Source organism: Heterocephalus glaber, unplaced genomic scaffold, assembly GCF_053883595.1.
Source record: "Heterocephalus glaber isolate CG9 unplaced genomic scaffold, H.glaber_assembly_v1.0 deba00000594, whole genome shotgun sequence".
NCBI classification, from domain to species: domain Eukaryota; kingdom Metazoa; phylum Chordata; class Mammalia; order Rodentia; family Bathyergidae; genus Heterocephalus; species Heterocephalus glaber.
This window is the reverse complement of record NW_028258151.1, coordinates 8,038,770-8,110,858: the sequence shown is the minus strand read 5'-3', so window position 1 is coordinate 8,110,858 and position 72,089 is coordinate 8,038,770. Positions and strand designations below refer to the sequence as shown.

At 36.8% G+C, this 72,089-nt stretch overlaps 1 non-coding gene and 1 pseudogene across 1 annotated transcript; one reads left to right on the top strand and one right to left on the bottom strand.

Annotated features, from left to right (window-relative positions):
- Positions 1 to 25,598: 25,598 nt before the first annotated feature.
- On the top strand, positions 25,599 to 26,511 carry LOC101723445 (DCN1-like protein 1 pseudogene; annotated as a pseudogene).
- A 13,945-nt stretch (positions 26,512 to 40,456) lies between these two features.
- On the bottom strand, positions 40,457 to 41,127 carry Porimin (porimin). Its single transcript, XR_015448879.1, has one exon. It is a non-coding gene; the product is annotated as a porimin (transcript).
- Between the last annotated feature and the right edge of the window lie 30,962 nt (positions 41,128 to 72,089).

The window sequence follows — 72,089 nt, the reverse complement described above, 5'->3', positions numbered from 1 at the left end:
GCCACTGGGCCCTTGCTGTCTTAGGAGTTTCTATGAGGTGCCAAGAGTCATGGTTCCACCAGTTCTACCTCCGCGTTCACATACCCATGGCAGAACCACACTGGCCCCTTGGGCAGAACTGGGCCTCTAACGTACAGGCAAAGGCCCAGACTCCCTCCCTCATCCCCACTTTCCCCAGTGGGCCTTGCTCGGGTCTCTGGACTCCACTCTGCAAAGGGGGAAGTGAATCTGTGAAAGCAACGACCTGAATAGATGTGAGTGTTATAGATGTGAGTGTTGTAGAAGAGCAAAACCAGTTCCAGTAGATAATTTAACTCTGAAGGACTGAACATTTGAATAGGAGGAGACATTGCGTAAACTAGCACATATGAAAGATAACATCACTTATGAAGTACATGCCACATGTTTTAGATGCCCAGAGCACAGAGTCTCAATTTTTCACCAGTTTATGACCAATTTGTGACATCAAAGAATCAATTGTCGGTTCTCTTTCACTTACTTTTTTCACTGGTGCCTGTCTGCAGAACATAGTGATTATATTCATTTAAGGAGTTGGTGAATGAACACAACACATCTTATTTGTTTCCTCCCTTCCCTTCCCTTTCCTCTTAACATCCTCTATCTCTTGGTCCTCTTCCCTTTTCCAAAGTAGCTATCTCTCTATTTCCTACTATTTATCATTTATTTTGCAATTTATTTATATTTTAGTTTTCTCACTTAAGAGAAACCATGCAGTATTTAAGCTTGTGTGTCTGGTTTAATTCCTTTAACATTATGGTCTCAAGGTGCACCCACTTTCCAGCAGAGGACAGAAAGGACGTTCTTTATGGCAGAGTAGTTCTCCATTGTGTACAACTGCCAACTTTTCATGGTTCATTTATCCTACAGACTGCTTCCAAGATTTGGTTATTATGAATTGTGCTGCTATAAATATGGTCATGCCTATATCACTGTAATATGATGTCTTTACTTCTTTGTGGAAGATACCTAGAAGACAAATAACTACATCAAATGGAATTTCCAGTTTTCGTTTTTTTGAGGAATCTCCATAGTGATTTCCGTAGTGGTTGTACTACATTACATTTTCACCAACAACATAGAAAGGTTCCTTTTCTCCTGCAGCCTCACCCAAATTTGTTATTATTTGATTTCTTGATGATAACCATTTTTCCTGAAGTAAAGTGGAATCTCAGCATTGTTTTAATTTGCTGTTTGCTAATGGCCAGTGATGTCGAACATTTTTTCATATATTTATTAGCCATTTGTACTTTTCTGAGAAGTGTCTATTCATTTCAATTGCCCGTTCTTTGATTGGGTCTTTTATTTTTGGGAGGACTATTTTTTGAGTTCTTTATATTTTTTAGATATTAGTCTTCAAGCAATAGCTGGAAAACTTTTTTTGTCAATCTGTAGTTTTTCTCTTCACTCTCTTGTTTGTTTCCTTTATTGTTACTTTGACATGATCCCATTGGTTCTTGGTACTATTTCTTTTGCAGTTGGTATTCTGTTCAGAAAGTCCTTGCCTACACCTATGTCTTCAAGAGTTTTACCTATTTTTCCTTCCAGTAGATTAAGTGTTTCTGTCTTAATATTTAGATCTCTGATCTGTTTTTAGTTTACTACCTGGTGGTATACATGGGTGAAATTAAAGCTACATGTGGACAGCCGCTTTCCAGCACGACTTATTAAAGAGGTTGTCTTTGCTCCAGTGCATGAGTTTGGCCCTTTGTCAAAGGTCACATAGCATAGCTGAAAGTGCCTGCAGTTATTTCTGCATCCTCTCTTCTGTTCTACTCATTCATCACTGTGGCTTTATAGTACAATTTGAAGCCCAGGATTGTGATTTCTCTTACTTTGCTCTTTTTGCTTATGATTGTTTTTGCTATTCTGTTTTCTGATTGTATATAAATTTTAGAATTTTTTTTCTAGTTCTGTGAAGAATGATTGGGATTGCACTCACTCTGTGTATCAGTTTTGGAAGTGCTGCCATCTTGACCATATTTGCTCTGCCTCTCCAAGAGCAGACATCTTCTGCAATCTCCTTTTTCAGAGCACTCTACTGTAGTTATTTTGTAAAGGTCTTTCACTTCTTTGGTTAGGTTAATTCCTAAGTCTTTCATTTTTCTTGACATCAAATTAACCAGTGAAATATTATGTCCTTTCTCATCTTTTAAATCAATAAAAATCTACAGTTGAGACAATGTCAACTGCTTACAAGGTGATGGAAACTTTGCACTTAAAAATGATGACAGGCTGGATTAGAATGTAATTTGGCTTTAAAAAGTCAGGAAATATAAATAGATTCATGAATTTTAAGTAGATGCAGAATAATACATCTTAAGAAAATATTTCATGGGCTGGGGATTTAGCTCAGTGGTTCCGCTGCCTGCCTCACAAGTGGAAGGACCTGAGTTCAATCCCCGGTACCGAAAAAGAAAATATTTCATGAAAATGCACTGTAGTGGTATTTATAAAATGCAATAATTAGGAGCAATTTACATGGCCAGTAGTAGGAAATATTTAAATGAATCATGGTAAAAGAACTCTGTGAAATATTAGACATCCAAGAAATGTAGAGTTATTAGAAACTCTATTGGTATGTGGAAATTATTTAGTGGTAAAAAGAGAACAAACAATATAAAATCATATATTGCATAAAGCTTGAAGCTATATTAAAGTTCCATATACATTTTAATAAAATCTAGAATAATAATGGAAAAATAAAAATGACTTAACCATGGAAGATGAGAAAATAATTTCTGTTCATTTAAAAAAGTATTTTTTAGGCTGTCATATCGTTTTTCAGCAAAATAAAAGCCAATCATCTTTACTAGGAATGAAACTCCACCTTCATGTCTGCGTTCCTCTAACCGGCTGGTATCCCCAAGAACAGCAGCACTGAAGAGTTATGCTCCATGGGGCCCCATTACCTGGGCTTGATTTTTGGCTTCTCTGTCATGAGCCAGGGGTTATCAGTTATCTAACCTCACTTTGTCCCGGTTTCTTCACCTATAAAGTAGTATTATGATAGCATCTACTTAGTAGTGTGGTATAGGAGGTTGGGTAACTTTGTATATGAAAGGATTTAGAACAAGTCTCAGGAATCAGTAAGCATTCTGAGAGCTAACTGATGTCACTATGTTTGTGTACTGGAAGTCGTGAATATTATACCATGGCTCCTGAACAAAGCATGTGGCAAGCACTGAATCATTCTTGAATTGAATTGCCTTTACAATCTAATGAAAGAAAGAGTTCATCTGTCTTTTTGCTTTGATTCTTTTTGTTTGTTTGCAGCCTAGTTAATGCATATAATCTTTTCTGTTTGTATTGAATGAGTAATTTTAGTAACAGACAAATTGAGTTATTTAGAATTAGAATGTTCTTTCTTCTTAGCGATGTCTCAGAGGCAAAATAAATACTGAGTCCGTAAAGCTAACTGATATTGGCCCAGAGAAATGTTTAAGTGTCTGAATTTCTCACTTTTTAACATGTGGTGTGGTGGTTGCCATCACACAAAGAGATTGGTATGTTTCACCACAATTTGCATTAGCTGGTTCTGCCAAACTGTTCTGGTCAATGGTCTATGCATTGCTCATGGGAGCAATTAAGATCAGAGTCATTTCATAGTAGAATGTGACATTTTAAAGCCATGGCCATTTATTTAAATTTTTGTGCTTTCTTTTCCAATTTCTTTTTTAAATGATACTTTTTATGAGAGGAAATGAATATACTGGAGAACAACTATTTGAATTTCAAATAATAAAAATATATACTCATTTTTCATAGTTTATATTTTTCATTTCCTCCCTTGAACATTTCTTTATCCCTCTCCTCACGTATCCATGACTCTCTGCCACCTTCCCCTAGTTGTCTTGACTTTCTTTCCTGTATATTCCTCTTTTGGATTCTGAGCATGTAATTCTTGTCTGCACCAATTCTCACCATAGTAGTCAAAATGGAGCTCCATTCAAGAAGAAAGGCTCAGAAACACACACACCCCAAGTGCCATGGCTTTAACAGCAAGATGTGTTCACCTGGCTCCTCCTTGTGTGGCCCAGGGGTTGTGGCTCTGCTCTGTCCCCATGTCCTGGGAACCAGGCCAGTCCAGCAGCCAATGTGACCCTGGGAAGAAAGATGGGAAGCAGGTACATGCGCTCATGAAACTTTGTTCCCACACTTACTCATATCACATCTTGTATTTTACTGGCCATATCAAGTGACATGAGGACAACCAACCTCAAATGGCTACAGGGTTCCACCCCACAGACCTGAGAAAGAAGAATTGCAAGTTATGTGTAACCTAGTGCTAATGACTGACACAAACATTATCCAAAGTCTTAGAGAAAAAGTGATTTGTTCCTGCTGCTAGACCAATATTTTAAAAGTATCCTTTCCATATTTACCAAAAATTTTAACCTAGTGTCCATCCCCTCATTTTCTGTTAGTTTTTACTGTGACTTTTTCTATTACATTTTTGCTTATTCAAATAATATAGTTTTATGAGATGAGAAATCTATAGCTCCTTCAGACATCTAAAGAACATGGATGCTATTCTTCATGGAGAGCACTGAGTATCACATTATGTTTGTGTATTGACCAGTTCGTATGGTGGATTGCTTGGTAAGTTGATTATGTGTACAGTAATTCCCATATTTCTCAACTCTAGAAAACTGTAACAGTTTTCTGTGAAACTTGTGATAAGAGACCTTTCGAAGAAGCCATGTGTCTACATAAAAACAGAGCTAAGGGGCCAAGGATTTAGCTCAGTGGTTTCGCCCCCTGGTGCACAAGCGCAAGGACCTGAGTTCGATCCCTGGTACCAAAAAAAAAAAAAAACAGAGCTAAGTCAAGTCTAAAGGAGAATCTAGAATTGTTATATTATTACATGGCCTTTTGGGATCAAAGTAATAAAAAGGACCCAACCTGTTTGTTATGATATATACTATATAACAATTTTCCAGTAAGTGATGAAATTGTTGTGATCAGAGTTGCAGTCAGTAAAATATATTTTACATTCAAGTAGTCTCCTCCAAAGTCTGAATCTGAACATGCTCATGTTTGTTTTCCTTCTGAGATGAAAAAAGAATTTGACTCCAGCCATAAATAAAGGAAATAGCTATTTTCTAAGTGACAAATTATTAATTATTGGCTTATATTGCCTCTACTGGAGACTTCAAAAGTGGAAAAATACTACTTAAGCACTACCACTTATTTATTTCTACTTTCACCTCACTTTTACAACTTTCTCTGTGCCTATAAGAACACTCTTCCCCAAAGATCTCAAAATAAGTACTTGAATAAAACTACAATATAAGCATAGCTATAAAGAATGCATTTAATTTCAAGTGCCTCTATAAAGAATTTTACAAATGGCTTGACAGTGTCCTTTTATTGTCCCCAATTTCATTACACAGCCTTCCTAACAGCTCTCTGGAGAGCAAAGCTGGTCTAGTGTCAATCCTTATTATCAATTCACTTGGTTACAAAAGAAGAGCATTATCGTGACATTATGGGTATTGTTCTAGTTATTTGCAATGTCCCCGTTGTAACTTTCCCTGAAATATAGTGCTGAACACAGAGGCAGTTTCCAAAGAACTTGCAAGTATTGTCACCATTAATGGGATAAACTCAAGTTTTGCCCAAGCAAGCTGAAAAGAAAACAACCTATTAGCTAAAAACAAATGTCTTCCAAAGCATCACTAGTCCTCAGAGAAACTGTGAAGTAGTAGAAGAGATGCTCTGCTTTTCCTCTTCTGAAAAGACTCCCTATGAAAGGCCTTTAAGACATGTTTTTACTCAGATATCTGTTAAGTATGACAAAATATTTCCTTCTAAATTGGTGTGTTCCAAATTGGAGTCCACAGATTTTAGAGTACCACAAATGATGTTAAATTTTTTAGTTTTATACTCTTATCGTAACTATAATTTGAAAATAAACACTGAATGATAAAATGGTGAAAGACTTATACAACCACAATGTATTTGGTAATCAAAGCATGCTAAGTGCAGCAATCACTGGACTTGGTCATCAGTCTTGTGCTCACCTTTCCAGTAGAAAATGTATCTCAACAAAGATGATTTTTGTTATGTTATGATAGTACAATTTTAAAAATCTCAGAAACACAAGGGAAAGAAGAGTGAAATAAAATGGTGCATTCTATGTGCCCATTATATATTAATTTCAGAAAAAATCAAATTAACCCAAACTAATGCTTCCGTCTCTGGTCAGAGGGTGGACAGTGAGCATCACGGAATGAGAAAAGCTGTGAGGTGATGATCTGAAGAGTGATAAACATTTTACATCTCAAGTGAGGAGGTTATTATTCAGAGGAACATAACAAAAACAATGTGTCATAAGCTTCAATATCACATAGTTTCTCTTACAGAGAAACCCCAAATATAAATAAAGAAGAAAATAAAAGATAGATGATAGGAAGTAGAGGGCTAAATCTTTTGCAAATGGGAAGGGAACCGAGAGATAGAGGTGGAGGTGGGAAGGGAAAAAGAAGGGGATGAAGAAAGAACTAAGGTGTGTTATGTACCCATACCTACTCCTCACCAGGAAGGCGACCATTGTGTGCTACAAATGTGAAGTAATAAAATTAAAAAAGAACATATCTTTAAAATGTAACTTTTTACATAATCCATGTATACTTGCTGAACTTCAATAAAACATTCTAAATATAAATATTAGCTTGAAATGCTTTTCTTCTTTGATACTTTCTATTTTTGTAAATAATTTCATAGCTCAGAAAGAACCATAAACATATAATGTATACTTACTGTTAAGTTTGCTTGCATTTAAGGTGTGTTGTAATTAAAAGAACTTTTTTCATCATTAGGGATACATAACAAAGTTGCACCTATTAAGAACATTTTTCATATGTATAATATACCTCATATGTATAACACTGCCTCCTATGAAAAAGGCCTGTGATACATGTATATATTTGAGACACATATATGTGTGTTTGATGTATATGCATACATATTGGAGACATAAGTTGGGGATACCAGCCTGCTGTCTCTGAGAGGCACTGTCCTCTAGTTCATTTGGGACAAAGGAGAGATTTAAATAGCTGCTGCCACCCACCTGGGGACCCCAGTAGAGACAAAGATAAGGCAGAGACACGGCCATATGCACTTCTATCTCTGCTTTTGTGCTCACACTAGAGAACCTCCCAGCTCTCATCTAACTCTCTGTTCCTGTTCTACTGAGAACAGGTGTTGGGAAAACAGAGGAGCAAGGACCTTTGCCTGAGACCCATTGCCAGTTTGCAAACAAATGGTCCAGTGTTGATCAAGGTATTTAATCTCTCTGGGCCTGGGTTTTCTCAGATTCTAATAAGAAATTTACAGGAATTTCTGGAGCTTTTCTGTAAAAACTCCATATGGTATCCAGCATGATGAGTACAGTAAGCAAAACTTGTTGTGTAATAATTAAATTACAAACACTAAAACCAACTGAAGGCCTAACACATAAAGTGCATTACTTTACCATGGAAGTTTAGGACAGCTTTTTAAGTGTTCAGGTGATCAGTGTCCCTAGAACGTAAACTCTAGACTGTGTTTTGAAGGACTGAGAGCCAGAAGGCTTTAATGTGCCTGGAATTTCCTGCAGTACACTGCTTGTGGGGCAAATACTCTGAACAAAAACATCACTGCTTGGTGCCCCCAGCCCAGCGAGTGTGATTTCCAGCTATTTAGATGAGTCAAATGTAAAAACATATGTGGATTTTTTTGTTTAAAAATGGGAGTTCTCTAAGTTCATATAATTTAAGTCAAAAATTCCTGTCCTTGAGTATACTAGTGAATTCCAAATCAATAAACCGTTCATTTCCTTTTTCTCTACTATGCATAGAAACTGGGCCAATCCTGGTAATATTAAATGACCAGTCCCTAGTCCTTAGGGAGTCCTTTAGGAAGGCAATTACCATCGGTAAGCAAAAAGTTAAGTTCATCTTGAAAACTTGCACCTATAGTACATTTTCTACAGTTATTGAAAAACAAGGAAATTGTGGCTGCAGAACATCAAACATCTATTCAAGTTTTTTTATTTGCTTTCCTTTAACTTTTTCAAATGTAGACCCATAAAGGAAACTTCTAGTATGATGCATTTTGAATCTTTATCTTTTCAATATTTAAATCTCTTCCACTGGCTTAAAACAATTCTTACAAGTACAGAGGGGTTTCTAATGAATAAAATTAATTTGTAAAGATCCTGCATGTTCCCTTCACAGGTCAACACCAAAACCCATCTCACCAAAACTTTAACCCCACTAGACACTGGAATCTTGGCAGTGAATAGTATGGACTTTGCAGGTTTTGTAAACTATTTTGACACAATAAATACCGAGAAGTGAATAAATGAATAGATGTAAGGGGAAAAAGGAAGAGCAACTAAAATTTTATATAAGAAGACAAAAGCATGCTAATACAACCTAAGTTAAAAGTATGGAATTCCAAGATTAAACACTCTGTTATTAAAAACTATGTTGAAATTTAAAAAGAAAAAACTACTCTTGCCAAGAAAATAAAGGCATTTCTTAATTTGTGAGGGAAAGTTGAACAGAATGCAGATGCTCCATTCTATTACCGGAGGCCTTGGGTGAGGGATCCCCATTAAGTGTTTTCTAGGATGGATAGGAAACGTTTCTTTAAAAATCTCCTCAGTGTTTGTACTTTTATTTTTCCTTATATTTACTGGAACAGCTTTATGATAGAAAAATATGCTAAAATTCTTATAACACATGTTTTTCTTATAAAATGTTTTCAGAATGAAATAGTCATATATACAAAGTCTGCCCAAAAATGTATGCACTTCAGGAAAAATAAAACTTGTATAAATTTTTAATACTAATTTTATTGAGGCATCATGAGATTAATCCAAGTTACTTTTGGCATCTACAATGACAAGAGGTGCTCAAAGTGGTGGCCATGAGCTTCCAGAATTTATTAGTACTTCAAACTGCTGCTTGGGTGACCTTGGTCACTGAGATTGCTACACATGCATTTTCAATTTCTCCTCTAAGGGCCGGCAGTGTAGAGGGATTTCTGTGATATACAACATCCTCTAGGGTCCTCCATTGAAGGGTAACACCATCTGCTGAAAAAACATCATACTATTTTTCTTTTCCTGCAATGTGTATACATTTTTGGCAGACTCTGTTCTTGGCAAATACTAATGTTTTGTTTTTGCTTTGAAAACTGCAACATTATACAGAATTCCAGCAGTCAAATACTCAGATGATAATACTCAGTTCCATACTTCCAACACAATCAATAGATTGCTGAAAATCTTGTTCAGATACTCTGCACCAATGAGACTGAAAAAGTAATGTCAAATATCAATCTCATCTTTTTTTTCTTCTCTAGAAATCTGAAACTACTTCATAGGTAGCACTCTACTATGTCCAAACTAATGTTTTCTGGTCTTTTTCCCACTTCTAGTAGTTTTCAACTGAGATTGTGGTCAGAAATCAGGATTCGAAATTTTACAGCCAAATAGATTATAATATTAAACACAAATCTATAAATTTAAGTATGAATTTTCTGATTGTTATTTCCCTCACTAGTGAAAGTAGTAAGTCCAAAATCTCTGGTAAAAATATCATGATCACAGATTGTCAAGTATGATCTGCAGAATTCCTATATGATGTATATTGAGGCATTTACTAAACACAGTTTCTTAGCTCCATTCCAGATGTACTGGATTAGAATGTTGGAAACACAATGGGGAATTCCCATTTTTAATTACCTCCCCAGTGTAATTTATGTTTATTGACGTTTAAAATGTACTATTGATCCTGGTGTGTGAAAGGAGATAGCTTAACTACACAAAATTTTTTAACATTTAGTGAAAAAAGTACAGGATATTAAATTGTATGTTTACTACATGAATGTCTTATAAGCTGATATGCTATACAACATAATAGAGATTTATATAAAATCCTAAATTAAATGCATCATACCACACCAGTGTATGCACACCCTGTTTATAGCAGAATTTTAGTAGCTAAATCTTGGAAATGGCTCAAATGCCCATCAATAGACAAACTGATAAAGAAGAATTGATTAAAAAAATATATACAATGGAGTACTACTCTGCCATAGAAAAGGAAGAGCTTGAGACATTTATGGCTAAATGGATGGACCTTGAGACTGTACTCTTAAGTGAAATAAATCAAACACACGTATGTAAAGACTACATTGTTTCTCTGATGTGAGAAACCAAAAGTGGAAATCAGTACTAAAGTGTACAGTCAACATTGGGAAATTGGAAGAAAATGTTCAAATGAAAAGGGGAAAGCGGGAATGGACAAGAAAAAAGGAGAGAAAATCAAAGGAAAAATGGAAACAAAGCTTTTGTACATAAGGGAGGATGAAGAAAACAGAAGCAGCAAGCTATATCATGTACTAGTACAAATTCCTTATGGTGAATGTTATCTTTATGTATATCTAAAATGTACCAATAAATGTTTTACTAAAAATCAGAGAATGAGGAGTTGAATCTAAGCATGTTTATGATAAGGTAAAAGAGCTGTAAAGGATAAAAGGAAGCATGTTAACACACGTAAAGAATAGTCTTTAGTCTCAGTCCATCCATAGATCAGGCCTTTAAATCTCACTGCTGAAAGCTGCTCCTGAATGACATATATCTATGGCTGTTCAGATTTGTATCAGGGGATTCACTCTCCCCTGTGAACCACACAGACTGCTCACACTCTGCTGATTGTCTGCTGCACTTTGTGCACACATACTTCCCCACCACTTGCCTCTCCTCCAAGAACACCATCAATGTTTCTGAGATTGAATACCATGTTAGTAGTGTCAGTGAGGGAGAGAGGGTCTGCCAGAGACTGTTTCTTCATGTTATCAAGCCTCTGGATTATTGAAAATTAATCCTTTGATTTTGCCTGTTGTTTTTCATAATCAATAGCTTAAAGGAATGTTCACATTTTCAAATGTGAATCTGAAATATATATGCATATGTATGTGTGTCAATTCTTTAAATGAAGACAATTATGTATTATAAACATATACCAACAAAATTTTTAAAAGCAAAAAGAAAATCCTCCTCATTTATGCTGAATGTGTCATACATATCAACAAAGACTACAGCTATGTACTTTGTACTGACTCACCAGACTATGAAGATCTAAATACATTCACTCATGGTAAATTTTGTGGGAATAGAATCCTTCTCTTTTGAAAACTTCATCAATTCTTTATTGATTTGTACATTTCTCATTAGGTTTCCAAACATACACTTTTCTGATGGCCAACATAAACAGTATTGCACTACTTCATTAGTGGTCCATTTAATTTCTTTTAAAAACTAATACTCTAATAGACAAATTGATAGTTGTATACTTACAGAACATAAGTACAAGTGTCTTATTCATTGGAAGCCAACAGTTTGCGACTGTGACTACTAATGGTTTCAGTTGAAAAATGGTAATAAACACCACATTCTTGCCTCATTAGGTAAGTGAGAAGCAGTTTAGTGAAGGTCACTTCCCATATTTCACCACTCAGTATTGAACTAAGCAAATAAAAGTTAAAGATTTGAGCTGGGTTCTTTTGTATGAATCAGAATCATCTAGGTAGTTAACTCCCCCCCACACTATCTCCATTCATGATTCCTTCAGTTTTATTCCCTCCCCAAACTCTCCTGATTTGTATTTATTCCCTCAACAAAACAGGTACAGCATTTTATCAGAAAAACCAATGGAGAATATTATAATATTAGCAACAATTATTTCTCTACTCATACATTGTGTTAAGTGCATAATAGAATTGGACACAGCAACATTTTATCAAAATATTTTTTCAATATGGTTTGTTTGAATTTACAGAGAATACAAATCACTCATTAGACTCAACAGAAACAGCCAAGTCATTAAAACAATGTAAATAATAACACAAACTCTTCTCTGCAACTCCATGCCATGCTATACTATAGAGTTTTTTTAAAAGAAAAAGCTTAAAATTTCTAAAACTATAAACTTGCCACTCAGAGTGCCTACAGTTGAACACATTATTTGTAGGTTATACAGCCACCCAGAAACTACATGAGGCACTGGTCTGAAAACCCAGAGCTTCTATGTGTGTTAACTTGCCAGACATGATAGCTAAAAACACTTTCCACTGCATTGTATCCTGCTCCTAAAAAAACATGATTTCTTTCTGTAGGAAAGGGGGCATCCATACACAATGTGCTTTTCAGTTGGGAGAGAGGGGAGAAGTCAGTGACCCACCATGTTTTAGCCTCCACACAAGGACCATGTACTGGAGCTGCCAGCACATGCATACAGGAAATAATGCATACATTTCCATTTTCAACTCTTGGAATAGAGGCATAAATTCATGTACTTTTAAAAGTAAAGGAAATGTTATGGAGATTTTATAAATCCAGTCACTAAATAGTAGAAGGCCTGATCCTTTTACAATACAATGTCTATGAGCGCTTTTCAAATACTCGGCTATTTTGCAAACTGATGAACTACAGGGAGATTAAACTCAGCAAGAGTGAACTTTGATACATGTAAAAATTAAAAATAAAAATACAAAATAATTCCATTCACTGCTATTTGTGATAAATAGTATCTGAAATTTACATGTCTTTATGTCAGGACCCCTCCAAATTAGGTTAAATGGTTTCATTTGCCCTGATTACATCTATAAAAGTTTCTTGATTAAAGTTAAAATTTGCTCTTGACTTCTAAAGACCTTTAGATTGGTTAATTAGCTTTTATCTGGAGTATATGTAAATGTAGTATATTCTGTTGTACTGTCTATGGTGACTTGGACAATCCAAAGGACCTCAAGATTTTGAAAACCCTAGAATATATCCACTGGTGTCATGTGTTATTAAATGTTTACCAACTTTATCTCCAGTGGAGAGGGGAGGAAGGCAGAGGAGGGGATGATTTATACTATTTGTCTGTTTCTGTGGTGTAAATTCTTCCATCATGGACAATTTCAACCTACCAACAATGTGTCGCTGAATGCAGAGTTGAGAAGAGAATGCTGGGGGCCTCACATGACAGAGTGAGCTGGCTTCCTCACGCCACCGACTTCCTATTCTGGGACTTCAGTGGTTAATTAAGGGTGTTCCATTGTACTCTGGGCGGCGGGGGGGCTGCTGAGAGATCTCATAGACTCTAATAGAAATACTATAAAGTAGCTAGAATGTTTCACTCCCCAAGGCAGAGAGCAAGAAATAGAAGAAATCTTACAGAACCCTTCATGTATCTCCTTCCTTGGTGGCAGGCAGAGTCACCCCTCGAGGACACTATGAGAAGCTCGTGGTCCCCAGACTAAGGTTGTGATGTGACAGGTGGTGAGGAACCCCCTCCCCCAGCAGCAGCGTGTAGCACTGGATTTTCCATGGTTCCTCACACAGGGGTTACTCATGGCTCCATGCTGGCCAAGAATACAAAGTATTAGTGAAAGTAAGTAATTCAGCCAAACTTTACATCCAGATCTGCCTGAGTGAAAGTCTGGAAGTTTTGATCCTTATGTGTTTGAGAAGGAGTCTATACTGACATCATTAGGGCCTGGAATTTAATTTAACTTTCTTGGCTTAAAATTGATTCCAAAAATGTGAATAAAGAACAAAATAAAAGCTAGATAATAGGGAGCAAGGAGATCTTTTTCAAGTGGGAAGGGGATCAAGAGATGGAGGGAGGGAGGAGAAAAGGGGATGGAAATAATTGAGATCTATTATATGCATGATCCAGCTGAAGGAACTGGACTACGCCATCCTAGGCTGACGAGACACCACCCTAACCTTTCACCCCACCTGCTACACTTTGCACCTCTCAGGACGGATAAGGGTGGGTTAATAAGGCCCACTGAACAAGGCTGTACCCTGTAACTCCCATCATTATTCAGCCCTGCTGCTGATAGCAGCCACTACTCCCTGTGCTTTCCCAGGCCTTGTCCTTCAAGTCCATGCAGAATTCAGGAGTTGTAGGGTCAGGAAGGCTTCCACCCAGATTCTGAAGAACCCTGGGAGGCCAGGTAGTGTGCCTTGAAAGGGCAGTGTGTGAGGCTGTGAGTGTGAAGCCAAATGTGCAGTGGAGACCCTAGAAGGTTTGACAAGCCAGGAACATAGATCATCTGAAGACAGTTGCAAGGAGTGAACAAGAGAGAAGCTATGGGAGCTAAGACCACTGGCAGTGCCACAGGGCCAGAGGCACCCAAGCCCTTTGGAGTTCACATCTTGTCACAGATTGCTGGATGTGGAACTATGTGATATGTTTGCCCTACTAGATTATGAACTTGCTTGGGTTCCATTCCTTTCTGTCCCCCTATTTGTACCTTTTGGAATGGGAATGTTTATTTTGTACCATTGTATTTTGGAAATATTTAACTTTCTTTTCATTTGTAGAGGGGCTCACAGCTAAGAGTTTGCCTAAAATCTCAGAGGAAGTTTTGGATATGGACCTTTCATCAATAGACTTTGGCAGCTCTTAGAGATGGACTAAATATCTTTTGCTGGGGCCAGGGTGTTAAGTGCTATGGCTTATATCTAAATGACCCCCCAAAGACTCAGGCACTCACAAGTGGGACTTTTTGGAGGTAGCTGGATCTAGGGTATGTGAATGTGGATTAAGGCTGTGAAAATATGGTTTAAATGTGTGATAACTAATTAGTCCACTGATTGGTTTATTATACTTCTGCGTGTGTGTAATGGGAAGGCCTACCCTGGGTGTGGATGGCACCACCCAAAGAACTTGTAGCCTGGGTAAGATAAAAGGGAAAGGGAGGCTCCTAGCTGCTGCTTCACTGCCACTGCTTCACTGCCCATTGCTGCTTCTTGCCTACTCTTCCATAGACTGTTTCTCCTCATCCATGTTTCTCTGCCATGCTACTCCATGTTGGAACTAGCCAACTATGAACTAAAACCTCTACTGACTGGGAGCCAAACAAACCTTTCCTCTTTTAACTTCGGGTGTCAGGTATTTGGTCTCAGCAATGAGAAAAGTAACTAAAACACTGGTTTATTTTTCCTAAATCCTTAAAGTCCAAAGAAATAAAAGACCAATAAAAGACAATAAAAAGTAATTTTTTAATTTCCTAAGAAAATATATGAGATTGAATTTATTTTAGAGCAAAGGAGAAAATATGAAAAGATCTTAAGGAAAAGAAGAAAATATGCAAATCACATATAAAACATTGATAAATGTTAATATTAAAGTTTTAAACTTTGATACAAACATGTATAAAATTAGAAGACAAGTCACAATCCAGGCAAAAACATTTGTAGTATACATTATTGATAAAATACTTAAAATATATGAAAAACTCCTCCAATAAAATATAATGTGATAAAATAAGATAACATTCACATTAATAATGTCACAGATGTTTGAGGATTAATGTAACAACAAGAAACAAAAGAAATATTTTATTTTATCACAGTAGTTAAAAGTAGACTATGGATCTAAAAGGTTCAGGTTTTATTCTCAACCATAGCAATTATTAGCTGACCAAATTTGTCAAATTACTTAATTTTTATACACATTCATTTATTTTTCTGTATAATGAGATAATAAAAGCATTTCCCTGACAAATTTTCTGTGTTAGTTAAATGAGTTAACTGACATAAACATGCTTTGAGGAGTCTCTGGGTCCTGGCAGAGCAACATGTATCCTAGCTTTCAGAGCTTTACATCACTACTATAAATGGATGTTCTTCAGAGGAATTTAAAGTTATTATAAAACTTACATGAAACACTAAAATTCCACAGATTCTTAAGCTAAATTTTGAAGGAAAAAAATAAATGAGAAGAATTGGCCTCCCAAGTGCTAAAATACATTGCAAAGCTCCCAGTGCAGAGAAAGCTTCCAGGTCAACATGCTGCAGCTCCCAGTGCAGAGTAGAAGGCTTGGGGGCCAACCTACCCCAGCTTCTAGCACAGAGGAGGCTTCATGGTCAACGTCGTACAGATCCCAGTACAGAGAAGGCTTTCAGGTCAATGTGCCACAGCTCCCAGTACAGAATAGGAGGTTTGCAAGCCAACCTACCCCCTCTCCCAGCACAGAGGAGGTGAGCTGTGCAGGCACCAGCAGCACACAACCCCCACATCAAAATGAGAAGACACATAAACAAGTCACAAAACCAGACTTCCAGATCACCTAAAGCAACCTCAAAGGGAAATGAGAGGGAATACTCTGATACTCAAGCACCTGGACTTCCTGAACTAGCAACAAAAGAGGATCTGGAAGAAATGAAAACAGAAATAATTTCTCAGATAACAACAGAGATTGTGCCCATAGTGCAAGACATAATTAATAAATCTAGAGAGGATACAGATAAAAAAAAATAGAGGAGCTGAGGAATATGATGGAGTCCCAATGTAGGAAACAAATGGAATCCATAAAACAGTTGCAAACAGATTTCCAAGAGATTAAAAACTCCATTGAAAGCTTACACAGCAGAATGAACCAATGAGAGGACAGAATTTCAGATATAGAAGATAAGATTGCAATTAGTGACCAGGAAAAGAAAAATTGATTTAAAATTGTAAAGGACCATGAGAAATCAATCCAGCAGCTGCTAGACGATGCAAAGAAGAATAACATAAGACTGATCAGTGTCAATAAAGAAACAGGAGAGAATGCAGAAGACATAAAAAAAACTTCTCACAGAAGTGATGGCAGAAAACTTCCCAAGTAGGGGAAAAGAACTTGAAATACAGATAAGTGAGGCATATAGGACTCCAACTAGCCTTGATCAAAACAAATCTATACATAGGCATATAATTGTTAAGATTCCAGAAATCCAACAGAAAAACAAAATTCTACAAGCAGTGAGAGAAAAGAAACAAATCACATACGAAGGAAAGCCCATCAGAATCACAGCAGACTTCTCAATGCAAACCCTCAAGGCAAGAAGAGCTTGGAGCGATATATTTCAAGCCCTAAAGGAAAACAGCCTCCAACCCAGATTGATGTACAATGCAAAACTATCTTTCAAAACTGATGGAGAAATAAGATACTTTCATGACAAAGAGCACCTCAGGAACTTCATGAGTACCAAACCAGCACTCCAAAAAATTTTAGCCAATACCCTAGGAAAAGACAATGAGGATCACAATCCCAGAAAGCCCAGCAGAATGAATCCACTGGGCGCAACAGGAAATTGAACGCAAAGGGGGAGAATCCAACAAAAAGAAAGTCATGATGAAAAAAAGCAGGAGTAGCTATCCTCTTTGCAGATCAAGTGGATTTCAAACCAAAATCTGAAACACTTTTGGTCCCAAGAATTTCAGATGAGGGAGAGTCAACTTGGATGTACAATGCTATTGTGAACATGTGTTTTCATTCCTCTTAAGTAAAAACTGAAGAACAGAACTTTTGGTTCTTAACAGTAATACAAGTAATTTCTATATTGTTTTCCAAAATGGTTTTATCATTTTACATTCACATTAGCAGTATTAGAAAGTTCTAAATGGTTCATACCTAAGCTGACATCTGTTCTTTTAAAACTTTTAATTTCATCTCCCTAATGAGTGTATAATATGATCTTGGTATTGTACTGATTAGTATTTTTCTGATTCTAGTATTGCACACCTTTTCTTGTGCTGTACTGGCTATTTATCACCTTCTTGTGTCTACTTCTTAATTGAGTTGTCTATTAATGAGCTGTAAGAGTTCTTTACATATTCTGGCCATAGGTTATATGTATTATAAATATGTTCTTGTTAAGGACTACTTTTCATTTTCTTAATGATGTCATTTAAAGTTCTAAATCCTGATGGAATCTCATTTATCAATTCTGTCTTTTATACATCACCTTTTTTTGTATCCTACGAAATTCTTGCCTACCCTAAATTCATGAACATTTTTGCTTATAATTTCTTCTTAAAGTTTTATACTTTTAGTCTTTCATATTTAGGTTCATAGATCCTTTCAAGTTATTTATATGTCTGGAAATAAAGGGTTGAGGTTAATTTTTTACATATGGATAATAGATGTTCTAGTATCATTTGCTGAAAACACTATTTTTTCCTCTGCTCTTGAGTTGAGTTTATGTTCTATAAAATGTTAATTTTAAATAATATTTCAAAATTCAGTGGACCATATATGTATGGTTCTATTTCTAGATTCTCTGTTTTAGTCCATTGATCTGTATGTCTTTCCTTACACCAACACTGCCTTGATTTCTGTAGCTTTACAGGAAGTCTTAAAATTGGGTAATAAATGTCTTCCAACAATGTTTTTTTTTCTTTTTACTTTTCTAGGTCCTTTGTACTCCTACATAAATTTCAAATTTCAATATCCAATTTTCCATTTATAGCAAGTATACATAGACCTGAATTTTTATATATACCTTGTGTTTTCTAATCCTGCTAAATTCAGATACAAGTTCTAGGGGTTCCTAGAGATTTATTAGTATTTTTTCTGTAGATGATCATTTCATCTACATATAAATATTTTGCTTCTACCTGGCCAATCCTATGCTAATTGTTTCTTTTTATTACCAGACTATTTTGGTTTGGGCCTATGTTTCAAAGTTTAATGGACAGATGAAGAGTAGGCATATCTGCCCTTGTTCCCTACCTTAGGGAGAAAGCATTGTATCTTTTCCATTCATATAAGGTGTTTTTGCTGGAAGTATAGAGTACATGTCTTATCTGTTGAGAAAGTTCTGTTCTATCTCTAGCCTCCTGATAGTTTTTACCATGAACAGCTGCAGAATGCAGTCCAATACTTTTTATGTGACTACTGACAGGATCATATGGCTTTTTCCTTTCCTTTGTTAAAATGATGGGGGGTGGATCTTCCAATGCTGAACCAACACTGCCATCCTTATAATAAAGCCACTTTCTACATACTACCAGGTCTGACTTCCAATAGTTTGTTTTGTCAAACAAATTTTTACCTATGTTCATACTTTTTTCTTCTATTATCTTTATCCAGTTTTAGGATTAGCACAATGTTGATTTCCTAAAATGAAGGGAGAAGTGTTCCTTCTTTTTTCTACTTTAAAAATTTGATATAATTCATCAGTTAAAATGTATATGAGTCTGTTGTTGTTGTCATATAGGTAGGTTTTCAAGCTAAGAATATACTTTATTTCATAGGTGCTATTCAAATTTTATATTTCTTCCAGAGTCAGTTTCATTAATTTGTCTTCCAAGGTACTTCTTAGAAGTTGTCAAATTTATTTCAAAAAAAATTTTTGTAATATGCTTTCTATATCCTTTTAAATTCTGTAAAATCTGTGGTAATGTCTGCTAAATTTTGATATTGTAATTAAAACAATGTATAATTGATATTGTGTAATAGGAAGAAAAGGTTTAAAGGAGTAGGGGAAGTGGGAGAGGTAAGGGAAAGGAAAGAAGGGAAAATAAAAAATAAAAGAAAAGGGAAAAAATGGAAACAAAGTCTTTGCAAATAGGGAAGGGTTGGGGGGTGAAGGGAGGGCAGGGGAAAGGGAAAAAATAAGAACCAAGCTACATCATGTAAAGGTACAAGATCCCAATGATGAATGTAACTGTATTTCATACCTAAAATATACCAATAAACTCAATGAAAAAAATAGAAAAAAAGAAAAAGAAAAAAGTAAAATATACTGCAAAGCAATCATAATCAAAATATTACTATGGCTTAAAAAGTATATAAATGAGCCGCAGAAGAACTTGGTCTCTTTTTTTATCAGAGATACAGGGAAATGAGCGGCTTAGGAACACAAGGAACCATATGGGTGTCACAGGACCAGTCTGTACAACAAGTTACCTCACACTTTCCATCAGCGGGTTCCTGTGTGCAAGGCCAGAGCACCACCGTAATCCCTGTCTGTGGAGATCTAGGCACTCTTGACTTGAACTCCACAGTCAAGAGATGAGACTGCAGCCACATTCTTAAGCTTCAGCCTAAAACACACCATCCTAGAGAAAGAGGATGGAATTTATTTTTTTCATATATCAGGGCAATCATTTACCTTCCTTTTATACCAGTATTTGCAAACTGAAATCTTCCTATGCTTCTCTTCCAAAAACAAGGGTTTGGCTGATCAAAACAAAAGGAATGTTCTGTAACCAAGTGAAAATCTGTGGAAAGCTCACTGTTAGGTTGCCCCACCAGTGGTAAAGCTTCAGTGGCAGCTATGCCTAAACATTCCTTCTCTATTACACAAAGCAAAGGGAAAATTCTCCCATATGAAGCCCACAGGTTTCCCAGCTATACTTAAAGGGAAAGTGGTTTGTCAAAATTTGTTGCGTTCTCTGACATTATTCTGTAGACACAGCAATCCAAAGGAGTCTGCTGCTAAATTTACTTTATATGTGTTCCAAGCTATAACTCACAGTGACATCTGATGGGCCCAGGGCAGTTTCTCACTGTTCACAAGGGAGGGACTCACACTCATGGTGGTCATGGGAAGCTCCTCAGGGGAGGTAGACAGTGATCCTGCCCACATAGTGTGGAGGGGAGCTCGCACACAGGAGATGATGGTGACACCATTCCAGTGAGTCTCTTTCCAACTGGCAAAAAGAAAACAAGATAGTCATAAAAGCTGGTTTACATAGAGAATTTCCTAAAGCTTCTCTGCCAGCTACACAATTTTGCCTCACCTTTATAGGGAAAAATAATGAGTAATAAACCAAATAAGGTTCTCCAGATACAGGAAACATCCTCTTCCTGAACATTGAGAGGACAGGTCCATATTTATCATGCAGTCCTGGAGGTTAAGACCACTTGTGGAGGAACTGCTGCTTTATTTAGGACAAGCTCTGATTAAAAGGGTGATCTTGAGGATTGAGTCTAAATTAAGTCAAGATTTTGCTGGCCCTACTAACCAAAACAAATCCCTACTCAATATCAAGCACCACAGCATGGTGTATTACTCATAGATTAGAGCGTTAAAGGATATAAAGAGAAAAAGACACAGCACTGTCCACTGTAACAAGTCAGTGTCCATGCTGACCTTGTACTACGGAGCCTCTCACCCCGTCAGGCAGGTCATAGTCACAGGCCTGTCCCTGGCTTACCAAAGTAAACGCAATGGCTTGTGCCACTTTGGGACCATGGCAGTCAGGAGCCAACGAGCTTCCTCCTTCTCTCTCTTCTTTTGTTGCAGTGACTTGAAAACTCTATGTTCTAAATGGCATGGTTACAAGATTTAGAATTGCCTGCCCTATTTTAGACCTTGTATAGAAAAAAATACAAACTACTATCATGTTATGTTAATTTGCTAAGATGCTGAAGCCAATTTGTTACTGCAACATGATATACTCTATTCTGACTTGTTTTATAATTTGGCCAAGGGAAAAGAGTTTGTAACTATGAACCTAAAGGCAGAAGTTACATGAAGAGGGAGATTTAGCTACCCAAAATCAGTTGTTATAAATGTCCATGGAACTAAAAACAAAATTAAAACTGAAAACACTGGGGAAAACCTAGCCTCAGTATACATTTTAAAAACTTACTATCTTTCACATATGAAGAATTCTCAAGGGCTAATGAAAGTTACAAATAGGAAAATGGGCAATGAAAATTAAAAGATGTAACAATTAGAAATTGCATCTCATTGCTAATAACAAAGCCCAAAACTAAGCAAATCACAAGTTTATACTTGAAGTAACACAAATCTAAAGATGAGAGATTTAGAACTCATAAGGCTGTCTACGAGTATTATAATTCTGGAGCCAGGCTGTCTTTCTGTTTTTCAGAGTATATGATTTTTCATTTACTACTTGATCCAGTTCGGCTACTACAGCCCAGACCCTCTGGTCTACTTTCCAAGTAATTTCGGTGAGGATTTTTTTGAAGGCATAATCATTTGGCCTCCACTCACTGGCCACTAGTATCCTCAGGGAACTGAAAATTTTTCAGCGTTATATTGATGACTGTGGGAGAATCTAACTGTTTATAGTTTCCCCCTTTATCCAGCCAAGCATCCATCACCACCCTCCCCTAAAAGTGTCACACATTTTTTTCCTTCCCTGAAAAAGCAACCCTGACATCATATCCAGTTACAGCATCTACTCCAAAGTTCAGGACATCAGGTCCACATGAAATCCCATTCATGGAGTCCTAGGAAGTATTTTACAATCTGGTGGCCCATAGACTAAATGACACATTATCTACACACAGGACTCATATACAATGGTCACAAAGACAGAAGACACTCTGAAAGGAGCAAACAGAAAAGATCAAGGTGGGAAAACACACACTCCCTGGTTCTTCTGGGCTGGAGTGGGGAAGGTCAGAGTCCCAGCCTGCCAGTTCTGGACTCCTGTCTCCTCCTCCCAGAGGCTGCCCCTGCTCCAGCTCTCTGGAACAGGAGTGGGGAGCAGTTCACTCCTGAAAGCAACACGATTTCTGGCACGTATTGTTTCTCACTCCAAACCACAGATCATTTTAGGAAGTAAGAAAATGACAATTGCAGGCCAGATTTGTGTTTTTTTCTGGCAAGATAGTTACCTCAACAATGTACTAAGCTTTTTAGCACTGCCTTTCTAGTTGATTCTATGTATATTCCATATACACAGCAGCCTCTGGTCATAGTTTCTATATCTGAGAATTCTATCTTTTTCTTTCCACCTCTGTGCTGTGCTTCTGTGGGAAAACATCATTAGTACTTAATTTTAGAGCAGGACTGTGGCAGGTGATTTGTGATAATGTGGATACCAAGAGTGGAGGAGAAAACCTATGGAAAGTTTGGCAAAATGACTTGCGGAATATGAAATTAATACTCTACCAAATCCCATGATAGACAGCGCCATTTGTCTTAAAGTTTCTTTTGTTTTGTAAATAAATCTTTTTGTTCCCCAATGAACATTAAAATTATATTACTATTTCCTATAAAATTATGCAATAGGAAAAAATTATTTTAATTTTGCAATAATGTTTATCTTATATAAGTTCAAAGATATATTTCTAAAATTAGTAGCCATTACCAAAAAACAAAAATCAACCCAATCATGTAAGCTTTAACATTTTTCACAACTATGAAAGCTGGTAAGAGAGAAGAACAGTGGAAACACTTGCTTAGGAGGCCAAATTTTCTTAAGATACTTCTATTATTACATTCAGAAAATTAAACTATCAGTTCTTATTATGTACATTTTTCTTTTTCCAATGAAATTTTAAAATAACCACTGCAAATTAGCTGTATCTAAGCAACCATCTCTTCCCTATTCTCATAACTATGGCCTTTACCAAATACAACTGCATTTTTAATTAACAGTGATATTGAAATATGATATTAATAGTATGATTAGAGCAGCCATGATTGCTTCAAATTTTCATATCCATTTATGCATTCCCAGTTTTTGCACCTTTCACAATACATATGCATTTCTATTAAAGAATATTACTTCCATTCAACATGTAAGTCCTCAAAAAATAAATGAAAGTATAGAAAATATCTGCAAAGCAGTTTGTTTTTAAAAGCTCAACTTTTATTTTATGTTCTAATTCAGTAAAACTCTAAATTCATCACATTGACTCATACTTTTCGGCAACTAGCCAATTTGACCTGCTGTTATTAGCACTTGCTGGAATGATTTATGCACACTGAAGTTTGAGAAGCCTTGCATTAAAATTTTAAATTGAAAGAATAATAACAAAAAGTAATAAACTAAATAAGCATGGCTTGTATAAAATATAGGGGTACAGAAGAAGCACACGACATGCACGCGCCCTCTCCCTCAGCCACCACTGCCACCTCTTTCTGCCGCTCCTGGAGCTGCTTGTGTGCTCATTGGGTGAGGACCTGGTACCTCTTTTGGTACCAGGTCAGATGAGAAGACTCGGGCACTCACAAGGGTGGACAAAAAGCCCAAGGAAGGAGTTAAGACTGAGAACAATGATCATATTAATTTGAAGGTGATGGGGCAGGATGGTTCTGTGGTGCAGTTTAAGATTAAGAGGCATACATCACTTAGTAAACTAATGAAAGCCTATTGTGAACTACAGGGTTTGTCAATGAGGCAGATCAGATTCCGATTTGATGGACAGCCAATCAATGAAACAGACACACCTGCACAGTTGGAAATGGAGGACGAAGATACAATTGATATGTCCCAGCAGCAGACAGGAGATGTCTACTAAAAAGGGAACCTGCAACAACTCTACTCCAGAACTCTGTTCTTACAGACCAAGAACACATTCTCAATTAAAAAACTGCAATTTGGTTCCACCACATCCTGACTACTACAGTATAGTTTTCTCTATTCTTTCATTTACCCCTTCCCCATTCCTGTATTGTACATAAAGTATCTGGTGTATGTGCTCAAGCATATTGCTTTTTTTTTTTTTACTAAATGGCCAACAATATGTTTTGATTGACCCCAGATGGAGACAAGAAGGGGAGATACTGGTTCTGTGAAAATAATTCCCTCTCTCCATTAGTGGCATGCTCATCAGCTCTTATCTTTATATTCCAGTAAGTTATTTTGCTTTCACTGTTTTAACAGAAAAGACAACAACATAAAAATCCTTGCATACATTGTTTGATTGGAGAATTTTAATGTTTTTCATTTATCATTATAAAACCAAGGACAATTTTGTAACTTTTTTGTACATAGCTGTTACATGTAGGGCAATCTGTCTTTATGTAGGAGTAAATTACTCTCTAAAAGAAAAAGAATCCTAGATAGTTTCCCCTTTAAGTCAAGTGTCTTGTTGTTTAAATAAACTTCTTGTTTAAAATGAAAAAAAATATATAGAGTGCATGCTGTAGATTCCAGTGGGTGGTTTTAACAAGGGAGCCCAGAGCCTGGAACCCACACATCCGAGATCACAGTGTCAGCAGCCCAGCTCCTCCATGTGCTCAAGGGCAGTCTGTCCTACCCCTCACTCGGCTCCTGGTGGCTTTCTGGCAAATTGTGGTGTTCCTTAGCCTGTGGATACACCACTCTGATCTCTGCCATCATTTTCACATGGTGAACTCCCCGCTTTAATGTTTACAGCCACGTCTCTAAGTGTTCCCCTTTTACAAGGAACAAGTCACATTGCATTAAGACCCAGCCTTATGACCCTCATTTACCTTTGAGAAGATCCTACTCCCAAATTCTCATTCTCAGATACTGGGATTAGGGCTCAAATAAACTCCTTTTAAGGGGACACAATTCAACTGATAACATTTGAATATTTATAAAAGATACTTAAAATACTCACACTATGCATATAAAATGAACCCTTATAGAATGTGATTTCCTAAAAAAAAAAATCTTCTGAGTTCCTTAGTCTGCTTTAAAAGAAGTAAGACACATATCACAGTGACACATGCTTACCCACATTTATAGGAGCACAACTCATAATAGCTAAATCTTGAAAGAGGCCTATATGCTCATCAACAAATGATTGATTTAAAAAAAATGTAACATTTGTACACAATAGAGTACTACTCTGCCATAAAGAAGGAAAAATTTGGGTCATCTGTAGAAAAATAGATACACCTTAAGACGATAATCTTAAGTGAAATAAGTCAGATATATGATTTCAAATATCACATGGTTTCTCTTATATGAGAAACTCAAAACATAAATAATTTAAACAGAAAAAGAAAGGATGGAGGCCGTCCATTCACTGCGGAGCTGGAGGAGAAGGGGAGAGACCTGGAGGACACCAACATGAACAAGTTTAAATCATTGCAGAAGGATAAAGTTCAACAGTTTATGATCTTCACACAATCTAGAGAAAAAACTGCAGTAAGCTGTCTTTCTCAAAATGACTGGAAGATAGATATTGCAACAGATAATTTTTTTCAAAATCCTGAACTGTATATATGAGAGAGTGTAAAAGGATCATTGGACAGGAAGAAGTTAGAACAACTATACAATAGATACAAAGATCCTCAAGATGAAAATAAAATTGGAATAGATGGTATACAGCAATTCTCTGATGACCTGGCACTTGATCCAGCCAGCATTAGTGTTTTGATCATTGCATGGAAGTTCAGAGCAGCAATATAGTGTGAGTTCTCCAAGCAGGAGTTCATGCACGGCATGACAGAATTAGGATGTGACAGCATAGAAAAGCTAAAGGCTCAAATACCCAAGATGGAGCAAGAATTAAAAGAACCAGGATGATTTACGGATTTTTACCAGTTTACTTTTAATTTTGCAAAGAATCCAGGACAAAAAAGATTAGATCTAGAAATGGCCATTGCCTACTGGAACTTAGTGCTTAATAGAAGATTTAAATTCTTAGACTTATGGAATAAATTTTTGTTGGAACATCATAAATGATCAATACCAAGAGATACTTGGAATCTTCTTTTAGACTTCAGTGCAATGATTGCAGATGGCATGTCTAATTATGATGAAGAAGGAGCATGGCCTGTTCTCATTGATGACTTTGTGGAATTTGCGTGCCCTCAAATTGCTGGGACAAAAAGTACAACAGTGTAGCACTAAAAGAACCTTCTAGAATGTACATAGTCTGTACAAAAATACAGCGGAAAATTGCACAGTCAAAAAAAAAAAAGAAAGAAAGAAAGGATGGATAATAGGAATCATGGTAATAGATCTTTTGCAAAAAGGGAAAGGGATCTAGACATGGAAGGAGGGTAAGCAGGAGTAAAAAGAATTAAGATGTGTTATATACATATACCACCAGCCGTGATGAATGTACTGCAAACATATACAAATAAAAAATGAAATAAAAGCACTAGAGAAGAAAGAACATTCACTGAGGAATCTCCACCCACACTATGTGATTATGAGAAAATCATAAGCTTCCTGAACCTGTTTTCTTGCCTTTCAAAAAAGGGATTCACAAGGATGATTTGTAAGGTTGCGAGTATCCATATGCATATGAAAATACGGGGTTTTTTCTAACTTAGAAATTAATATAGGGATGGAGTTACAAATAATAAACATTATGAAAAGATTTCCTCCCACCCATACTCTCAGCCCCCACAGACAATCACCACAAACAAATCTATGGTCATTTCAAAACCATTCTCTACATACATATATGAATATAAGAACACTTCCTCTTTCCACCAATGATGGTACAGTAGCCATATATTCTAGAAGTTACTTTTCTGTCTTTGAATTTTTCCAACAGTAGCAGCAATTATCCATTGTATTTAAGTATATTTAGATAAAACATCCTCATAAAATTTTGGAATAGATGTGTAAAAGGAAGACAAGCATCTAAGGTTCTTTAATATCCTAAAAATCATAGTTTCTTTGAATCATTGTTATTATTAATGAGAAATTACCTAGAATATAATTTTGTTCCAAATGTCATAACAGTTGTGTGATAATTAGCTTTAAGTTTCAAGCAAAGGATATAAAAATTATGATATTATTTGAGAAAGAATCCCTCAGTGGCAGGACCTGCACCAAAATTAATTATTCTGTCATCTGAAATGCAAAGGTGTCTAAATCCACAGACACTGAAGCAAGAGACAGAAGCAAGAACCAAGTTGAGTGGAAAGTGGCTGAAGGGACTGCAGAATGATTTGGTCTCCTGAGCTAATAACATCAGCTTGGAGAAGACTAAGTTGAGGCCAGATCAGTAGATGACACAAGCAGGGGTTTAGGTCTAAGGATAGTTGTCGGTGCTCAAAGTCCTCCACAGCAGTCTTCTGCCTCCAATGTCCCCCCGCCGCATCCACCCCACAAATTGTGGGCTCTTGGATGAGCCAGCCATCCACTCTGAGGTCTGCTTCTATGATGGACGTCTACTACACATGCACCAACCATATGAATGAGCAAAGGGAAAATATTGGTATCTGAGTACCTGACAGCAACTTTATCAAAGATGAACACTGTCCTCATCTTTAATGTTTAATGCAATCTCATGCACTTGATTTTATGTGTCTTCTGGGAGAAATAGGCTTAACATATTGATTGTTAATTCAGATGAGTGGCTGCCTAAAGAAGGTTATTAGGCTCATAATAAAGAACTTTCTGTGTGGTTTAGAGCTAAGAAATAAAGTCATAACTTAGTACTTTCCACCCAGAATCCCTACTTTTTCAACAACTAAAATATATGATTATAATTTCATAGGATTTGAAACATGAAAAAGCAGTAGTATACATGTATATAACATATAAATTATATATTTAATAGTATATTATACATAGCATTAAAATATACACATATATGAATCAAAGGATACATATATTTTAGGCCATATGTTCACAAATGTTAACTACAAGTACAGTTATAAAAACATAAATTACTTTTATTTTTATATCACTGCTAATAATCTGCATGATCCTCAGTTTAGCTAATCTGGTTTTCTTTTTTCAGCCAATTTAGGTTCTCCCCACTTTCTCTAGGATTGTATCTACATTTGAGGAGCTTGTTTGGCATCACAAGATCACTGGGACTTGCTAGGGTGGAGTGCGGAGAAATAAGAAGTATGTTTTTTCCATTATCTTCTACCAAATCCACTTAGAAAATTCCAAACAGCTGAGAGTTAACTTCCAGGTGAGGCATAACCACTAGCAGTGTTCCTTTCCTTTGGTCCTATTCCTAAACACAGAAGATAAACAAAAGCTTAATCCAGACTTGTAAATTGGAAAGAAGGACTAAAAAGCTGGCGATCCATCTGAATAAGGAGAGAGTACTAAAATGTAATAGAGAAAGAGTAGAATGCAAAGGCAATCTGATACCTTTTTAGTTTTAAATAAGGAATGTCTTAATGTTTCCATTTCCTCATCCATGTTCATTGCATATTTTCAGTGGCTTTTTGAATTTTTAATCATGGAAGTGATATTTTCAAATACATAGCTTTGATTAAAGGACTATAATAATTTCATGAGGCTTAAGAAAGTTCATATTTTACAAATAATTCAATTACTAAAAACCTAATTACTTCTTGAGGTTTAAAAAAGATCAATCTGAAGTTCTTTTAAATTTATTGCTTTTACCTTTTAAACATCACAATATGTTGTCCTCCAGTTGTATCTTATGTATTAAATTCTTCAGACTACTCAAAAACTTACATAAAATATAATAAATAAGAATTATTGTTTATTCAAAACTAGAGTTAACTTTTGCTACACGACTACAATGTACAAAGTACCCTGGTAAGTACTGTCCAAAACACTGAGAAGAGAAAAATTTAGCCTTCTTTTCAAATGTTATTTGCTTTCAAATGGAACCAATGACCTGTAAAGAAAGATATTAAAGCAGAAGTAAAACATAAATATAGAAGAGATTATAAAATAACAAAGTAGAGGTAGAGAATCAAAGAATTATAGAATGAGTTGTGTCCAAGCAGTTATAATTTTGAAACAACCAAAAGAAAGAACAGGCTGTTGTTGACTGGTCTCTTTTAATGAGGTAGGTAAGCACTCCACATGGAGAATTGTGGCTTTGAAAGAATCTGAAAATTTGGATAGTCCCAAATATCTGTCTACATCCTGCATGAAAAAAGCTGGCTCTCCATGTTTAAAAGATTCAGTGAGAAAATAGAACATATGTGAGAACCCTTCTTTGGTGACTGATGCCTATCGCTGATAGGTGAGTCAGCAGATAAGACTGTGTTCCCTCACTTCTGAAGGCAGAGAGACCAGCCTGAGTCCCTCAAAGGTGGAAATCTCAAGTGATGCTGCTTGGCTCATTATTGGGTCTCAGTAGCCACTCGATTTATCTGACTGGGCTGACCAATGCTGAATGCCTAAGGTATAAACTTGGTATGGGAAAGGGTGCTTGCTTGCTCATTTCTTTATCTGTGTTGTTTCCCTGCTTTTTTCCCTGCTTCGTTTGCTAGTAAATCACTACCATCTTGGAGATGCCTGATGCATGGAAAACCCTTAAATACTAGCTGAGTAGTCAGGCCTACTGGTGTGTTAACTTACTCCATGTTAGGTCATTTGTGCACATCTATATCATATTTGGAGATAATATTAATATTTCAGAAATAAACATAACACACAAATTTAGACTTATCTAACCAAAATCATTTTCAATATTCATATGCCTCCAAAACATACAGCCATAAATTCTTATAATTTTTGGACCATCTTCCTATTTGATGATCATTCATAAATGTAAATCAGTGAACAGAAATATGGGTACCGAGCACATGCTTTGTATGTCTATTTATCAACCAGAGAAGCAGAACCAATAGGAGGGAAAGAGAGAAAAAAGAGATTTATTACAAAAAACTTACATATGCAGTTGTAGGGGTTGGTCAAGAAAACTCGAATTCCAGAGAGCAAGGAGGCTGAAGTCCGACAAGCACTCACTGAGACCAGAAGTCTCTGAGTTCAGAGAGCATCTCTGTCCTGTTTTAAAATCTTTCCACAGTGTAGGTCAGGCCCACCCAGTAGTCTCCCTTAGATTAATTTAAAACCAACTCGTTAGAAACTTTAAGAACACATGCAAAATCCCTTCACAGCAGAGCCTGGATTAACGTTTGCTTGGACTATCAGGGTGAGGGCAATACTAAAAAAAAAAAAAAAGTGGTTTGGCCTCCCTTATGTCTTCCAGCACTCACTAGGGAATGTCTCCCATAGCCCACCATATCAGGAAATATTTTAGAAAGAGAATTCTGGAGAATGTAGTTCAGCCTGCTTAAATTAGCATATCACAAAGCCATCTCATATGATAGACATGGGAAAAAGACAAAAGCAACAGTGTAAAAGGCTCACTCCAGTCTCCTTGCTGAGGCACACAGAGTCCAGTCAGTTGCTCCCCTCACCCTGACCGGCAGATTGTCGAACAGTAGGTGCATGAGGGTGGCCAGCTGAGGACCCACAGTGGCTGCCCAAGGCCAGATGAACAGAGCCCAGCCCAGATCATGCAGAACTTCCTGGGCTGGAAGAATCGTCCAGTCCCTCCACAGAGCTTTCAGGTAAATAAAACTGCTTTTTAAAACCAGTAGGTTTGGGAGACATTTGTACAGCAAAGTTACTTAACACATCTCCCATCAGTCCTCTCCTTAAATATTTTTGGTCAGAAATCAAAGTACATTTCAACACCTAGGCCAAGCATGAAAAAGGGAAAATTATAACCAGACTGAAACAGGCACACTACAATTCATCCCCTGGTACCAGACACACTAGCACCTGAACAAAATAGTTCAAGGAGGTCCCATTAGGAAGGAAGGAAAAGATGGCTTTCTATAGACAAAGAAGTATCAGCCACTGACACACAGAGGCATTCAGAGAAAATGAGTGAAGATAAATGTGACAGGTTATTAGAAGGTCATAAACTTGACCTTGATACAATTTCAGATAGGAGCCCATTATGGAATAACCAACTTCAACGTGCATCCTTATTTAAATCTAAAAATATTTAAGAATTAGAATTTTTTAGCCTCTAAATGTGGTTACTCTGTTATTTCTAGATGATCAAGTTTAATTTAAACTTAATTATTTTTAAGGGCTGAGATTAAGATAATATCTATTAAGAAAGAAGTACCCAAAGCCTCATATTTTTGGAGAAAAAAATTTAGCTAACTATTCCCATTCACACAAATCATCTATCCATACTACTCTTTCTCAAAATACTTGAAACAATTTTCTATTGAGCTATTTTCATAGTGTTCACAATATAAGGTCAAAAATTGTTTTATTATAAAATACAGTAATCATAACAAAATGTATTAGCTTCATCTTGGCTCTCTATTTAGTATTATTTGTATTAGTATTTCAGATGTTATATCCCATTTTTTATTAAAGAAGCTCCTAAAATGGTGTGTAGTAGATAGCTCCAAAAATATTGTAGCCTATATTACAATAATTTAAAATGATAACTATTTCCCAAATTTACTAATGAATTACTGCAGTTCTGCCTCAATTTGTATGAATTTAAGTACTAGATAAACTATGTATTAGGAAAGTTGATAGAAAGTACGTTTTTAACGAAAGCATAGTAAATGGAGGATGTGAAAGATTTTACGACACTTGTTAGAAAAAATAAATGAAATAGCTTTCATTTTATAGCATTAAAAATGACATAGGACTGCTATTATATTTTGAGAATTTTTTTAAATGTACTTTCAAATACTCTTTTCTCTTATCTGAAAGCTAAGTAGAGTCTCTGTGGACATTAGGCAGACAGAGATATGGCCTATGTTGAATGCACAGCCTGATACAGTTATCCAGATCAAATGCAGTGTGGCCTTTTTAGATGGGCAGAAATTTTCATTAAAGCTCACATGTTAAGAATTTTTGGAGTGGAGTCTAGGAAGAAAATTCATTCTGCTATAATTAGTTGCACCTGAAACCCTCTTCCATTAACTAATGTTGGTAAGAGGATGGCTGGTGTGCAGGGCTCAGCAGCATTCAGCATAATGAGGGGCCTTAGCATTTGATTACATGTGAGAGGAAGCCGATGTGTTTAATCAATCACAAATGCCATTTTACAGCAAGTAAGTACACTTTAACAGATGGCCATCTGGTAGCTCTCCATTGCTGTGACAAAATCTCTGAGACAAGTCAATTTAAAGGGAGAAAGATTTATTTTGGCTGGTGGTTTCAGAGGTTTAAGTCCATATTCATCAGCCTCCCCTCAGGTGCCACACTGAACATGGCTGCATTGAGGATCAAGTCTTTGAGGCACTCTTCACACTTAAACCACAGCAGACCATTACCCCACCCTTCCTAGCAAAGGAAAACCCCCAGTATATTTACATAGCTGATCATGAAACTACCTCCATACCACACGGGGTCTAGTCACAGCAGTCTCCACATATTGTGCCAATATTATCATGGTCCCGAGTTGAGCAAAATAGCCAACTGCTGTCCCTATAAAACTAAAGATATTTTTACTCTCAGGTTAGTGAAGCTCAATGGGATAACAGCACTCCAGAATTAGTAAAATAACATCTATTGAATCAATAATAATAATTAAATCAAGTGAAGGATCTGAAGTGGTTAAACCTTGAGAAAGTACAAGAGCAGCGTGTAAAATAATAAATTGTTCTCCCCTTTCTGAGGGGAGGAAATGAGGAGCAGAAGAGCACTGCTACAGGTCCTAGCATTCTACCTTCCCGTCTTCTCAGCTTCTGTGCAAATCTGAGCCTGGTCTAAGAAGTAGAGTCCTCACTGCATCCCAAGTGAGTCTACTGACTCATGGTGCTTGCTAATAAAACCACTTGACTCCATGCTTGCTCACTGGCTCTGGCCATGGATAGTAGGAAACCCTTTCCCTTAAATGTGATATTTCTCTCTGAAAATTCTCCATTCTTTATGGGGAACATGGGAAAATTCAAAACGTTCATATTGACATCTCATTACTTTAAGACCTATAAATTTTTCCTCCTCTTTTCAGTGGTCCAAGACCTAAAACTGTGCAATTTCCCTAGTTGACATGGTCCTGCATCCAGGAACTGAGTCCAACACTATGAAAATGGAAAATTCCTAAAGATGACAAAACGACATATTTGTTATCTCCCTTTTTATATTAAACATCTATTTCCATTTTTTAAAGTTTTTTTACTTACATGGTATATTCACATTTTGGGGCTGCAGGGACAAATCACCAAAATGGCATGGCATGAAGTAGAAATTTACTTGCTGGAGGCCTGAAGTCCAGAAGCACTGGGTCATTGCTCCCTCAGGTGGGGCAGAGGAGACTCCGCTCTGTTCCTCCTCTAGGACTGAGCTGTCGGGTTCTGGACTTGTGGCCACATCTCTCCAGTCTCTGCCACCAGAGTCATTTTGCCTCCTCTTCTATCACGTATCTTTCTGTCTCATTCTTATACAGACAACTGTCATTGATTTACCTGGGTAATTCAGAATAAAATCCTTCTCTCACATTCCTTAACTTCATCATGTATTTTGTCACATAAAAATCACTTCTTTACCATATAAAGTGATGGTCACAGGTTCCGGGGATTAATACATGACCCTATCTTTTGAGATGCCCTCATTCAGCCCACCAAAATCAAGTATATACGTTCATATGAATATCAGCAATTTCTTTCAAACAATAAGTGTTTGAGGAAATAGATATGCTTACCCTGATTTGAACATTACACAATTTACACCTATCAAAACATGACATGATGCTCCATGAACATGTACAATTTTTAAAACAATAAATATTTCAAAGTAAATACCAAAAGGGAGAGTTTGGTGCATACAGGTCCAGAGAGAGAACTCCATGAGGGGATAAAAGCAAAGACCAGAATGCTGCAGAGAAAGCTAAGGGATGCCAGGTTACCAATAAATACATAGAAGCTGGAGGAGAGAGAGAACAGGGTTTTCCTGACAGGCTTCACAGTGCACCAAGCCTACTGATGCTTTCATCTCAGACTTCCAGACTCCAGGGCTATGCGATAATAAATTTCTGTGCTTTACTGAAATAAAAATAGTTTCAAATGAATGATTTGATTGTCCTTTCTGAGGCCTCCCTTCCTAGAATCCTTTGCTTTTGCATACTTCTTATTTTCAACCCCTAGATTTTTGATACTTTACTAGCATGGTTTTCCTTGTTCTATGAGAAATCTCAACATTCAAAGGAAAAGTCAGTGTGAAATTAAAAATATAATTGTCACAGATCCAGTCCTTTGCTCTCTGCTCCTCGTCTCTGTGCTGTCCTGTTTTCTTTATTGAGCGAACTAGAGAACTAATCTACCATGAGTTTCAAATCTGCAAGTTTCTCAATCCATACCTGCAGCCCTTGTCTTTCTTTTTCTGCCTTCTGAATTTTTGCTTTTAAAGCCCAGCATTCTTTTTAATGGAACATGCTTAAACATAGCGTGCGTCCATTCCAAGATCACTTCTCTCTCAAGTTTTCTTCACATTTTTATTAAGAAAGTTATCACTCTCCGAATTAAAATTTCGCATCTAAAAGGAAGTCATCTGTTTGTAATAATGTTTATTCATCTTTTTTTCAAATATTTTGTATTCTCTCTATCACAACCTTTAAAACTGGGAGAAAGGAGTTAAAGTACATGACCTGCGATCCACCATTTATGGTCTTTTCCTGGGCAAATGTCCCAGGGAGGTGACATGATGAATGAAGCCCAGTGTCTCCTGCCCAGGCCCCTTGACAGCTGAACCTCTGGATTGGGACACTGACTAATGAGGACTGGCCACAAAGAGGAGACTCCAGTTACCTCGGAAATGTCACTGGCAGGAAGTTCTTGGCAAAGCATTATCTATGTAAATAGAACCCTGAGAGTGTGAGAGCAGTAGGATATTTGGCCTCCAGGTGGAGCCTTCATCTGTTCCAGCAAAGAGAGAAAGACCTGAAGAGCTGCCCCTGCCACCCTGCACTTCTCTTCCTGCTCTGAGTTCCTTACTGCTTGTCTTCTTGCCAGTTTAATAAAGTTCACGCTGAGCAAGAGTTCTGATTCATGCAAGTCCGATTTGATAGTCTAATCCTGTGTGTTCTCATCACCTTGCTGTTAGTTTCATTAACCATTAGAGCTTTCTGTAGCATCCAGTCGCCTACAGAATATCACTAACAAAATCTTTAGGGGTCATTTTTAACCATGTCTCTTCCTCACTCAACTATCACTACCCACTCTCTAACTCCAAAGTCCTTATCCTAAAAAATTATGCACAGTTATGCTATAACTGCTGTGTCTGCATAATGCAAGTCATGGGCTACTTTTGCTTCACCAAGGCATTTGTTAGCACTTACAAAGTTTAAAAGGTCAAGTCTGAATAGACTAAAGAATTAAATGTGAGAATTTAAAAACCTACAGAAAATAAGCATTAGCTTACAATCTAATCACTCCTTCATGGGAAAAGCATCTATTCACTTCCTCTACCAAGGAAATGTCTACTCCAGGGCAGTGACTTCTAAAACACAACAAACAAACCAAAAAAACATTATTAAAAAGAAGAACTATATGGATTAATTCAAACTATGTATAAAATGAAAAAATCCATTCATAACAGACAATAGCCTTCATTATTATAAAGTGTTATAAAAGATGAAAGAACCACCCAGAAGATATTTGCAACACAAAAAACACCCCAAAATCAAAAACACTCAAAAATCCAGGAAGTACATTTCTATTGTTTTATGCCACTCAGTTTTGTTAATTTGTTGCTGCAGCCCCATGAATTGAATATACTTTATAACTAAAAAAGAAATATTTTAAAGTGAAAATAGATATTTTATATAGAGATAGTGGGCATGGGAGAAGAAAGAGAAATCAGTAAAAATACAAAGAAATAATAAAATTCACCAATAAATGCATGAAAACCATTCGTTATTGATGTGAAAATACAAATTGAAACCCAGAAATGCCGTTTTATCGCTAATAGATTGACAGTTTCAAATTCTGACAAGGGCAAGATTTAGAGACCAAATACAGAGAAAGGGAATTCCTGCACATTTCTGGTGGGACCATAACCTGGTGCAACACTTTTAGGAAACAATTCATCATTCTATAGAAAAAGGGAATTTGAGCTTTGCCTTCTGCTCTATAATGGCCCTCCAGATTTTCCATTTAAACACATAGACTAATGAGAAAGAAGTAAAGGTATAAAGAACTACTTTAGAAAACATTTCAAAAATATCATACTAAAGGGAAGAAAATCAAGACTCAGGAGACTTTGCACAGTGTAATCTCATTAAATAAGGTTCAGAAGGAGTTTTAAAATCTAAATATACATTCATAGATACAGAAACTATGGATACTTCAAGGAAATAGTGAACAAATCCCATTATACTTGTTACCTTTGGGCCTATAGAGATGAGGAAAGGAATTGGGTGGGCACATGATTTTCAGAGGTAATAGTAAAGTTTAATAAATATATTAATTTTCAATGCAATCAATCATAAATCAATTCTATAGCTCTCTTTGATGATACAATACAAAATTTAATACACCTTGACATTTATTCAACCACAAAAATTTATGGAAGCCACACATTTTACAAGTATTAATCTGTGGCAAGTTCTTGTCAAAATTTTCCCTGAGAGTTGAAGGCAGAAAAGTTAGTGTTTCCAGAATTCAGTCCCTGACAAAATCCTCTCCTAACAACTCATGCCTCTCACTGGCAGTCCCATTCCATTGCACAGTTTCATCCACCATGTGAGTGAGAATGGTTCCCACAACATATCTTTCCTCTGTTTCAGATTCTATTATTGAAATGGATTTAAGGCAATTTCTCCTGATGGGAGAGGAACAAACACCTCAGAGACCATGCAAGCAAATCTAAACCCAACCTCCTGTGCAACAGAAGTATTCTCATCCAGTGCTCACAGTTCAAGCCCACTTACATGGGACACACAAATCAGAAATTTGGACATCATCTAATCATTCCTCCATCACTCTCACCATTACAATCAATTTCTAAATCTCACTACTTTTATTTTCTGTCCACTTGTTAAATTTGTCCTTTCTCCCCCATCCAATACATAAGGACATGTTAGTGAGGGGCCCAGCTCCACCAATGAGTATGCAATTGCAATTGGATGTGTATTTGAGTACACCACGCTATAGTCCCTTCTCTCTAGCCTTCTCCATTCAAGGTCCACTCATCACATTGCTTTGAATATGATCTTCCTTCCTTAAAACCATCTTTAGTGAAGGACACTAGTTAGCAAGACAGACTCCATGTTGCTGCTTGACCCACCTGCCTGCCCTTTAGATGAACTCAGAAGGAGGAAGCTTAGAAACCTCCTCCCCTTAGAGAGTCTCTTAGAAACAACAATTAATCAACTATTGTTTCACAAATGTTCTAACAGCAGGACGTTCCGCTTCTGTACCTTTTGCTTGCTTTACTAGTTCTATCCCATAGGGGGGCCTAGAAACTGTTGGCCTCAAAGGTGTATAAAACATGTTTGTCTCCCTCCAGTCGATGCTCAAGTCGAGTCCGATGCTCAGCTTGGGTCCCGGCCAGTAATAAACTCCTGTGTTGATTTAATATTGGTCTCTGCTTGGTTCTTTCTTGCTGGGTGCAACATTTAGTTTCACCATCTAGACAATGAAAGCCATCCTATGTATTTCCTATTTAACCCAGACCTATCTGTTGCTGTCAATCATTTGCTGTGACTCAGTTTTCTTTTATGCTCTAAATTATGCTGCAATCATGAGCCTCTGTTTCCTTATGCCTGGAACATACTCCTCTTTACCTCTTTAAGTCTACTATTTACCTACTGTTAGCTATTCCTTTTTTCTTTTTTTTTTTTTAAATGGAGAACAAATTTTATTTTAAAAATAGATCTCAGTAACAATGAAATACCAAAAGCTGGTCGTTATAATAGAAAAACAAAAGATAAGAGGAGTTTGCTTTACTTTTTTTCTGAAAATATAGAATTAACTACCGTAATATACTGCCAACTCTCACTTGTTTTATTGGAATTATTCCTTTTATTATCCAAGGATATTTAAAAATCAGTGCTTCTGCATGATATTTAGACATACATCTGGATTGTTTTTATCTTCAAGTAAATACATTCTCAAGAAATTCAAAGAAAATTGGGCACTTGCTTACTTAAGCATAATTAGGAAGATTATTCTTAGGAAATGTACCCAAAGGAATACATAATTTTGCATTACTGTTTCTGTAGATTAAAAAAAACTTGTATTCAAAGTACTAGTATCTGAAAGTAACAAATTATACTACTTATACACAGAAAAAGGACATAACAATATTATTTCCAACCCAAAAAGAAGAGGAAACTTCCAAGGCAATGACAATGGTAATTTAAAAGTGATTTTCTAGCTGCAAAGTGCTAAAGAAGCAAGTATTCAAGAAAAACTTCAGCTAGTACTGATATACCAAGAATGCGAGAAACAAAAGAAGGTAAAAGCCCTCATCACTATAAAGGCTGTTTTAACTATATTTTACAAAGAAGTGAAAGCAGTGGCTGCAAGACCAGTTAAGGCCAAGTTAGCAACAGGCAACTTACCCATCAGCCCACATTTCTCTTCAAACTAGCTAACCACGTATGTTTCATAGTTTCCTCCACACTGCATGTGCTATATAAATTTGATCATATCCATATTTTAAAGGATATCATCTATATCACATCAGTTGTCCTTAACACACAACAAATAGAAATTATCCTTTTGTAACAAAATTTTTGATAGCTGGCATTCTCTGCAAACCAAATGCTGACCACAAAGTTATATTTTATTCCTATTAAGTGTTGGTACATGTTCCTTGGGAGATCTTAGCTCATTTTTAGATTTGTGAAAACTGGAGTAATTTGCTTTGGCCCTGTAAGATAAAAATATCTTGGTATTTAATGACTGAATGCCTCTTTTGTTAAAACTTGACCCTGAGTTTAAGTTCTAGAATATAAACTGTAAAACTAAAACCATTCCAAAATACACTGCCTAATATTGGTGTTTGTATAATACTGTGCTTTTTTTCCTCTTCATTTCCATAGTGCATTTGAAAGTAGCTCCCCTTCAGCAATGGAGTAAGATGAGTGGTCTAGGATGCCCAACATAAGGAAGCAGGAAATGTCCTGTCTAAGGTAAGCATTTACTCCAAAATACATTTATTTAAAGTATAAAAATGTCATTTCCCTAGTTCTTATAAAATTGATAGTGTATGAAGTGCAGCATTTTCACCCTGCAGGTAGAATAGCTTGGGGCAGAAACTCCCATAATCCCTGGTTTAATAAACAGCAAAAATCTATAATTCTGACAATACAGTTCTAAGTATTGTTTTGGAAATCTTTTTTTTAATTTCAAGATATTGAAAGCAGCTCTATATTCTTTTTTTTTTTTTTTTTTTTTTTTTTTTTTGGTACCTGGGATCGAACTCGGGTCCTTGAGCTTGCAAGGGAGGCGGCAGAACCACTGAGCTAAATCCCCAGCAGCTCTACATTCTTTTAAAATATTCACTAAATATAAAATTAAAATTAATAAGTGAATAGGAAATAAAAGCCATGTCCAGTAGTAACAAATATTCTCACAGTAGCAAATAATCTAGTATCTAGTTTTTCCTATGCCAATCTTACAGTTGAATTCTTAAAACACCATTTTTAACACTGCAGTTTGCCTAAATTATATAAAGAAAATTATATCAACTAACATTGAAATCTTAAAAGAAGTTATTAATAAAAATACAAGCTTTTTAAATTCTCCACTGGGTCTTTATTACAGCAAAGGACACGTACTGGTTGGGGTTTTATTTTGAAGATTCTGTTTCTAGACCAAATACCGTACTTCAAAATATAAAATGTTGAAGCTTTCTTAAATTATGCTTGAGACCTAGTTTATGCAATTATGTGATTTCTACTTACAGCATTAGTAATTAGGGTATATCCAGCTCTGAAAAGCATTGAAGTTCTTCATGTGAGCAACAAACACTCAAAATCCCGAGTGCTGTACTGAGCTCCTTAATTGTAAACACAGATGGCATCCTGCCCTTCAGTGATATGATTCAGTTACTGGTCCTAGGTGACCAATGCCACAAAACCATGAGATAGTAGTTATCTTACTGTGATATATTTGCTAAATGTGAATATAATCACTGTATAATTATTTGTAAGCTTCAAATATTCATTTAAATGTTTAAGACATTTTTACCTTTAGTAATGATGAGGAATCTTCAAATATTTATGCAATACATCATATACATGGTCCGTTCATACTACTTTTAAGAGAACATTGTTTTAAACTAATAAACCAAAATTATAGGGCTGCATCAGTCTTCTTTCCTTGGTTCTTGTATTTCCTTAAATGATGGCATCATGTTCATCAATGGTTCTATACCGAATGCCTCTTCTTGAATAATACATGTTGCATCCAATGTAAAGAATAGATAAAACTCCCAGTGTCAATACAATACCACCAACAAAGCTGCCAGTATCAAATTTTGATCCTCTATTTTCTTTAGAATGAATAGTTGTGGTTACCAGTGTCACCAAACTACTGTGGGTTGTGGTCATCATGGGTGTTGACATCTGGGATCTATTTTGTGAAATACTCATTGCTTTAGTTGTAGACTTTGAGGTGGTGTGAGTTGTATTGGTTGAGACTCCTGATGTTGCCATTTTAGAAGTAGATTTCATGTTGACAGCTGTCACATTGATCGAGACCAAGGAAACTGGAGTTAATGGTTTCACGGTGCTGCTGCTGTTAGATGTGCTTGTATTGCTGGAAGGCATAGTCACTGATAGGTTACCACTGGAGTTGTGCAGAGGCACAGGAATCTCTGTATTTGGAGATTCCGGCGGCTGGGCGGCCCCCGCGAGCACCAGCATCTGCAGCGCCCCCAGGAGCAGCGTGGCCCAAGCGCCCCACGCACCGAGGTCCATTGTTCCGGGCAGAAACGCGGCCTTGTGGGCCCGGAGCGTGGAGGGAGCGGCGGCGAGAGAGGCCCTGCGCGCAGGCAACTAGGCCCGTGTCCTTCTCCACCTGCACTTTGTTAGCTATTCCTTGAAGTCTATCTTCCCTGGAATCTGGTGTACCATTGCTTTCTGCTACTATAAGTATCTGTGCATGTTTCAGTATTTCATTTAACATTTCTGTCTTCTCATCTAAGCTTTAATATTTTAAAATACATAGACTGTAATTCATCTTTCTTTTCTTGCTTTTTTTTTGGACAAAGTGTAGAGTAGTTCTTGATGTATCTTCACAAATATTACTTTAAACGGACAGTGGTGATGGTGAATAATTACACTTATTACCTGAGGAACAGCTTCACTCTGTACAGCCCTTGAGCTGTAACTTGAAAATAATATTCTACATTGTCCTTATATCCTGGGCTATTGAAAGGCAACTATTCCTCTGTATTCCAAAACAGGTGTTTTAACTCCTTTTGATTAGAAAATTGACTTCCTAAATGAGGGACTACTTCAGAAAACACGAGGTCCCCATTGACTAGGACTATAGATGCCAGGACATTTCTTGTATATAAAATAATCACTAACTTTCTCCCTTGCTGCAAAGTAGTGGAATATTTAAAATATAATTATTTCATGCCGACTGTTCAGCAACATGAATTAAATTTTACATTTTTAAGATTGTAGAATCAAGTGAAGTTAGAACTAGAAACTAAATCATATATATGAAAACAAATTGGAGATTGAGTTTTGAGATCAAATACAATAGAGGTCAAATCTTAATTCTGATTATTGCTAATTATATGACTTTGAGTAAGTCACTTAACTTTCCGACTCTCTGTTTCCCATCTGAAAAAGGATTTAATGCATTCTTTTAAAGGTTGTCTCAGATGATTTTGTAGGCAAATTTTATCAATAACTCCATCCCAGGAAATTCCGATCTTATTCCAAGTCTTTTGTGTTCCTAAACGAGGGGAACATTTCTTCAAGAGCACAGCTGAGTTTGATCATTCACTAAGATGACTCACAGAACCCATTATAAAGTCATAGTCATCACTGTAATTTATTATAATAACTATATCAAATATCATCAAGAAGACAAGGTACATGAGATGGTGTCTAGAGAAAACTAGACATAAGTTTCCAAGAGTTTTTCCCCAGTGGAGTCACACAGAATGAGCTTAATTCTTTCAGAAACTGAATTTTGTGGCAACACGTGAAATTTGCCAACCAGGAAATTTCATTAGACACTCAATGACCAAAGTTTTATTGAGGCTGGTAATTATAGACTCCGTCTGCCTAGCACAAACCAAAGTTCCAGACTCCCAGAAGGAAAGCAGGTGTTCAGCATTAACAGCATTCTTTAGACACAGTGAGCTGTATTTATCACCTAGGGAGAGTTTTATATCAGTGTAAGGAACAAGTAACCATTCATGGTCCCAGGTGCCAGGCAAGGGCCAACCTGGCAGATGGAAGCTCCTCGGGGATAACATTTTAGTCTCACTGTATTAGCTATTTTCTGCTCATTCTGCAAATTATTTAGTGAGACTGACTGATGACAGTGGTTCAGTGCACAACTATGGAACAAAATGACTGGCTCAAACCTCAGCTTTGGTACTTATCAGGGTCTTGATGCCCACTTGCCCATTAAGTAGAGTGGAGATAAGAACAGTATTTATCCTGTATAGTTGCAAAAATTGAATGCATTATTTTACATGAAACACACAGAAGAGCACTTGGCAAATAAAAAGGTGGTAGCAACAGCAGAAGCATCTTTGGTAATAGTAAAGGCATAACTTTGGTTTCAAAAAGAACAGATTAAAAGGTCAATTTCAGTCATAAACTTAGAATCAAAAGTCTTTCACAACATGCTTTAAAACTGGAGTTAACACTGTACAAAAAGCATACTGTATTTTGATAAATTCACTTTTGCTCAAGTGATACACTCCATAAAAAATGTGTTACTGTATCTCAACAGGTAAACAGAATTTTAAGGGAAAGGGATTTAGCTCAGTGATTCTGCCACCTGCCTCATAATGCAGGTCCCAAGTTCAATCACAAGTACAGAAAAAAAAGAATTTTAATAACATCTAAAACCTATTTATGATTTATTAAACTCTATGCTAACTAGAAATAAAAGACATCTCTTAACCTAAGAATTTTCTACTCAAAATGCAGGAAATAGGAAAAACATTAAAAATGTAAACACATTTTAAAAATAACAAATAGGATACATTATCCCTCTATTGGCACTTTTATTCAACATTGTACTGAAGTTCACAGCAAATATTAAAAAAGAGAATAAAAGAAAAAGCAAATAGATGAGAAAGGGATAAACCAAGCTGTCACTATTATTTACATCTAAGAAACAATCTACAAGTTATTAAAACTGGTGAGAAGTTAACAAGTTTTCTAGATATAAATAAAATGCAAAGATCAATTGTACTTTATATTTCAACAAAAAGTTGAGAGAATATTACTCTTTTAAAAGAACAGGAGGATAAATCTAACAAGAGAATATTCTTCATGTGAAAAATCTCTGAACAACACCAAAGAAAAATTAAATAAATACTATATAATACTATCTTTTTAAACTGAACATGGTGGCACACACTTGTAATTCCATCACTCAAGAGGCAGAGACAGGAGGATTTCAGTGAGTTCCAGGCCAGCCTGGGTTACACAGTGAGCTCTGGGCCATACTGAACAACATAGTGAGACCCTGTCTCAGAAATCAAAAAAAAAAAAAAATCATCCTTTAAAAATATACTAAATGGAGGAGGCATTCAGGCTGCTATAGCACTACTCCCAGTGCAGAGGAGGTGAGCCACTCCCAGCGCCCAATAGAGGGCTTCCGGGCCACCACAACACCGCTTACAGTGCAGAGGAGGTGAGCCACTCCAGTGCCCAAGAGGGGGCTTTCGGGCCACCATAGGACTGCTCCCAGTGCAGAGGAGCTGAACCGCATGGGCACCAGCAGTACACAACCCCCAGCCCCCATTGAAATGAGAAGACACTTAAAAAAGCATCAAAATCAGATTTCCAGATGACCTACAGCAACCCCAAAGGAAAATGAGATGCAACACTTTGATACTCTAACACCTTGACTCCCTGAACTGGCAACAAAAGAGGATCTGGAAAAAATGAAATCAGAAATAATTTCTGAGATAACAACAGAGATTGTGCCCATAGTGCAAGACATGATTAATAAATTTAGAGAGAACACAGATAAAAAAAATACAAGAGCTGAGGAACATGATGGAATCCCAACATAGGAAACAAATGGAATCCATAAAACAGATGCAAACAGATTTCCAGGAGATGAAAAACTCCATTGAAAGTCTAAATAGCAGAATGAACCAATGTGAGGACAGAATTTCAGATATAGAAGATAAGATTGCAATTAGTGACCAAGAAAAGAAAAATTGCTTCAAAATAGTAAGGGACCACAAGAAATCAATCCAGCAGCTGCTAGATGATACAAAGAAGAATAACATAAGACTGATTGGAGTCAAGGAAGAAACAGGAGAGAGTGCAAATGACATTAAAAAACTGTCCACAGAAGTGATGTCAGAAAACTTTCCAAGCAGGGAAAAAGAACTTGACATACAGATAAGTGAGGCATATAGGGATCAAACTAGCCTTGGGCAAAAAAAAAAATCTACACATAGGCATATAATTGTTAACATTCCAGAAACCCAACAGAAGAACAAAATTCTACAAGCAGTGAGAGAAAAGAAACAAATCACATACAAAGGAAAGCCCATCAGAATCACAGCAGACTTCTCAATGCAAACCCTCAAGGCAAGAAGAGCTTGGAGTGATGTATTTCAATCCCTAAAGGAAAACAGCCTCCAACCCAGATTGATGTACCCTGCAAAACTATCTTTCAAAATTGATGGAGAAATAAGATATTTTCATGATGAAGAGCACCTGAGGAACTTCATGAATACAAAATCAGCACTTCAAAAAATTTTAGACAATATCCTAGGAAAAGACAGTGAGGATCACAATGCCAGGAAACACAGCAGAATGAATCCATTGGGCACAACAAGAAATTAATAGCAAAAGGGGAGAATTCAACAAAAAGAAAAAGTCATGACAATGATAAGTGAATACATATCAGTTATCACCATGAATGTTAATAGTCTCAATTCACCAATCAAAAGAAATAGACTGGCAGAATGGGTCAAAGAAGCAAGATCTAACAATATGGTGCATACAAGAAACATACAATTCAAAAAGAAACTCATAGACTAAATGTTAAAGGATAGAAAACAATACTCCATGTGACAGGAACCCAAAAAAAAGCAGGAGTAGATATCCTCTTTGAAGCTCAAGTGGATTTCAAACCACCACTGATTAAGAGAGACGAATAAGGACACTACATCCTTGTAAAGGGAAGAATCCAACAAGAAGAGTTTACAATCATTAATATATATGCATCAAACACTAGTACACACAACTATATAAAACAAATATTAACAGACATGAAAAGTGATATATGCACTAATACAATAATAGTGGGGGACCTCAATACCCCACTATCACAAATAGATAGATCAACTAGACAAAAAAAATCAGTAATGAAATACTAGAACTCAAACTCTTGAACAAATGCGTTTAACAGATGTTTACAGAGTGTTCCACCCCACCAAATCAGAACACACATTCTTTTCAGTGGCACACAGGTCGTTCCCCAAAATAGACCACATATGCATGCATAGAACATATTTAAGTAAATGCAAAGGAACTGACATTATCCCGTGTATATTATCAGACCACAGTGTAATGAAATTGGAGATCAATAGCAAAAGAAACTGCAAACATTTCATAAACACATGGAAATTGAACAACACACTTCTGAATAACCAATAGGTCACAGAGAAAATTAAAGAAGAAATCAGACAGTTCCTTCAATTGAATGACAATGACAATACAATATATTGGAATCTATGGGACACAATGAAAGGAAATTCATATGAGGAAAATTCATAGCAGTGAATACACATATAAGGAAAACAGAGCGAGCCCAATTAAACAACCTGATGCCGAAACTCAAGCTTTTAGAAAAAGAAGAGCATACTTCCTGGGTCAAAGGACTGTGCTGCCTCTAGGAGCTCCATGTCAGTTACATCTTCCTCAAAGAACTTCTGGAATAGGTCATATATCATCTGCTGCTTTGGGTCCTTCACCAGAGAAAGAAAAGAAAAGATAAGGAAGAACCCGAACTCTAGTCCAGAACTCCTCCACTGTGGCTAGTGGGAAAGCTCTAAGGCTCCTAGAGCAGAGAAGCTCATCTGGTCCCAGCACCCGGAAGGAAGCTCCCCACCTCCATCCAAGGCTCCTAGGGCAGAGAAGCTCAGCCAGTCCCAGCACCCAGAAGGAAGCTCCCAAGCTGCCATCCCAGGCTCCTAGGGCAGAGAAGGTGAGCCAGGTCCAGCACATGGAAGGAAGCTCCCCAACCACCATCCCAAGCTCCTAGGGCAGAGAAGCTGAGCTGGTTCCAGAACCTGGAAGGAAGCTCACCTTCTGCCATCCCAAGCTCCTAGGACAGAGAAGGTGAGCCGCGTGGGCACCAGAAGCACGACACACCCCCATGGAAATGAGAAGACACATAAACAAGCCTCAAAAAACAGAGTTCCAGATCACCTACAGCAATGCCAAAGGGAAACAAGATGGAACAATCTGATACTCAACCACCTGGACTCTCTGAACTGGCAACAAAAGAGGATCAGGGAAAAATGAAATCAGAAATAATTACTCAGATAACACAAAAGATTTTGCTCATGGTGCAAGACATGATTAGTAAATCTAGAGAGTACACAGATAAAACAACAGAGGATCTGAGGAACATGATGGAATCCCAACATAGGAAACAAATGGAATCCATATAACAGATACAAACAGATTTCCAAGAGATGAAAAACTCCATCTGAAGTCTGCACAGCAGAATGAACCAATGTGAGGATAGAATTTCGCATATAGAAGATAAGATTGCAATTAGTGACCAGGAAAAGAAAAATTCCTTTAAAATTGTAAGGGAACATGAGAAATCAGTCCAGCAGCTGCTAGAAGATGCAAAGAAGAATAACATAAGACTGATTGGAGTCAATAAAGAAAGAGGAGAGAGTGCAGATGACATAAAAAAAACTCTTCACAGAAGTGATGGCAGAAAGCTTCCCAAGTAGGGGGAAAGAACTTGACATACAGATAAGTGAGGCATATAGGGCTCCAGCTAGCCTTAATCAAAAAAAAAATCTACACATAGGCATATAATAGTTAGGAGTCCAGAAATCCAACAGAAGAATAAAATTCTACAAGCAGTGAGAGAAAAGAAACAAATCACATACAAAGGAAAGCCCATCAGAATCACAGCAGACTTCTCAATGCAAACCCTCAAGGCAAGAAGAGCTTGGAGTGATGTATTTCAATCCCTAAAGGAAAACAGCCTCCAACCCAGATTGATGTATCCTGCAGAACTATCTTTCAAAATTGATGGAGAAATGAGATACTTTCATGATAAAGAGCGCCTCAGGAACTTCGTGAATATCAAACCAGCACTTCAAAAAATTTTAGCCAATACCCTAGGAAAAGACAATGAGGATGACAACCCCAGGAAACCCAGCAGAATGAATCCATTGGGTGTGACAAATTAAACACAAAGGGGGAGAATCCAACAAAAAGAAAAAATCATGGCAAGGCTTTTAAAACTTTTAACTTCAAAAAAATAAAAAAAAAATAAAAAACTTTTAACTTCATCTCCCTAATGAGTATATAATTCAATCTTGTTATTGAACTGATTAGTATTTTTCTGATTCTAGAGTTGCACACCATTCCTTGTGCTATACTGGCTATTTATCATCTTCTTATGTCTACATTTTAATTGGGTTGTCTATTAATGAGCTGTAAGAGTTCTCTATATATTCTGGTCATAGGTTATATACATTGTAAATATGGTCTGTTTAAGGACTATTTTTCATTTTAATGATGTCATTTAAAGTTCTAAATTTTGATGGAATCTCATTTCTCAATTTTTTTCTTTTATATATCATGTTTTTTTTATCCTAGGTAGTTCTTGCCTACCCTGAATTCATAAATATTTTCCCTTATAATTTCTTCTTGCCCATGCCCTACCAAGGTCCCCAGTCCTGCAGAACATGCTGAATCAGCCTGCTGCAGACAGGCAGGTCTGTGCATGCCCTACGGAGGTCCTGAGTCATGCAGAAGACACCGAATCACCCCACTGCAGACAGGAAGCCACCTTGTTCCACACTACAAAGACGCAGAGGACACCAGACCACCAGACCATGGTACTGAGTCCCGCTGCTTCTGGCCAAGAGGTAAGGGCTTCTGACTGCCATCCCACTACTCCTGGTGCAGAGGAAGGGGCTTCCCAGTCACCATCCCTCCCACTGCTCCCAGCCCAGAGGAAAGGGCTTTGGGACACCTTCTGTCCCACTGCTCCTGGCCCAGAGGAATGGGCTTCTGGGCCACCATCTTTCCCCCCACTCCCGGCCCAGAGGTAGGGGCTTCTGAGCCACCATCCCACTCCTTCTGGTACAGAGGAAGGGGCTTCCTGGCCACCATCCCTCCTGCTGCTCCCAGCCTACAGGAAAGGGCTTTTGGGCCACCATCCCTACTGCTCCTCCCGGCCCCTGTCCCACCTCACCCAGCTCAGAGGAGGTAATCTGTGCAGGTGCTAAGAGTGCCCCACCCCAGTCAAAATGAGAAGGCATGTAAATAAGTCTCAAAACCAGACTTCCAGATCACCTACAGCAACCCCAAAGGGAAATGAGATGGAACACTCTGATACTCAACCACCTGAACCCACTGAACTGGCAACAAAAGGGGATCTGGAAAAAATGAAATCAGAAATAATTTCTCAGATAACAGGAGAAATTGTGCCCCTAGTGCAAGATATGATTAATAAATCTAGAGAGGAGCTCAGGAACATGATGGAATCCCAACATAAGAAACAAATGGAATCCATACAACAGATGCAAATAGATTTCCAGGAGATGAAAAACTCCATTGAAAGTCTACACAGCAGAATGAGCCAATGTGAAGACAGAAATTCAGATATAGAAGATAAGATTGCAATTAGTGACCAGGAAAAGAAAAATTTCTTCAAAATTATAAGGGAACATGAGAAATCAATCCAGCAGCTGCCAGGTGGTGCAAAGAAGAATAACATAAGACTGATTGGACTCAATGAAGAAACAGGAGAGAGTGCAGATGACATAAAAAATCTCTTCACAGAAATAATGGCAGAAAACTTCCCAAGCAGGGGAAAAGAGCTTGACATACAGATAAGTGAGGCATATAGGACTCCAAATAGCCTTGATCAAAAAAAAGCTACACATAGGCATATAATTGTTAAGAGTCCAGAAACTCAACAGAAGAAAAAAGTTATACAAGCAGTTAGAGAAAAGAAGAAAATCACATAGAAAGGAAAGCCCATCAGAATCACAGCAGACTTCTCAACACAAACCATCAAGGCAAGAAGAGGTTGGAGTGACATATTCCAAGCCCTAAAAGAAAACAGCCTCCAACCCAGATTGATGTACCCTGCAAAATTATCTTTCAAAATTGATGGAGAAATAAGATACTTTCATGACAAAGAGCACCTTAGGAACTTCCTGAATACCAAACCAGCACTCCAAAGAATTTTACACAATAGCCTAGGAACAGACATTGAGGATCACAACCCCAGGAAGCAAAGCAGAATGAACCCATCGGCATGACAAGAAATTAAATGGAAAGGGGGAGAACCCAACAAAAAGAAAAAGTCATGACAATGACAAGTCAATATGTTTCAGTTATAACCATCAACGTCAATGGTCTCAATTCACCGATCAAAAGAAATAGACTGGTAGACTGGGTCAAGAAGCAAAATCCAACAATATGCTGCATACAAGAAACACACTTAACTCAAAAGGAAACTTATAGACTGAAAGTTAAAGGGTGGAAAACAATACTCCATGTGACAGGAACCCCAAAAAAAGCAGGAGTAGCTATCCTCTTTGGAGATCAAGTAGATTTCAAACCAACACTGATTGAGAGAGATGAAGAAGGTCACTACATCCTTGTAAAGGGAACAATCCAAGAGGAAGAGATGACAATCATAAATATCTATGCACCAAACACTAGTGCACCCAACTATATAAAACAAATACTAACGGACATGAAAAGTCATATATGCACTAATACAATTGTAGTGGGGGACCTCAACACCCCACTGTCACAAATAGATAGATCAACTAGACTAAAAATGAGTAATGAAATACTAGAACTCAATCGAACTCTTGAACAAATGAACTTAACAGATGTTTACAGAGTCTTCCACCCAACAAAATCAGAATACACATTCTTCTCAGCTGCACATAGATCATTCTCCAAAATAGACCACATACTCACACATAGGACATGTTTAAGTAAGTGCAAAGGAACTGAAGTTATCCCCTGTATATTATCAGACCATAGTGTGATGAAATTGGAGATGCATAGCAAAAGAAACCCGAAAAATTTCATAAACACGTGGAATTTGAACAACACACTTCTGAATAACCAATGGGACACAGAGGAAATTAAAGAAGAAATAAGACAGTTCCTTCAATTAAATGACAATGACAATACAACATATCGGAATCTGTAGGACACAATGAAAGCAGTCTTACAAGGGAAATTCATAACAGTGAATACACATATTAGGAAAGCAGAATGAACCCAATTAAATAACCTGATGCTGAACCTCAAGCTTCTAGAAAAAGAAGAGCAGGACAACCCCAAAGCTCATACAAGGGAGGAAATTATAAAGATCAGAGGAGAAATCAATGCAATGGAGACTAAGAGAATGATACAAAAAATCAATGAAGCCAGGAGATGGTTCTTCAAAAGAATCAACAAAATTGACAAACCCTTAGCCAACCTTGTCAGAAAAAGGAAAGAAAAGGCCCAAATCCATGCAATTAGGAATGAAAAGGGTGAAATGACAACAGACTCAGCAGAAATCCAGATGATCATCAATACCTACTTCCAGAACCTATGCACCAATAAGATGGACAACACAGAAGAAATGGCCAGATCCCTAGTTACATATGAATTACCAAAGTTGAATGAAGAAGACCTAAAAATTCTGAACAACCCAATATCAACCAATGAAATTGAAAACGTATTTTACAACTTATCAACTAAGAAAAGCCCAGGCCCTGATGGTTTCACTGCTGAATTCTATAAGACATTTAGAGAGGAACTACTGCCACTACTGTTTCAACTCTTCAATGAAATTGAAAGGGAAGCAATACTTCCAAATTCATTCCTGAAAGTAAGCATCACCTTGATCCCCAAAGCAGAGAAAGACCCAACTGAAAAAGAGAACTATAGGCCAATCTCACTAATGAACATAGATGCAAAAATCCTTAATAAGATAATGGCAAACAGAATGCAGAAAATCATCAAGAAGATCATACACCCTGATCAAGTGGGATTCATCCCAGGGATGCAGGGAAGATCCAATATACGCAAATCAATGAATGCAATGCACTATATCAATAGAGCCAAGGACAAAAACCATATGATTATCTCCATAGATGTAGAAAAAGCATTTGACAAAATCCAACATGCATTTATGATAAAAACCCTACAAAAAATTGGAATAGATTGTATCTACCTCAAATTGGTAGAAGCATCTATGAAAAACCAAAAGCCAATATCATACTAAATGGTCAAAAACTGAAACCCTTCACACTAAAATCAGGAACAAGACAAGGATGTCCACTATCACCACTCTTGTTCAATATAGTTCTGGAAACATTAGCCATAGCAATTAGATAAGAGAAAGAAATAAAAGGAATAAAGATATGCAATGAAGAAGTCAAATTGTCATTATTTGCAGATGACATGATACTGTATATAGAAGACCCCAAGAATTCCCCCAAAAGTCTTCTAGACTTAATAACCAAATTCAGTCAAGTAGCTGGTTACAAGGTCAGCACACAAAAATCAATCGCTTTCCCCTACACAAATGACAGACTCACTAAGAGAGAAATAGGACAAATAATTCCTTCCACAAAAGCATCCACAAAAACTGAAATAACTAGTAATCAGCCTAACAAAAGAAATCAAAGACCTCTTCTCTGAAAACTATGGCACTCTGAAAGGAGAGATTGAAGACGATATCAGAAAATGGACAGACATCCCCTGCTCCTCGGTAGGAAGGATTAATATAGTGAAAATGGCCATACTTCCAAAACTGCTATATAGATTTAATGCAATTCCAATTGACATCCCAGCAGCATACTTCATAGACCTTGAGAAAACAATCCAAAAATTCATTTGGAACAAGAAGAGACCCAGAATAGCAAAAGCAATTCTAGGTAACAGAGACATGGCAGGGGGTATCACAATCCCCAACCTGCAACTATACTGCAAAGCTACTGTGACCAAAACAGCATGGTACTGGCAAAGAAACAGACTTGAGGACCAGTGCAACAGATTAGAAGATGCAGAAACAACGCCAGACACACTTAGCCATCTCATCTTTGATAAAGGAGCCAAACACCCTCACTGGAGGGTAGATAGCCACTTTAATATATGGTACTGGTAAAATTGGGCTTCAACTTGCCAAAGATTAAAACTAGACCTATATCTCTCACCATGCACTAAACTAAAATCAAAATGAATTAAAGATCTAAATACTAAAATAGAAACTCTGAACCAGTAGGAACACAGGTTAGGTAGAACCCTTGAAGACATTGGTGTAGGAAAAGATTTTTGAACAAAACTTCAGTTGGGAGTGGGATCTCTTGTTATAAAAAGGCTTGTGCACAGCTAGAGAAACCACCAGCAGTGTGAAGAGACAACCCACAATGTGGGAAAAAATCTTCACCTGCTCTTCCTCAGAAAAAGGTCTACTATCTCGAATCTATAAAGAATTTAAAAAGATCAGACCTCCCAAATTTAAAGACCCAATCCAAAAATGGGCATCTGAAATGAACAGACATTTCTCAGACAAAGAAGTAGAAATAGCAAATAAATACATGAAAAAATGTTCAACATCACTGGTCATTCGAGAGATGCAAATGAAATCAACACTGAGATTCCACTTCACTCCAGAAAGAATGGCTGCTATCATGAAATCAACCAATAACAAATGCTGGCAGGGCTGTGGGGAAAGAGGAACGCTGCTCCACTGCTGGTGGACGTGTAGACTGGTGCAACCACTGTGGAAATCAGTATGGAGATACCTCAAAAAACTAGGACTGGAAGTCCCATTTGACCCCACTATTCCACTGCTAGGGATCTTCCCCAAAGAATTAAAAGAATCATACCACAGTGATATATGTGCACCCATGTTCATAGCAGCACAGTTTGCAATAGCTAAAACTTGGAAACAGACCAAATGCCCATCAACTGGAGACTGGATAAAGAAAATGTGGGCTTTTATAAAATGGAGTACTACTCAGCCATAAAACATGAGAAATTAGAGACATTTATAGCTAAGTGGATGCACATTGAGGTGATACTCTTAAGTGAAATAAATAGGACACACATGTATAAATACTGAATAGTTTCTCTGGTGTGAGAGACTGAAAGTGAAAATAAGGACTAAATGTATAATAGGTCATGTGAAATAGGAAGAAAAGGGGCAAAGGGGAAGGAAGTGGGAGGGCTAGGGGAAAGGAAAGAAGGGAATGGAATTAATATGAGAAAATGGAAAAATAGGACCAAAATCTTTGTAAATAGGGAGGAATGGAGGGGTTGAAGGGAGGGCTGGGCAAGGGTCAAAAATAAGAACCAAGAGAGACTATGTAAAGGTGCAAATTTCCAATGATGAATGTCATTATATTGTATACCTAAAATGTACCCATAATTAGAATGAATAATCGATAATGTAAAATAGGAAGAAAAGGTCCAAAGGGGTAGAAGTAGTGGGAGGGGCAGGGGAAAGGAAAGAAGGGAAAGGAAAAATTATGAGAAATGGAAAAAATGGAAATAAAGTCTTTGTAAATAGGAAAGGGTGGAGGAGGTGAAGGGAGGGCTAGGAATGGAGAAAAAATAAGAACCAAGATGCATTATGTAAAGGTACAATTCCCAATGAGAAATATAATTGTGTTGTATACCTACAATGTACCAATAAAAGAATTTAATAAAAAGTAAAAGAATAATAACTTCTTCTTAACATTTTATACTTTTAGGATTTCTTATTTAGGTTCATAGATCCTTTCAAGTTATTTTCATATATGGAAAAGAAGGGTTGAGGTTAATTTTTTAGATACGAATGCCAGGTGTTCTAGTGCCATTTGCTGAAAACACTATCTCTTCCTTGGCTCTTGAATTGAGTTTATATTCTATAAAATGCTAATGTTAAATAATCTTTCAAAACTCAGTGGACCATATATGTGTGGTTCTATTTCTAGATTCTCTGTTTTATTCAAATGATCTATATGTCTTTCCTCACACCAACACTGCCTTGATTTCTGTAGCTTTAGAAGAAGTCTTAAAATTAGGTACTAAATGTCTTCCAACACTGTTTTTGTTTTTGTTTTTGTTTTTAACTTTTCTAGTTCCTTTGTACTCCTACATAACTTTTAAATTTCAATATCCAATTCTTCATTTATAACAAGTATACACAGACCTGAATTTTTATTTTTATTTTTTATTTTTTATTTTTTTTTGGTACCAGGGATCAAACTCAGGACCTTGCGCTTGCGAGGCAGGCCCTGGAACCACTGAGCTAAATCCTCAGTCCCGACCTGAATTTTTATATATACTTTGTGTTTTCTAATCCTGCTAAATTCAAATACAAGTTCTAGGGGCTCCTAGAATTTCTTAGTATTTTCTCTGTAGATTATCATTTCATCTACATATAAAGACTTTGCTTCTGCCATACCAATCCTATCCTAGTTGTGTCATTTTATTGCCAGACTATTTTGGTGGGGACTAGGTTTCAAAGTTTAATGGACAGATAAAGAGTAAGCATATCTTCCCTTGTTCCCCACCTTAAGGAGAAAGCATTGTATCTTCTCCATTTATATAAGACGTTCTCACTGGAAGTATGGAGTACATGTCTTCAATCTGTTGAGAAGGTTCTGTTCTACTTCTAGGCTCCTGATAGCTTTTTCCATGAACAGCTGTAGAATTTAATCCAATACTTTTTTTCCAACTAGTGACAGGATCATATGGCTTTTTCCTTTCCTCTGTTAAAATGATGACTTTTGGGGGTGGATCTTCCAATGCTGAACCAACACTGCCATCCCTATAAAAAAACCGCTTTCTACATCCTGCCAGATCTGACTTCTAATAGTTTGGTTTGTTAAACAAATTTTTATCTATGTTCATACTTTTTCTTCTATTATCTTTATCCAGTTTTAGGATTAGCACAATGTTGAGTTCCTAAAGTGAGGGGAGAACTGTTCCTTCTTTTTTCTGCTTTGTTTGATATAATTTATCAGTTAAAATATTTATGAGCCTGCTGTTGTCATATAGGTAGGTTTTTAAGCTAGGAATATACTTTCTTTAATAGGTGCTATTCAAATTTTATATTTCCTCCAGAGTTAGTTTCATTAATTTGTCTTCCAAGGGACTTCTTAGAAGTTGTCAAATTTATTTCAAAACAGATTTTTGTAATATGCTTTTTTATATATTTTTAAATTCTGTAAAATTTGTGGTAAGGTCTCCTAGATCTTGATATTGTAATTTAAAAAATGTATAACTGATATTGTGTAACAGGAAGAAAAGGTCTAAAAGAGCAGGGGAATTGGGAGGGGGAGGGGAAGGGAATAAAGAGAAAGGGAAAAATATGAGAAGAGGAAAAAATGGAAACAAGGTCTTTGCAAACAGGGAAGGGTGGAGGGGGTGAAGGGAGGGCAAGGGAAAGGGGAAAAAAATAAGAACCAAGATACTCATGTAATGGTACAAGATCCTAATGATGAATGTAACTGTATTTTTACCAAAAATGTACCAATAAACTTAATGGGGGGAAAAAAAAGAAGTAGATGCAGTTAAAAAAAAAAAAAAAAGATGCAATGTGTCTATATCTCTCAATCCCCCAAGTTGAATGTAATCACTATGTATGTCACAAACATATACTAATAAAAAATTAAAAAAAAAAAAGAAGAGTAGGACAAACCCAATGCTCATACAAGGGAGGAAATTATAAAGATCAGGGCAGAAACCCATGCAATGGAGACTAAGAAAATGATATAAAAAGTCAATGAAGCCAAGAGTTGGTCCTTCGAAAGAATAAACAAAATTGACAAACTCTTAGCCAATCTTATCAGAAAAAGGAAAGAAAAGGCCCAAATCCATGCAATTAGGAATGCAAAGGGTGAACTTACAACAGATCCAGCAGAAATCCAGAGGATGACCAATACCTACTTCCAGAACCTGTATGCCAAAAACATGAAAACACAGAAGAAATGGACAGATTCCTGCACATATGAATTACCAACGTTGAATGAAGAAGACCTAAAACTTCTAAACAAACCAATATCAATCACTTAAATTGAACATGTAATTAAAAACATGTAATTAGTAGCAAGTAAGAAAAGCCCGGGTCCTGGTGGCTTCAATGCTGACTTTTACAAGACATTTAGAGAGGAACTACTGCCACTACTGCTTAAACTCTTCAATGAAATTGAAAGGGAAGCAATACTTCCAAATTTAATCCTGGAAGCAAGTATCACCGTGATCCCCAAAAAAGAGAAAGACCCAACCAAAAAAGAGAATTATAGGCCAATCTCATTAATGAACATAGATGCAAAAATCCTTAATAAGATACTGGCAAATAGAATGCAGAAGATCATCAAGAAAATCATACACCCTGACCAAGTGGGATTCATCCCAGGGATGCAGGAATGGTTCAACATATGCAAATCAATCAATGTAATACACTATATCAATAGAGCCAAGGACAAAAACCACATAATCATATCAATTGATGTAGAAAAAGCATTTGACAAAATTCAACATGTATTTATGATTAAAACCCTACAAAAAATTGGAATAGATGGTCTCTACCTCAATCTGATAAAAGTCACCTATGAAAAACCAACAGCCAATATCATAGTAAATGGTCAAAAACTGAAATCTTTCACATAAAAGCAGGATCAAGACAAGGATGTTCACTACCATCACTTCTGTTCAATATAGTTTTGGAAACATTATCCATGGCAATTAGAAAAGAGAAAGAAATAAAAGGAATAAAGAGAGGAAATGAAGAAGTCAAATTGTCATTATTTGCACAGGACATGATACTCTATATAGAAAACCCCAAGAACTCCACCAAATGTCTTCTAGACTTAATAACCAAATTCAGTAGACTAGCTAGATACAAGGTCAACACACAAAATCAATAGCTTTCCACTACACGAACAACAGACTCACTGAGAGAGACATAGGGCAAACAATTACTTTCACAATAGCATCCAAAAAACTGAAATACCTAGGAATCAACCTAACAAAAGAAATCAAAGACCTCTTCTCTGAAAACTATAGCACTCTGAAAAGAGAGATCAAAGATATCAGAAAATGGAAAGACATTCCCTGCTCCTGGGTAGGAAGGATTAATATAGTGAAAATGGCCATACTTCCAAAACTGCTATATAGATTCAGTGCAATCCCAATTGAAATCCCAGCAGCATACTTCATGGACCTTGAGAAAAACAATCCAAAAATTCATTTGGAACAAGAAGAGACCCAGAATAGCAAAAGCAATTCTAGGCAACAGAGACATGGAAGGGGGGTATCACAACCCCCCCAACTTGAAACTATACAACAAAGCTACTGTGATAAAAACAGCAAAGAAACAGACTGGCAAAGAAGCAGACCTGAGGACCAGTGGAACAGATTAAAAGATGCAGAAAGAACTCCAGACACACTCAGCCATCTCATCTTCAACAAAGGAGCCAAACACTGGAGGAAAGTGAGCCTCTTTAATAAACAGTGCTGGAAAACTTGGGTTTCAACTTGCCAAAGATTAAAACTAGACCTATATCTCTCACCATGCACTCAACTAAAATTGAAATGGATTAAAGATCTAAATATTAAAATAGAAATGTTGAACCAGATGGAACAGAAGTTAGGTAGAACTCTTGAAGACACTGGTGTAGGAAAAAATTTTATGAACAAAACTTCAGCTTCCCATGAACTAGCACAAACAATCAACAAGTGGGATCTCTTCATATTAAAAAGCTTCTGCATAGCAATGGAAACCAGGGTGAAGAGACAACCTACAATGTAGGAAAATATTTTCACCTGCTATTCCTCAGACAAAGGTCTACTGTCTCAAATCTATAAAGAGCTTAAAAAGATCAGACCTCCCAAATTTAAAAACCCAATCTGAAAATGGGCATCTGAAATGAACAGACATTTCTCAGACAAGGAAATAGAAATAGCAAACAAATACATGAAAAAATGTTCAACATCACTTGTCACTCGAGAGATGCAAATGAAAACAACGCTGAGATTCCACCTCACTCTGGAAAGAATGGCTGCTGTCATGAAATCAACCAATAACAAATGCTGGTGGGGCTGTGGTAAAGGAGGAACCCTGCTCCACTGCTGATGGGAGTGTAGACTGGTGCAACCACTGTGGAACTCAGTATGGAGATACCTCAAAGAACTAGGACTGGATCTCCCCTTTGCTCCAGCTATTCCTCTGCTGGGTATCTTCCCCAAAGAGTTAAAAGAATCATACCACAGTGATATATGTGCACCCATTTTCATAGCAGCACAGCTGTAATACATAAAACTTGGAAATAGCCCAAATGCCCATCAACTGGGGACTGGATAAAGAAAATGTGGTTTTTTTATAAAACGAGTACTACTCAGCCATAAAAAATGAGAAATTAGAGACATTTATAGCTAAATGGATGCATATTGAAGTGATACTCTTAAGTAAAATGAATAGGACACAGATGTGAAATACTGAATAGTTTCTCTAGTGGGAGAAACTGAAAGTGTAAATGAGGACTAAAAGGTATAATAGATAATGTAAAATAGGAAGAAAAGGGAGAAATGGGAAGGAGAAGTGGGAGGGAGCAGGGAAAAGGAAAGAAGGAAATGGAATTAATATGAGAAAAAGAAAAAATGGAAACAAAGTCTTTGTAAATAGGGAAGGATGGAGGGGTTGAAGGGAGGGCAGGGAAAAGGGGAAAAATAAGAACCAAGAAAGATTATTTAAAGGTGCAAATTTCTAATGATGAATGTCAGTATATTGTATACCTAAAATGTACCAATAAAATAGAATTTAAAACTGAATCAGAGCAGACTTCTCAATGCAAACCCTCAAGGCAAAAGAGTCTGCAGTGACATATTTCAAGCCTTAAAGGAAAACAGCTTCCAACCCAGATTGATGTACCCTGCAAAACTGTATTTCAAAATTGATGGAGAAATAAGATACTTTCATGACAAAGAGCACCTGAGGAACTTCATGAATACCAAATCAGCACTCCAAAAATTTTAGACAATATCCTAGGAAAAGACTACGAGGATCACAACCCCAGAAAGCCCAGCAGAATGAATCTGTTGGGCACAACAAGAAATTAAATGCAAATGGGGAGAATCCAAAGAAAAAAAAAAGTCATGACAAGGATAAGTCAATACGTATCAGTTATAACCATCAATGTTAATAGCCTTAATTCACCAGTCAAAAGAAATAGACTGGCAGAGTGGGACAAGAAGCAAGATCCAACAATATACTGAATATAAGAAACACACTTAATTCAAAAAGAAATTCATAGACTGAAAGTTAAAGGGTGGAAAACAATACTCCATGTGAAAGGAACCCGAAAAAAAGCAGGAGTAGCTATGCTCTTTGCTGATCAAGTGGATTTCAAACCAAAATCTGAAACACTTTTGGTCCCAAGCATTTCAGATAAGGGATAGTCAACTTGGATGGACAGATCTATTGGGAACATGTGTTTTCATTCCTCTTAAGTAAAAACTGAAGAACAGAACAGTTGGTTCTTAACAGTAAAACAAGAAATTTCTATATTGTTTTCCAAAATGGTTTCATCATTTTACATTCACATTACCAGTATTAGAAAGTTCTAAATGGTTCACACCTAAGCTGACATCTGTTCTTTCAAAAGTTTTAATTTGAGAGATGTACAAGGACTACTTCCATGATGTGATTGATAAAAGGAACAGGGCTCCTGGTAAGAGACTACAGTATACTGTTTGGACTTCCATCCTCCAAAACTAGAAAAGTGTCCCCCACTACCATCCCATGCTCCTAGGGCAGAGAAGCTGAGCCAGTCCCAGCATCCAGAAGGAAGCTCCCCCACTGCCATCCCAAGCTCCTAGGGCAGAAAAGGGGAGCCGTGCAGGTGCCAGAAGCACCCCCACCCCACCCCCGTGGAAATAAGAAGACACATAAACAAGCCTCAGAACCAGACTTCCAGATCACCTACCCCAACCTCAAAGGGAAACAAGATGGAACACTCTGATACTCAACCACTAGGGCTCCCTGAACTAGCAACAAAAGAGGATCTGGAAAAAATGAAATCAGAAATAATTTCTCACATAACCACAGAGATTGTGCCCATAGTGCAAGACATGATTAATAAATCTAGAGAGGGCACAGATCAAAAATAGAGGAGCTGAGGAACATGATGGAATCCCAACATAGGAAATAAATGGAATCCATACAACAGATGCAAACAGATTGCCAGGAGATTAAAAACTCCATTGAAAGTCTGCACAGCAGAATGAGCCAATGTGAGGACAGAATTTCAGATACAGAAGATAAGATTGCAATTAGTGACCAGGAAAAGGAAAATTGCTTTAAAATTGTAAAGGAACATGAGAGATCAATCCAGCAGCTGCTAGACAATGCAAAGAAGAATAACATAAGACTGATTGGAGCCAATGAAGAAAGAGGAGAGAGTGTAGATGACATAAAAAAACTGTTCACAGAAGTGATGGCAGAAAAACTTCTCAAGGAGGGGAAAAGAATTTCACATACAGATAAGTGAGGCATATAGGACTCCAGCTAGCCTTGATCAAAAAAAATCTACACATAGGCATATAATAGTTAGGAGTCCAGAAATCCAACAGAAGAATAAAATTCTACAAGCAATGAGAGAAAAGAAACAAGTCACATACAAAGGAAAGCCCATCAGAATCACAGCAAACTTCTCAATGCAAACCCTCAAGGCAAGAAGAGCTTGGAGTGATGTATTTCAAGCCCTAAAGAAAAACAGCCTCCAACTCAGATTGATGTACCCTGCAAAACTATCTTTCAAAATTGATGGAGAAATAAGATACTTTCATGATAAAGAGCATCTCAGGAACTTCATAAATATCAAACCGGCACTCCAAAAAATTTTAGCCAATACCCTAGGAAAAGACAATGAGGATGACAACCCCAGGAAACCTAGCAGAATGAATACATTGGGCATGACAAATTAAACACAAAGGGAGAGAATCCAACAAAAAGAAAAGTCATGACAAGGCTTTTAAAACTTTTAACTTCATCTCCCTAATGAGTATATAATTTAGTCTTGTTATTGTACTAATTAGTATTTTTCTGATTCTAGAGTTGCACACCTTTCCTTGTGATGTACTGGCTATTCATCTTCTTATGTCTACTTTTTAATTCAGTTGTCTGTTAATGAGCTGTGAGAGTTCTTTATATATTCTGGTCAGAGGTTATATGCATTGTAAATATGGTCTGTTTAAGGACTACTTTTCATTTTAATGATGTCATTTGAAGTTCTAAATTTTGATGGAATCTCATTTATCAATTTTTTTTCTGTTATACATCATGTCTTTTGTATCCTAGGTAGTTCTTGCCTACCCTGAATAAATAAACATTTTCCCTTATAATTCCTTCTTAAAGTTTTGTACTTTTAGGCTTTCATATTTAGGTTCATAGATCCCTTCAAGTTATTTTCATGTATGGAAATAAAGAGTTGAGATGAATTTTTTATATATGGATACCAGGTGTTCTAGTTCCATTTGCTGAAAACACTGTCTCTTCCTAGGTTCTTGAATTGAGTTTATATTCTATGAAATGCTAATGTTAAATACTTTTTCAAAACTCAGTGGACCATATATGTGTGGTTCTATTTCTAGATTCTCTGTTTTATTCAAATGATTTATATATCTTTCCTTACACCAACACTGCCTTGATTTCTGTAGCTTTAGAAGAAGTCTTAAAATTAGGTACTGAACATCTTCCAACACTGTTTTGGTTTTTTTTTTAACTTTTCTAGGTCCTTTGTACCCTACATAACTTTCAAATTTCAATATTCAATTCTTCATTTATAGCAAGTATACACAGACCTGAATTTTTATTTACACCTTGTGTTTTCTAATCCTGCTAAATTCAAATACAAGTTCTAGGGGCTCCTAGAGATTTCTTAGTATTTTCTCTGTAGATTATCATTTCATCTACATACAAAGATTTTGCTTCTACCTTGCCAATTCTATCCTAATTGTGTCATTTTATTGCCAGACTATTTTGGTGGGTCCTAGGTTTCAAAATTTAATGGACAGATAAAGAGTAAGCATATCTGCCCTTTTTCTCCACCTTAAGGAGAAAGCATTGAATCTTCTCCATTCACATAAGACATTCTCACTGGAAGTATGGAGTACATGTCTTCAATCTGTTGAGAAGGTTCTGTTCTACTTCTAGGCTCCTGATAGCTTTTACCATGAACAGCTGTAGAATTTAATCCAATACTTTTTCTCCAACTAGTGACAGGATCATATGGCCTTTTCCTTTCCTCTGTTAAAATGATGACTTTTGGGGGTGGATCTTCCAATGCTGAACCAACACTGCCATCTCTATAATAAAACCACTTTCTACATCCTGCCAGATCTGACTTCTAATAGTTTGTTTTGTTAAACAATTTTCTATCTATGTTCATGCTTTTTTCTTCTATTATCTTTATCCAGTTTTAGGATTAGCACAATGTTGATTTCCTAAAGTGAGGGGAGAAGTGTTCCTTCTTTTTTCTGCTTTGTTTAATATAATTTATCAGCTAAAATGTATATGATCCTGTTTTTGTCATATAGGTAGGTTTTCAAGCTAGGAATACACTTTCTTTAATAGGTGCTATTCAAATTTTATATTTCCTCCAGAGTCAGTTTCATTAATTTGTCTTCCAAAGGACTTCTTAGAAGTTGTCAAATTTATTTCAAACAAGATTTTTGTAATATGCTTTCTATATCCTTTTGAATTCTGTTAAATCTGTGGTAATGTCCTCCAAATTTTGATATTGTAATTTTAAAAATGTGTAATTGATATTGTGTAAAAGGAAGAAAATGCCTAAAGGAGTTGGGGTAGTGGAAGGGGTAGGGGAAAGGAAAGAAGATAAAATAAAAAATAAGAGAAAAGGGAAAAAATGGAAACAAAGTCTTTGCAAATAGGGAAGGGTAGAGGGGGTGAAAGGAGGGCAGGGGAAGGGGTAAAAAATAAGAACCAAGATACATCATGTAAAGCTACAAGATCCCAATGATGAAAGTAACTATTTCAGACCTAAAATGTGCCAATAAACTTAATGGAAAATTTAAAAAGTGAAAAGAAAATATAGCAAATGAGGGTCAGGATGTAGCTCAGTGACAGTGCCTGCCTAGCAAGCACAGGTCCTCAGGACTCAAGGTCCTGAGTCCAATCCCCAGTTCCAAAAAAAAGTACCAAAAATATAATAAATGAAATGTCAATCAAAAAATCCCAAAATAGAGGGCTAGGTGTGTAACTCAGTAATAGAACACTTGCCTACCATCTGTCCAATCATATATGATGCCTACCATCTGTCTAATCACATACGTGTGTATAAATATATATGAGTATGTATATAGCAATCACCAATATATATAGTGTATATAAATATATGTGATATATAAACACTAATTACACAAATCCCAAGTGTTTAATAAAATTTCCTGTTATGGCTTTTACCTAGATATCCCCTCAAATCCTCATGCTGTCATTCAAAGGTGGCTGGATTTAGGGTATGTGAATTTGGACTAAGGATGTGATGCTAGTATTAAGAGCACCGGTGGATAATAGAAGCCCCACTCTGGGTGTGGGTGGCACCAATCAGTAGACTTGTAGCCTGGATAGAATATAAAGGGGAAGAAAGAAGGCAGGCTGCTGCTGCTGCTTGCTGCTTGCTGCCTCTTGCCTGCCCTTTGATGGACTGTTTCTCCAGTGTCATGGCCCTCTGCCATGTTGCTCTACTTTAGAGCCAGTCAACACTGGACTGGAACCTCTACAAACTGAGCTGCAATAAACCTTTCCTCTTTTAACTTATGTGTGGTGGATATTTTGTCTCAGCCATGAGAAAAGTAACTAAGACACTTCATCAGATGATTTTAAAATCTTTATGGAAGATACATGATACCTCTGAAGAAAAATAATGAAATTGCAGGATTGGTATGCCAAAACCTAATTATAAACTCTTATAATAAAGATGATGTGATACTGGCTGAGGAAATATGTAAACAAAACAATGTAATGGAATAGCAAACACTAAGACTAACATACAGGGGAATTTACTCTGAGGTAGAACTGGGACCTGGAATTGAGACACCCAGAAAACAATTGGTGCAGAGGAGAAAATAAAGTAAATCTCCAGGAATTAGGGGGGAACCAACAGAAAAACTAGGAAGAACAGAGAAGCTGGAGAAATGGAGTACAATGCAGAAAAAAAGCATAAAGGAGTCGAGAAAGAAATCCCAGCTTCCAGGGAGGGGACTTGTCTCTGGGGACACAAGTCTGGAGGGGGTCAGTGGCCCTTAGAGATAATCAATAGACTTGACCAGCTGCTCTAGGCCCAAGAAAGGCCCACAGTTTTTGTAAACTGCAAAAATGGTGTGGAGACTTACCTATGAAAATAACTCATTCCCTATGGCAGACTTTAGGGTAGGAGAAGACATGTAGCACAGCACTCACCATATAGGAGAGGGTTTAATCAGTAGTCATTTGGAGAAGTCATTAATTGTTTAAAATTGAGCTACAGAGCAACTTTATAAAAACTACACCTCAGGGTTTCCAGTATCAGCCTATCACTAGGTCTGGGTGGGAGACAGCCACCAGAGAATTGTGAAGACAGAGCAGACTAGACTTAGCCCTCCTGAGAAGTATAAGCTCAGACTAGGAAAATCACAAGAGTCCCAACCTCCAAGCTGAGAAGCCACACCAGTTATGTGTGGCTGTCAGAGGGGCCTTGGTTTGAAAGAGCTAACATTAAGTCCAGCAGACTGAATGACTCCCTGACCCCACTGCTACATCTCACACAGAGCCCAGTGGTCTGTTTGCTTTTCCGATCTGCCATGTAATCAGGGATACAATGCAGGTGGGACAGTCACCGCAGCCTGAGGTGAACAGAATATCCTCTAGAGCAATTCACACAGCACAAACCATAAAGCTAGACAGAGATGGCCACAACTTGGGACACACAAAGAGACATGGAATCCAGAAGCAAATGGGGTGACTCCAGCCCTAGGACGGAAACCATTCACAGACTAGGCCAAAGCAAGAAAGGTGGGGGAACAATTTGGCATACACACACAAAAATGTGAGTGTGAAAACAAAACAGGTCTTAGCAGTGACTTGCTATCCCTCCCCTATATCTGGTGGATTCCAATACTGCAGGTCCAGGAGAAAAACCACTTATTCAGAAACACAGAGAGGAGCAACCCCATACTGACATGAACCAACAGGCCTGTGCAACACACACAACACCCTTCCCCCCAGACATCCGATGCAAGCTGTCCCAGCAAAAGGGAGAGCCCATCTCTCAACTCTGAGCCAAGTCTGCATTTGCCTTCCCATTAGTGTGTGGCAGCAGAAGCAAAAACTAACCAACTGACTTGATCTTGGATAAGGACAATGCCTAGGAAGAAAAGGAACAACTAGACTCTGTGCCTATTGACATTAGATTCAACAGACCACTTGAACTCCCACCCCTCAGGCTACACCAGGTAGAGACTAGAGGGTTGATTGTGTCTCCCATCTACCAATTGGGACAAAGACATCCCTTGGTTTGGAAGCTAATCACAGACTGGTGAGGAACAGAGGGGCCTTTGGTGCAGGGAGACCATGTCAGAAGCCCAGAATCCTTAAAACTAGGTGGAGAAAATTATGACTGCCTGAATTCTAAGACTGAAGATCTTGGAATGAAACCACTCATTCAAAAACAAGAGATTTTTTCTTTGACTCAGTATTTTTTATTTGTCTTTTTTTTATTATTTTTATCTTTCCTTCATTAGGTTTTTGGGAGTATGGGTATTAGTCTCTTCTTTAACTTTATTAGTTTCTTTTCTTTTATCCCCTTTCAACTGCTTTTTCTATTCCCTTTTATCTTTCTTTTATTTCTATTCATTATTTCTATTTTCTATTTAGTTCGTATTTTCTATTTATTTCTTTTATTTTGCTTTCTGTTGATCATTTTTGTGCTTTTTTTTTTCCTGATATTGTTTTCTAACACTATTTATTTCCTTTTACTCCTCATAGGACCCGCAATCTCATGTTTCTCTCATCCTTCTCATATCCCACTGATTTCTCAAAATTAGCTTTTTTCATTCTCTGTTCCCCACCCTCTCTGCCTTTACTAATTTAACTACTGAGATTTGTGAACTCTGGGTAGCTTGTTAACTTTACACTATTGCTATTCAATACTGTTCTATTACTAGTAGTGGTAATGTTGTTCTATCTAGTAGATATATCATATAGATCAATAATAGGTCAATGTTTGGCTTATCATAGTTGTACATACTGTAATTATAGATCTCATTTCTATGGTTAAGGGCAGTACATTACTTGTCATTAGGATTTCTCCATATTCACTTTTATTTGATCCTATAATTGATATTGCTTTTATTCATATACCCAAGGTGATATAGCTGTTGCTATTATTGGTTTTCTTGGGATCCAAAAGCAATTCTGGGCCATAAAATCAAAGCAAAGCACTACAACCCTGGAGTTGAAGATATATTACAAGGTTACAGTAATAAAAAATGCATGGCACTGGCACAAAAACACACATAAGGAGCAACAGCACAGAATTGAGCTAGCAGAAACAACCTCAGACACATTTGACTATTCGATCTTTGACAAAAGAATCAAAACTTACACTGGAGGAAACAGCCTCCTTAGCAAACAGTGTGAGGAAAATTGGCTCTCCACATAGAGAAGATTGCATCTAAACCTATGTCTCTCACCATGTACTAAAAGCCAAAATTAATCAAAAAACTAAGTGTCAAAGCAGAAACACTTAACCTGCTGGGAGATAAAATAGGTAAACTCATAAAAATATAGGCCTAGGCAAGGTCTTTTTGTAGGGAGTCTCAATTGCACAAGAAATAACATCAAGATACCAAATGAAAAAGCTTCTGAACAGCAAAAGAAACAACCAACAAAGTGAAAAGACAACCTGCAGAATAAGAAATTTTTTCCAGCTCTTTATCAGACAAAGGACTAATACCTAAAATATAGAAAGATCTCAAAAAAATTAGACCCACCAAAACAAAAGATCCACTCAAAGAAAAATGAGCAACGATAATAAATAGACACTTCTCTGAAGAAGTACAAATGGTTAATAAATACATGAAGAAATACTCAATATCTCTGGCCATTAGGGAAATGGAAATTGAAACACTGAGATACCATCTTATTCCAGAAAGAATAGATATCATCAAGAAATAGTATAACAGATGCACATGTGGCTTCAGGAAAAAAGGAACTCTTCTATATTATTGTTGGGAACATAAACTAGTATAATCACTATAGAAATCAATATGGAGATTCCTCACAAAACTAAAAGTGGAAATTCCACTTGACCCAGATATTTCCCTCCTAGGTATCTTCCAGAAAGAGTTAAAAATGTCGAAATACAGCAATATATGAATACCCATGTTATAAAAACACAATTCTTCATATGTCCATTGATGAATGAATGAGTAAAGAAAATGTGGTATTTATATACAATGGAGCACTACTGTGCTATAAAGAAGGATAATTTTGAGTCATTTGTAGGAAAATGGATACACATGAGAGCATAATGTCAAGTGAAATAAATCAGACACACGAGCTTAAGTGTTACATGGTTTCTCTTGAGAAACCTAAAGTACAAGTAAATTATAGATAATGGGAAACTGTGAGATAGCTCTTTTGCAAAGATGGAGGGAGAAGAAAGGAAAGGGATTTAAAAAGAATAAGATGCGTTATGTATGTACATGCATCAACTCCCTAGGATATCTGTAATCATTTTGTACTGCAAATATAATAATAAAAATAAAACTTTAAAGGGGATGATATTCAAAATATTGATGATTTATATCATAAAAAGTAACTGGATTCCCCTACTCATGCCAAACAAAAATCAAAAGCATTTAAGAACTGAAATATGAATTAAAAAGACATAAAATATTTGTTAAACTATAAAGGGAATAAAAAGGTATTTTTCAGGAATCTAAATGAATACATAGTTGGATGGATAGATAGAGGATAGATTAGATGATAGATAGATAGATAGATAGATAGATAGATAGATAGATAGATAGGCTATAAAGAAGAAAACCACAATTGTCAGACTAACACTATTTAACAATATCTCTGAGAGGGAAAAGCATGAGATCAAGAGGAAACATATCTGAGACATCAAAGATACTTCAAGAATGGTGGTGCCAGCAGGCTTGGTAAGGCACATCTGTAATCCAGGCACTCAGGGAGGATGAGGCAGAAGGATTCCAAGCTGAAGTTCCACCTGAGCAACTTACTGGCTTAGTGAGAACCTGTCTCAAAATTTAAAAATTAAAAAGGATACACTGGTGATGTAGTTCAGTGTAAATGCCCTGGATTTAATCTTCACTATTGCAAAAACAAAACAAAAGTGTTGGTCTCATTTTAGTCTGGACAATGGAAATACAATTACATTCTATTATTGTTTTTATTTTGTGATTATTGATTATTATTTCTCCATAGGGACATACACACACACACACACACACACATATACACACACACTCATGCTTTAAACTCATGTATGCTTAAACTGCCAAAAATGTTTTAGGATTGCTTACTAGTTTTCAAAGAATGAGACCAAAGATCTCTACCTTTGTCAACTGCAAGAGGATAATATTAACCATTCCCAACATGCTTTTCTGTTGTGCTGCTCCAAAAGAAAAGAACAGAAGAATTTTCTATGGATGAAGTCACATAAGAACTCTGCTTTCTGCTTTGGGGAATTTATTTTAACCAATATTTAAGAGATGAAAAAAATGCAGCTTTTCCAACATTAAATTTATATAGTTAAATTTCACCTGCATTACAACAATCAGCAGGGCACCATACATTATTTTGCTGAAAGCAAATAAAGTATTATGCGAAAATTGTGGACTTCTTTTTTTTATTTATATATATAGGTACATTTTAGGTATACAATACATTTACACTTATCATTGGGTGTTTGTACCTGAACATGATGTATCTTAGTTCTTATTTTTTCCCCATTACCTATGCGCCCTTCACCCCCACCACCCTTCCCTATTTACATAGACTTTGTTTCCTTTTTTTCTTTCTTTATCATAATTTTTCCTTTCCTTTCTTCCATTTCCCCTTCCCCTCTCGCCACCCCTCCACCTTTGGACCTTTTCCTATTTCAAATTATCAATTATTCATTTTAATCATTTTCATCCTTATTTACATTTTCAGTTTCTCACACTAGAGATACTATTTGGTATTTACACTTGTGTGTCCTATTTATTTCACTTAAGAGTATGGCCTCAATATGCATCCATTTAGCTATAAATGACTCTATGAACAAAACTTCAGTAGCACGGGAACTAACACAAAGAATCAACAACTGGGACTTCATTTTATTAAAAAGCTTCTGCACTGCAAGAGAAACTACCAACAGAGCTAAGAGACAACCTACAATGTGGGAAGAAATTTTTAGCAGCTGTACCTCAGACAAAGGTCTACTATCTAAAATATATAAAGAATTGAAAAAAAAATCAGACCCCACAAATTCAAAGACCCAGTTCAAAAATGGGCATCCAAAATGAACAGACATTTCTCAGACAAAGAAGTAAAAACAGCAAATAAATATATGAAAAAATGTTCAACATCACTGGTCATTCGAGAGATCCAGATGAAAACAACACTGAGATTCCACCTCACCCCACAAAGAATGGCTGCTATCAAGAAATCAATCAGTAACAAATGCTGGCGGGGGTGTGGGGAGAAAGGAACCCTTCTCCATTGTTGGTGGGAGTGCAGACTGGTGCAACCACTGTGGAAAATTATGGACTCCTTAAAATCTTTGAATAAGGTAAAACTCACCATGCTGCTATTTCAGGCACTCCTGCTGGATACTTCCAATGATAATTTTAGAGGTTACAGTGTTAATGTTTGAAAATTTCTGGCTCAAATCAACAGCAAAAATTAAAACACTTCCAAAGAGACAGCTTTATACAGGCTTTCAATGAGAAAATTGAAATTTAACCAAAATAGCATATATCTAATAAGTACCTTCTGCTTCATTTACTATGAGTGTCAGGGTGAGCATAACTATGCTGGCGGCAGTGTTCTCTGTGTTAGATAAACAGAGTTCAGCTCTGCTAGTGCTGACTTTGTCAGCATTTGTTCCATCAGAAATAAGTGGATAATTCTTAAGGTAGCCCTACTAGCTATTCTATGAATCTATAAATTTTCCAGTTCATCAAGCATGGGTAAAAAGTCCCACCATATTGCACCGACAGGCTATCACGAAACTGAAGCCTTTTCTTTCAAACATAAAAACACAGTTAAATTGCAGTCTGATTCCAATTAATTGCAACTACATTACTGCCACATCAGATTCTGGTGCCTTGAACACTGAGAAGAAAGATCTACAAGAGCATTCCATAAATGCTGAGTTTGATATATTTCATTCAATTCCTAACAACTATGCATAAGGAATTCTCAAAAAGAAAACACCATACTAAACCCTTAAAACAACCAGCCTAGAATTTGCCAAAATAAAAAGGTGCAAGTACAACATATCCTGATGTTGCTTTATTGCCCAATAAACTACAAGGTTATAGATTAGTCAATCTGATAAATCCACTGATGGTTTTGTGGTTCTGTGATCAGTGTGCAAGGATTTTTATAGCTCTGTAAAACACAAGACAGCTTTACAACCCAAGACTAAACCTGTGATAAAGAGAAAAAGAAAAAAAGCACACATGGATTGAAAGAAAATTTCCAAAAGTCACAGAAAAATGTATTTTCACATTAAAATCACACATATCTAGAATCCAGACCACTGTAAGGCACAAATAGTGCAATTTTTTCCAAGGTACAAAACAAAAATTATCAATATTCACTGTAATAAATCTAAGGGATTTGTTGATGCTGAATGCATGCAGGAAACAAAACATAAATCTCATATAGTATGATTGTGGTGTTAATTGCTTTTTATTATATGGTGGTTCCTTTAAAACTTAAAACCATGTCTTGGGCCGGGGATTTGGCTCAGTGGTTTCGCTACCTGCTGCACAAGCACAAGGACCCAAGTTCGATCCCAGAAAAAATAAATAAATAAATAAATAAAACCATGTCTTAAAATGATTAACTAAAAAATTCATTTAAAGAATACACCTAGACAAGGATGGCTGTGCCCGGCTCCTTCTGGCTTGCCCTGCCCAGTTGCATCTAAGAGGCCATGAAGACACACACCCCTCCCCCCCCAGCAGGCAAACCAGCCAACAGCTTGGCTGCACCAGCTCCTGTAACAACAGCCAACAACCCTCCCCCATGTGGCCTCTTGGCTGTGCAGCTACCTGGTTCCACACTACAGAGACACAGGGGGACATAAAGGCCATTGTCCTGAGTTGCAGAAGTGAACAATGGAGAGAGGGCCTCTCTCAGGCTCCCTGATGAAAACTGAAGCCCACTGGAAAAGTGAAGAGAATCTCTGCAATATAGGCACACC